This window comes from Henckelia pumila, chromosome 1 (assembly GCF_033568475.1).
Source record: "Henckelia pumila isolate YLH828 chromosome 1, ASM3356847v2, whole genome shotgun sequence".
NCBI lineage: Eukaryota > Viridiplantae > Streptophyta > Magnoliopsida > Lamiales > Gesneriaceae > Henckelia > Henckelia pumila.
The window spans coordinates 153,160,127-153,231,558 of NC_133120.1; the positions used below are offsets into that span (position 1 = coordinate 153,160,127).

The window sequence follows — 71,432 nt, forward strand, 5'->3', positions numbered from 1 at the left end:
CAAATAGAATCAGGAATGAACATTATAATAGGAAATAACTTTTTAAGAGAATATCTTCTTTTTACACAATTTGAAAATCACATAACTTTAAACAAATAATCATCAATGATTTATATTCCTAAAATACGAAAAGCATTTCGTGTAGGAAATGAAGGATTTACAAAGAATTTTCATAAACGAAATACAAATCCAATATAACTAAAAATAGAAAATATTTTAACAATTAATCATGAAAAAAAAATCATGAAGAAATTTCATGATATTTGTTCTGAAAATCCTCAGCACAAAATTAAGAAAATAAAACAATTCATTGCTTCAATAAAACTTAAAGACCCTAATATCACAATCCGTGAAGCACCAAGAAGATGCAACATGGATGATGAAAAAATATTCGAAAAAAAGGTTCAAGAATTACTAAAACTTAAGATAATCATCCCAAGCAAAAGTCCACACTCTTCACCAGCCTTTTATGTCAGTAAGAAAGACACTGATAAGAAAAAAATGGTAATTGATTATCGAAAAATGAATAATGCAACAATTATGGATGGATATTACATCCCAAACAAGAATGATTTACTATCTTATATAGGAGAAATGAAACATTTCTCCAGTTTAGATTGTAAATCAGGATTCTGGCGAATTCAGTTAGAACCACAAACACAATTACTTACATCATTCAGTTGTCCAAATGGACAGTATCAATGGACTGTATTACATTTCGGACTTAAACAAGCACCATGTATCTTTTAAAGATATATGGATGAATCTTTTAAATCATATGTAGATTTTTGTTGTGTTTATATAGATGACATATTAATTTATTCAAAAAAATACTAAATCAACATTATAAAGACCTCATGACAGTATTAGATATTTGTCATAAAGATGGAATTATACTTTCTGAAAAGAAAGCACAATTGTTTAAAACAAAAATAAATTATTTAGGATTACAAATAGAAGATGGAAAACATTGTTTACAACAGCATATACTTAAGAAAATTCACGATTTTCCTAGTGAAATCAAGGATAAAGATCAATTAAGAAGATTTTTAGGATTATTAACTTATTCTGGAAATTACATTAAGAAACTTGCAGAAATCAGAAAACCTCTTCAGGCAAAAATTAAACAAGACTATGAGTGGAAATGGTCTAAAGAAGATACTAATTATATTGACACTATTAAAAATAAGATAATTAGTAATCTTTTCGAATTATATTTTCCTTCAAATAAAGACATAATAATAATTAAAACAGATGCCTCAGATGAATACTGGGGAGCATGTTTAAAAGATTATACAAGAGAAAGAAATTTAGAAGAACTTACTAAAACAGCTACTAGGAATAATGAAGAATTATGTAATTATACATCAGGAACTTTTTAAGGTGCACAACTAAATTATCATTCAAATGAAAAAGAATTATTAGCTTTAATATATACAATTAGAAATTATGAGATTTATCTTATTTCTAAATCGTTTTTAGTGAGAACGGATAATATGAATTTAACATAATTCAAGACAAGAAAAATATCAAGAAATGCAAGGAGAAATGCAGCAAGGTTAATTAGATGGCAATTGGAATTGAACCATTATCAGTTCGAGATCCAACATGTCAAAGAAATGGACAATTCATTACCCGACGCATTAACTAGAGAACTTCATCCAAATTATACTATCCGTAGTACCAAAATAACAAAAGAGATCCTAAGTGATCCAGAAAATGACTGCGAGTCATCCGAACATGCCTTAGAAAGCATGGGGAATATAAATTGATGAAATGAGATTTATATTCAAAAACATGAATTACTCTATGCGTAAAATAATCAATCTCATGAAAATTGGTTCAATTCTTGCAAAAAAATTTCATAAATGCAATGATACGCATAATAAAACTATCTGAATTACTCACGATAAAGAGTTAAATTTCTAACCATTTTATATATATATATATATATATATATATATATATGTTTCTTGTGTAGGATGGAGCAATTAGATCAATTAAAAAAACAATTGATTGACGTAGATGAAGAAATTCATATTCTTCAACAAAGGAAAAAGAATATAAATGAAAAAATTCAAAGGATAAAAGAAAAGATGACAACCTCGTCATCATCATCCTCACCAAGAACACTAATCAAGTTAGCAACTCCATTTGACAAAATAATGGAGATGAATGAAAAACAATCAGTGGTCACAGCCAACACTGATAACAAAGAAAAAGAAAAAGGAAAAGAAAAAGAAAAGAAGAAAGAACGGGTGGTCACATCCAACACCGAGAAAAATGAAAAAGAAGAAAGGACGTTTAAAAGCGCCCTTGAAACAAGAGAAAAAAAGATGGTCAATCTGCGACCACAAAAACCAATTTTTGAAAAAACAAATTTTCCAGAAAAACTCAAAACTGAATTCTTTGAAACACTAAACTATTTGAGAATAGCCAAACCATCTGCAGGATCTTGGCTACAAACTTGTGACACACATAGCATATCAAGAGCAAGAACACTACAAGGTGCTCCAGCGCATGAAGTCGCAAAATTCTTTTCAAATGGATTATTAAGCGGATTAAAAGTCAGTCCCAACAATCAAGAGATAGAACTATTTCCATATCAACTGAGAAATAGTATTATCCTATTCAAGAAAGCAGTCTTCAAGGACGAACCAGTGTTAACATTAAGTATTCATTCAACCCTTCCAGATTGAGAAAATGACAAATTCTATCAACCAATGATATACATTCAATGTCGAAAAAATAAAGACAAGTTCTTATTTGAAGGATCAAATGAAGAGAAACCAGTAATGGATATCTTAACACTTCCTGAGATAAGAATAAAGACATTGATTGACATGATCTCAAAGACATGAAATATTGATGGAAACTCAAAGGTTAAAATAAATTTTGCACCCAGTAAAATTTTATTAACCACTGGACACAAGGAGACAATCCAAAAGAAAGAACAAGCTATGTTAGCTCAATTCGAAGCTCCAATCTATGAAGCAAGAGTTGACATGACCCGAGAAACCCAACAAATGCTATGTCAAAGACTAAGAACAATAATTTCTACTCACAAATATGGACATTGCCAACCCATTCAGACAGAAGAAGCATCTGTCAAAGAGGACAAACCAGCTGTCAAAGAAGACAAACCAATAAAGAAATGGTTCGAATGTACCAGTGATTCAGAAAGTGACACAATGTAAAAACAAATGAAATCGTGGACCACACCACATGTGAAAGGCATCCACTCAAATGTAAAATAATGTTTTTTTTTCTACTAAATACAAATATCAAATAAAATAATTAAACAATTAAATATAATCAAATTTAATAGATGTGCAATTTACTATTCAACAGTCAATATTTTCCAAAAGGATAAACAACCTAGTCAAATAATGCCGTAAAACGTAATTAATCAAACACTAATTAGATAATGTTGTAAAATAAATAATGAAAAAAAACTATGTAGTCGATGTCAAAAGAGAGGGGAGTGGTGGAGGAGATCAAGTAGAAGAGGCTGTCAGTCACCGATGCCACCATCCTTGACGATTGTGCATATGGCGTCTCACACGCAATGCACACTTATTTTGAATTTCGTGTTTTCGAACATTCATTGATGGTATGAGATTTGCCTATAAATACGAAGGCTCTTGAGGGCCCTAAATATACAACTCATAACAACACAAATACACCATCTACGAGAGAGTTGGAGTGTTTAGAAGCTTCAATTGGATAGGAAAGCAGAATATGACACATAGTTAAAACGAGATATCTACGATGACGGAAGCGGGGACGATCGATGCCGCCATACTTGACAACTGTGCATATGGCGTCTCATATTCAAAAAAGTGAGACACGCAATGTACATTTATTTTGAATCTCGTGCTCCCGAACACTCATTGATGGTACGAGATTTGCCTATTGATGGTACGTATGAGATTTGCCTATAAATACCGAGGCTCTTGAGGTCCCTAAACACACAACTCATAACGAGTGTTTTCATAACCGGACCGATGGTTGAACCGGTCTACCTAAAAAAAGCGTTCCAACCGGTCGGACCATTTTAACCGGACGATCGAACCGAAAAACCGTTTATATAATTGAATATAATAAATAATATATTTTGAATTTAAAAACTCAAAAATTATATAAATAGACAAAAATATATATTTAACATAGTTTGAAAACTAAATAAATATATAAATATATTCAAAATAACAATTATAGTTATAAATTTTTTAAATAATAAATTATTTAATTTTAAAAAAACAATAATTATTAAAATAAAATTTTAAATGAAGTAAAAATTCTAAATAATAATGTATATATATAAATAACTAAATTTAACGTTTTAAAAATAAAAAATCTTAAATTTTCAAAAAAAATAAATAAAAATAATTCGAGAGAGTTAGTGCTGAAAAGAGAAACCAGGAATGACATATCGCAACGGTTGCAATAATGCAACAAATCTTTGTTGAAGTTCACCTATAATCTGTTGTTGCTCACCTATAATCTGATTTTGCTCATCTATCGTTTGTTGCATAGCCACAATCTTTTAACCACCATTATGCTTTAAGTTGATGTTTGTGGCTCTAGCTAGGACCACCCACTATGGATTATAGTTTAGGTAGTGGATCTAAACCCTGACGTAACGAGATCTTGAGCCTAAGACTTGTGTCATGATATCAACATTTTTGGGCTGATGTACATTATTAAGAGTTAAGTCGATTGAACTTCCATCATTTCAGTCTTAAAACAAAATAAAATATTAGTATGTAAAACATTCTCACCACCTGTATGTATGCATGCTTAATCACAAATTTAAGAAATATATCAGAAATTAAATTGGAAACAAAATGGTAAAAATTAGAGGGATTGAATGGATATCTTATAATTAGAGGGACGCTTAAAGTCTAAGCAGCACACACCTTATCAAACAAAGAAGCACCGATAATAATAATACATTCAATATAAATACAATAAGAAAAATAATTCAATCCATGACAGCATATATAATTTTGAGACTTTGTTCATTCTATCGATCCAAAATGCATAATACCATTGATGAAATATACATGGCAACAGGCTCAGCAGTGTCCGGAGGGTGGGGGGTGGCACAGCTAATGGACAGGAGTAGTCGAAAACGATTCTCCGATGAGACAAAAGCCTGGAACTGCCAATACGCTGGCAGCTAATTAGATGTATGAGGAAAATTCAAGCTCCCTACTCGGATCGAGCTAGGGACTCTTTGGATGATGAAGCTTTAAGGTTGTGATTGGATTGAGGTATTTGGATTTGTCTGAGAATTTCAAATCAGTGGATTTTCAAATTCATTGATTTGAATCTTTTTCTTCTTAAATCTCTTGCTTGGTGGATGAACATAAAACTTTAAAATTGATGCGTCCTTGTGCTGATCGAACACAGCAGATACAGAAACGCCATCGAACAATCGGTCATGTCATCCCCCACAACCCCCTGTGGCTCATCTTCTGCACCAAATTAATCGGTACGAAATTGATTTTGGCCATGGTTTTGCCCTCGAACAAACTATTCAACAACCTAAAAACCATGAACAAGACAAGGGCCACGACCGTACCCGATTTGAACTTGAAAAAGGACTAATCGCAGCTCGATTCCTTCAACATCTCAACCCGATCAATTTTCTTGGTTCTGGACAACTTTTTTACAATATTGGAGGAGACCGTAGTGGCGTCGAATGTCTTCATGGTCTCGAGTTTCTTGGACGCATTGTCGATAGTGGATTTGAGGGATTTGTAGGAGGAAGTACAGTAGATGAGTAGCCACGAGATGACTTCGCAAACCCGTGCGGTGCAGGGGAATTCCCAACCACCGTAGGCTCAGAGTATCTGAAGCTTGAAGAAAGCGAAGTGGAGAAGATTTCAAATCAGCAGCTATGGCTAAGGATTTAAATCCGCTAAAAACTAGGGTAATATATCCATGGCCCAAATCAATTGATTTAAGATTTCAAATCTATGGGTCACTCAATCAGTTGGAGTGGATTTGGGCTGTGGATTTGAAATCCAAATCAGCCCAAATCCATCCATCCAAGAAGGGCCTAAAGGTACAAGTTACCCTTAGTTACATTCATGGTTTGGTTTGATCAGTTGCTAATTAACTTTATTATAATGCACTTTTCAAGCTTATCTTAAGCTGGTTTTTATTGTGAAATGCAATAATCCATCATTATTGGTTACTTACTTCTTTCCAGCTTCTATATAATTATTGCATGAGCAGCATGCCTTCAAACAAACTTTTATTGAATGATATTAATGTTCTAGCTAGCTAGCATATCATGATTTACCATTTCTTAGAGGTCTAAGGTTGAATGGGTTAATGGTCAATTTACCGTTTTGTTTCTTGACTCTTAGCTGGTCTAATTACATTTCCATCAGGTTTTGGTTCGTTCGGAAAGAGACAACAAGCTCTTTTTTTTTTTTTTTTTTTTCAGAAAGAGACAATAAGCTTTTTTAAATCTTTATTTTTTGAAGGTCCCTTTGGCAGATATTTTTTGAGAATCAACCACTTTAGCATTAAACATGTGCAAAGTCCACAAGTACAGATTTCCTCAATTGCCCGCATATCTCTTAGTTTTCTTCTTTAATTTGCCAGGGTCTTGTTCAGCTTCGGTTGTGTATTCGAAAGTATTGATTTTTTTAAGCTAAAACCGAAAAACCAAAAAATAATTATTTTTTTAATGATGACAAGCACATGATCTAAAAATATTGTAACGATTAACCAATACATTCACGTACGTACACTTTAAGAAAATTATGATGTTAATTGGGACTTATCATTATATTCGTTGTGAATGAAAATCGGAGTTGTCACGTTTTGGAGGTGCGTGGGAATATCCTACATTGAATTGGATGGGAAAAAAAAAAGAAGTGAACATATATGTTACTATATTCTATGAGAGTGTAAGATTGGTCAGTCAAGCAGTTCTCTCTAGCGCACGCCTGCACTGGGGTTGCAATATTCAAAATTTATTTTCGAAAAGTCATCTTCCAAATGGATAAAATAATTTAGTTCCAAAAAGACATCCGAAAACTCACCTTCATGCAGATGGAAGTAGATCCTTCTAGATGAGGCTTTTCACCTAGCCGAAGCTATTGGTGCTTCATCTATCCAACTTTTGGCTTTTCAGATGGTCATGCTTATGACTGTCTGCGTGGATCTCAACTCCCAAGTGCCTATATATATAGAGCTCGTCGCGAGTCCCACAGACACACCACAAATCCTTGTACTTTTTTCATCTGAGATGAGATGAAATGAGATGAGATGAGATGAGATGCTATGCTGCATCGGGTGTGATTGGGCACCCGGGCCCACAGATGCTGCACCGGGTGAGGTCACCATGTGTTACTGTGTAGCATAGCCCGAACGTTCGTATACTGCAATTGTGACAACTATCTACAGTATATTTGTATCTACGCAACTTCGCTAATAATCCTTAATTGTTTTATCGTTCGTGCACTGCAATTGTGACAATTATCTACAGTATATTTTGTATCTACGCAACTTCACTAACATTATTTTATCATATGAATGATAATTGATATTATAGAGTTGTATCAATATTTTCCAATAAAAAATATAATCTAATTAAATTTGTAAGGTATCGACAGGACATTATACAAAAACTTATGTAGGCTGATGTTGTTCTATGATGTTGGCAACATCGAAGGGCAACACCTTATGAAACTTAACAAGTTCGAATGGAAACAAATAAGTTCAATCGGTGACAAATAATTACTTATAACTACGCAGCGGAAATAATAAAACAATAAACACAAAAGTTATTGTCGCAAGTGCTTGCCTTATGGCAAAAATGATTACTAGGAGGACTAAGTAATGTTCAATTATAACGAAAAATCAATCTTAGTAAACCTATCAAAGTTAGATCTTTCAACACTTTAAGAAATTATAACAACACTCTAAATTCAATTCTAGATTGAAAAACGAAAACTATAGAGTGTAAAATAAAAATTAAATATCTCACAAAATGAAATATTAAAACTATACCCTAAAAACTATAATATGAATATAAAAAAAATCAGAGGGTGAGAAACAGAAACAAAGGAAAAATCCAAAAATATCTTCAATAAGCAGTGACTACTGCCTCTCTGTTTTTGCACGCTTTAATTTGCATCTTGATATAAACTGATTTGTTTCCTTTTGATAAATCCTTTGGAAACAATTTTTTGTTAGTATAAAACTCTTTAAATAAAATATATCATAAAACTTAATAAAATATAAAAATCTATATAATTAAGGATAAAAAAAGTCAAAAAAAGACAAAACTTGTATTTATAATTTAATTTAAAAATAAGCATGATCAAATCATATATCAATATTACTTAAATAAAATATTATCTTCTAATTAAAAATAATATCGAATACAAGAAAAGCAAAACATATAGAAAAATATCAATTAAAAAGAAAACAATTAAATAGAATTTATGTAAGACATATTTTCCTTTAAAAATTTATGAAAATAATTTCTGTATATTTTCAGCTTAAAGTGGGACCGATAGAGCAACCATCAAGCAAAGTGCTAAAGAACAAAGAAAGCGTTACACAGCCGAAATAGACGTCTGAGATTCATCTCTGAATTTCTGCGCGCCTGTTTGATTTTGGTATCATTTATTAATTGCATTGCCCAATAGCCCAATACCCTTCAAGAAATCAAACACCCTCTCTTCTTCTTCTGCTGAATACCGCCTCTCGAACTTCTGGCGTCTTTGTGACTTCTCTCGTAAAGAAAAGGAAGAATGGCTAGGAAAAGGAAGGCTGGAGATGGCGGAAAAATGGCTGATAAGGTATGCAATATTGCAGTAAACACACGCACACGTTTATCTGAAGATTTGTGGGTGTGTGTTGCTTTTGTTTGGTAACGTTTCTTGGAATGTCACCTGCCCCCTTGTAAATGCATTGTCGCGATGTCATGCAAAATTCTTGAAAACCGTACCCTACCTTTTGCTATGAATCTTGAAATATTCCCGTGAAGAAGAAAGATTATTTGTTTGTTCTTGAACAAAGGGAAGTGGGGTTTGATTGTGTGGATACCTTTTCGTATCTTGGGAGCTAAACCTTTATTTATGTTTTATCTGATTGACAATATTCATCGCCGTCGTCTGAAATGTGGGGGGAAAAAAGAGAGAAGTAGGAAGGTGAGTGCGTTTCCTGTAAACTCTCTGCTCTTCTACTTTTGGGACTAAAGATATTATGTTGAAGTCCCACTCCAAGGCTTTAGCACTGGATGTATGATTCTAGGTATCTATGATTCAGTTTTAAATTTGCATTCCAAATGAATAACAGCAGACTATCTGTTTAAATTCGGGATCGAAAGGGTCGAGGTTCACAGCAATGAATATTTCCCCACTACATTTGTAGAGGCCCTTTCGATTTCGTATTTAAAATTTTATAGCTTTCTGAAGTTTTCTCCATGGTCGGAAGTGTCATTCTTGGTAGCCTAGTTGTAGTAACGCTAGGCACAAAATCTAAGGTTGTCTGTTTGATTGGTGGTTATGCTTATTTTGTTTCTTTTATGCGCAATCGGTGGTGTTCATGATCATCTTCCTTGAGTTGGCTATTATTTCAATCGATGTACTGTTTCTTGAACTAAATCAATATACTTTATTTGTTTGAGACATTAGGAGATGAAGTTTAGTGTTTTTCTTGAAGATATTAGAGTGCCTTATTGTGTTCTTCACGTTTATTCATGTGTGTGTTTTTATGCTTCTTCATCAGTACACAATGAACTTCTGTTTAGCATATTATTACCTATTCTCAATGTGCTACTTTACACTTTCTGAGAGTTGACACTGCAAACGACAGGGCAAAGCTGCCACTTCGGAGAAATCAAAAGGCGAGGAAAAAGCATACACTGAAACTGCTCAAACTGTCTTGGAGTCCAAGGATGTCGAGAACAACATGCATTCACCCTCTAAGGACCTGTCACCTGAGCATGTAAGTCACATTGAACACATTGTGGAGAGTGAAATCCTTGTTGAGAAAGAAAAGGTAGAACCGAACAGTTGTCAGCAAGTTGGTATTGTACCTAGCTTGGATGAGAAAAACATGGAACAGAAGGTGACTATCTTGTAACATTTTAGAGTAATTGATGGACTCAAGTCCGAGGTGTCGTTTCATAATCAGTATCGATGTTGATAACTTATTCAATGACTATGATGACTATAATAAGCAGGTTTGCGGGACAACTAATGCTGAACCTTCTTCTGAACTCAACTACAAATGTATGTACTACAGATCGGAAAAAAGGGTGATGACATTTTCTTGCATGTTGTTTTTGTCTATGATTTTTTTTTTCTTCAATATAATGGCCGTTTTGGAGCAGATTGAGCAGTTGATGGCGGAAAATTGTCATCTTTCCATGAAGTTGGAATTTGCTAATGGAAAAATTGAGGCGGTAAGTTTGAAATGACCTTTATCATAAACATACTGCATTTTGATTGATTTGAGTCTTCTTGCTTTACATCATCGAGTATTCTATACGTATTCAAATGGAACAACAGTGTGCTTTTAATGTGGTTCCTTCATGTTGTGGAATTAATCCTGTGTGTTTTATCTACTTGTAACTGGTACCAGTATGAGAAGGTGAATGATGCTATCGGTACGGCCAAGGATGTGCTTCTAATTGACTCCATAAGGGGTAAAACTCAGGAAAATGCAACTGGAAATGGCGACTCTGCTCCAGATGCAGATAATCGCAAGGCATCTCCGGACAAGAACGATTCTAAGGATGCTTCAAATGTTGCTAATAGGCAAAAGAGAGTTACTCGGCCGAGGAAGAAATAATGCTGAAAAGATGTCACCTATTCTTGATATGATGCCGTCCAGCTCTGGGAATTATGAATGAATAAATAAAAAGATATACAGTAAGCAAAAGACAATGTTTGAGAGATTTTACTGTATTCTTTTTTTAATTGGTGAAATGTTGAATCTTGAAGATATTTGGTCCAAGTTGTGTTGAGAAAATTGATGATTAACTAGGAAAATTCACCACCTTCTGTGTGAAGATTGATCACGAGGCTTCTGATTCTCAAAAAGTGTACATGTTATGGCAGAATGCTCCTGTAGGGCTAATCTGTTTATATTATAAACTGAGTTAGACATTAGGTCTTGATGATCCTTCTGTTATGACTAGAAGGTGATTTAAATCACAATTCCCTGTCAAAAATAAAACATTTCCATTCAAGTATGAACTAAAAATAAATTTGAATTAATATATTCAAAATCATGGATATCAAATCCATAATATGAATTTCATTTTATTTGTTTGAACAAATTTTAGTTGAAATGAATTTTAAAGTTATATCCAATCACCTTTGAGTAATTTTAGTAGTAATTATGATGAATTTTCACACAAATATAATTCGAAAACGAAGTTTAAAATATCTCTCCCTTTTTCCCCCAATAGTTACTAAACAAGAAGTTGGTGAATGAATCCTCAGAAAATGTAACACATGAAGGAACTTGGACATGCAGCCCCTCTAGCTTTATATACAGCACATATCAAGACAAATACAGCATCGACTCTCGTCACTTCCATAAAGATTCAACTTCATGCTTGCAGTTCGTAAAAAAGTCTGCCGCATTTGGCGTGACTGCAGGATTTCTGGAGAAAACGTTAGGTGCATGATGCACTAGTCATCATATCGAGCATTTCATGCCAAGGCCGTTGCAGGTTAAAATGAGGCTCTTGTAACGATTGAGGTAATCCTGCAGTCAACAAAATAACAAGTTGTGGACCATGACTTTAAAAGAGAATAAATGATAAATACACCATAGACTATAGAGGTCATTGTAAAGGAGTAGGACTCTTACAATGATGTTGCTATCGTAGGCATAAAGCATCCCTTTCTTGTCATATTCACGTCGTTTTACTGGATCAATCAAAACTGGAAAAGATAGAAGAATTCCGATGTCAATACTGGTCAAACTCACATAAAAGAACAGCTAACAAAACGGTTACCAGTGGCTGAACAAGCTGTGCAACAATGGACCCTAATCTAAGGCATCAGCTGGCTATATTGTATGTCATGGTATGTGAAAATACGGCAGACCTTTCTCTGGGGCGCTAAGTTTCTAGGTGACTTAGTAAAATTATCGTTTGAGACAGAAAGAATTGGAGCATGATTATTGACAGTTTTTCATGTATTTACCACCTTGTAGGCCGTTTATAAAACGAGCTAAACTCAAAGCTTATGATTTAATAATTTATGCATTGGTGACTAAATCCATTCATTTTTACCGTCACCTAAGCCTCATTATTTCTTAATCCATCCGTTGAGGTTTCAACCAAATGTACATCCATCACATACTAATCACCACAGCCTTCAGCATGTGTGATCAATTATTACAATATAATAGACCTAAATGTATCCATTAGTTGTTGCCATCCATACCCATAAATCAGATGGTTTTGGTCGAGGTTGCATGTTCTAATATGAAAGCAACAAAAGTCGGAGGCACATGTAAAGAGTCAAACCAGTCCTCCGAGTTAAATTCCAAGTAACATCAAGCTGAGAAATTCATACCACCTAGCTTAAGAAAGCAATAAAAGATCACATTTACATCAAAGTCTCCAAAAGGTCACTCATTAGGTACCCTAAAAAGCACTATTGGCGAACACAACTAAGGTAATGTTTGGGATAGTTTCTAAGAATCACTTCTCGGCTTTTCATTCACAAAATTTCACTCCAAACACTGCTTAAACTACAAGCCTCCTAATCTACAGCCAACAACCAGCTAACAATCGACAAATTGCATATCCTTCACGAAAATAAAAAACAGAGAATATCATTCGACCTGGCCACTTCCACTAAAGCTTACCGTCAAGTTCTCTAAACCGCAACCTTTCCATCCGCGAAATTCTATAGTATTGAACTATTACGAACGTAATAATCCCCAATTTCGTAATCAAATTGTTACAAGCATGTCATTTAAATTGCCAAAGAATTGATAACCAATCTAAAACATGCTGAGTAAAACAACTTTAAGCCTATAGAAAACAAACATTCGCAGCATTGGGTGGAAAAATGGGAAAGGCACATTATACCCTGATAAGCCACGTTGATTTCTTGAAACCTGGAAGTCGCGCTGTCCTCATTCTTCTTTTTATCTGGATGCCATTTCTGGTAGCAAACAAGAACCCCAAAATGTTAACATTAAACTAAAACAGCAAATTAACCAAAAACCCTGGAAAAAACAAAGTTAAAAAAAAAAAAACCAAGATAGATAATCAATGTACCAAAGCTAAGCGAATATAATTGGAACGAATCACTTCTTCAGTAGCATCATAATCTACTTCTAGAATTTTATAATAATCCTACACGTTCCCAAATTAAAAACCAAATTAACCATCAACAAGAAGCACAAGGAAAATCAATTATTCTTTTTTTTTTCGAACAAAAAAAGAAAAAAAATTCAATACTTTAGGCTTGGATAACACGGAGAAGAAATCGTGGTCGAGGTGAGAATCGTGGTCGGATTCCTCGTCTCGAGGGTCTTGGAATCTGTACCACTCTTCCCACATCATTTTTCTACAGTCGAACTCAACTCAGCAAGATTTTCGCTGTTCTTTGTCCGCTGAAATCTAGTCTAGCAAAAGAAACCCAGAAGGAATACGGAATTTGGAACGAAAGAGAAATCCGCAACTGCAGCAGGAGACAATATGGGGAGTGAAGAAGATAATAATAAAGCTACATCATCCATGGATAATTCTTGTTTAAAAATTTATGAAACGTTTTCATAAAACCAGCTATCATGTTAATATTAATATGGATAAATTCTTTTAATTTTGTTACTTAAGAAAATATACATGTCCGTGGGATAAAATTTATTTGGATTTTGTGAAGCCATCAAGGGTTTTAAAAAAAAATTTATTTGCTTCACTCTGTTTTATATTTTCTATATATTATATGCATATATATATGTGCTATAATTGTTCTTTAAATATAATCATATATATTTATTAGCAACAAATACAAAATAAAAGTATGACAAAAGATTTCAATTCTTGACTTGAGCCACACATGTATAATGACATATTATTATATCACATAGAAAGCAAAAACAGCAACAATCAAAATGCAACTGTAAACTAAAAAAAATTCCAAAACTTGTTGATCTTATTGGCTTTTCCAAGCACATAATAGCAATGAAAAACCAGAAGCCATACTAGTTTTATGATTTGGATCACCACTTGTAAACAAGAACACCGCATTACCAACAACACTTTGATACAACCAGCTATGTACATCCCAATACACTTGGATCAAAACTCCATCCACCGTCATCGTGTCGTTTCCCCTGAAGTTCCATTTCAGCCGCGCTACTCGCATCACCGTCTTGTCGTCTATGTATATCGCCATGCAATGATCATCATCATAAGTAGTATCATATTCAATCCTTACATCATGCACATCTCCCTCGTCACAAAATCGTGCCTTTGAATTATACAGTCTCTTCCCGAATACGTGCTCCTTCTTCGCCACGAATATGGCTCTAGAAGGGGTCGGACTTGGACTTGAATTATAGATATCTATCTTCTTGTAGGCCTCGTTGGTCAAGTCTCCGAGGAGCAAGCGTAGCTCTTGGTTCACAAGAATGGCGAGATAGAATCCTTGTAAAGGTTCAGGCCCCGGACCGAACTTAGCAGACGACAAATCCCAGAAAATATGGAGGGATGCGGAATGGGATACCAAGTTTTTGTGGCCTTTTCTCTTGGAAAACAGCCATGTTTTGATGTCAGCTCTGCAGAGGGATTGTTTGGTGGGATTTTGGATTCCGACAGTGAGTCCTAATTGGCCCATCAAATGCTTGATCCATGTGACGGTGATGAAGCCTGAAACCGATTTAGACTGGTACTGGTACACACACGTCACCAGATTTTGAGCTCCGGATTTGGCTGTTTGTGTGCTTGATGCAATTTGGATGACACTTTCACCAAAACAAGATGGGAAATCTTTCATTTTGTGATCTTTTCGTGGAGTACTGATTCATTTGCTGTTATATATATATATATATGTGTGTGTGTTTCTTGAATTGAGAGAATCTAGCTAGCTAGCTTCAATGTATAAGGAGGTGATCATTTATTTGAATTGGGACAACAAACTAAACATAAAACATGCAAGAGCTCAACTCAAATGCTAGCTACTGCTGAAAAAATGGAATGACATATAAATAACAAGATTGGAATTAAAAAGAGGCGATTTGTTTTGGGAAAGTGGAGAAAGCTGAGACATAAAAAGGCCAAGAAATGTGTTAAAGAGAGAAAGAAAGGCAAATGGCCAATAATAATATAAGGGCGCCATTGCATTCGCTGGACGATTGCCAGCTATGTAGTGATTGATACGTACCGTGTGGCTGGCGTCAACTCCAAATTATTCAGCATTTTTGGTTATTTAATATTGATGAAACATTCTCCATACATATTTGATTTTAAATTTTTTTTTAAATTTTATCATTAAAAAAGTGGAGTGTACGTGAATTAATGCTATAAATTAAATTGGCTACGTACGTTTGGTATTCAACCAATTTGGAAAGACGTCACTTGATCAATCTATATACTGATATTTGTTATGAGAATCTCCATAATCACTTATTTTTAGAGCTTATAAACACTACATTGGGTTGCTTATTATAAACAAAAAAACTCATAAGAGGAAGTTTTGCGGACCAATTTTGTGAAACGGGTCTCTTATTTGGATCATCAATGAAAAATTATTAGTTTTTATGTAAAAAATATTTATTTTTTATTATAAATATGAACATAATTGACGGAAAAAACCTGGTCATAGATAAAAACCCAACTGACTTTGAGAAAGACAAAGAAAAAGTTGTCATAATCCATAATGTTTCTAGCTCTGTGTCTTGTTTTGTATTAATTTTTATGTCAAAATTATTATTATTTTATTAAAATATGAGTATGGTTGATCAATTTCAATAATAAAAATTCGTGAGATCGTTTCACAAAATACGTGTTATTTCATAAAAACCCAACTCGCTGAGAAAGACAAAGAAACAGTTGCCATAATCCATACGATTTCTAGCACTGTGTCTTGTCTTGTCCATATTATTAATTTATTTGTCCCCCTAATTAATTGGAAAAATTAAATTAAATTAAGATTGAGGTAATTAAATAATATTCATGGACACAATGATAAAATGTGTGGGTAGGCATATTAATTTCGAATAATGTTAAATCGTATATATGTTGGGCTCGCCCACATAACATGTGGTAGGCACGGGCACAGTGGTATTGACATGCATGCAACATAAAACATATCACGTGCTTGCTATTTATTTTTATTCCACAAATTCTGAATTATATATTATACTTGTCATATTGTCTGTGTTCAAGTTGAATTGAAACATGCATCAAATACCACATTTTCTCTTAATGATATACATTCGTGAAATCGTATTGTAAAATATTAACTTATATACAAAAAAAAAAAAAAAAAAATCATAGCAAATACTCTTTTTTTCTCGTTTTTCGCACTATCCGATGTCCTTAATTTTGGCTTATTTAGTCATTTCCAAAAATAATATATTATATTATATATATCTTCAAAAAACTCAACTTAATTTTTAAAGCTCAAAGTATTTCCCAAACATATAGTTGGCATGATTTTGCCGATGCAGTTGAAGTCAACCCAAAATAAAATTCCAATAATTTATTTATTTATGCACAAAATAATTTCGCCTAAAACATAAATAAATTAATAATAAACAATATAAAAAACCCGGGTTTTTTTCGAACGATGCTCTAATTAATTGGGCTTTAAATCCTAGCTACTACTCGGAGGTGAGCCCAAACTGATCGGCTGTTGTCCGTATTAAGCCCAGCTGAAATTTTGGGTTGTCGCAGGCCCACTTCATCTAGGGTTTTGTTTATATTTTCCGATATGAACCACCTCCCCGTTTTTCACTGGTCTGCGCGTTTCTAGGGAGAATTGGAGAGGAAATCTCAAATCTACGGAGGTCGATTCGTAACCCTAGCCATGGTTTGCTCAATGCTATTTCTTCCATTGAGATTGATTCTATCAAATGCCTTTTTATTAGTATTAAAGACTTCATTTTTGTGTATTGCAGTCGCTCGTATCAAATGAGGAGTTCCAGCACATTCTGCGTGTGCAGAACACTAACGTCGATGGGAAGCAGAAGATAATGTTCGCTATGACCTCCATCAAGGGCATCGGCCGCCGTTTCGCTAATATTGTCTGCAAGAAAGCAGATGTCGATATGAACAAGAGGTCATTTTCCTTTACTTTGTTCGCTTATTTTTTAGATGAGTAATATTCAGATTTAATTTGCTAGTTTCTATCTCAATCTGCATTTTACTTTCTTGATTTAGCTTTTTCGGTCCAATGAGTCGAAGAACTTAACCTTAATTTATTTGTGTATCAATGCTTGACCATCGAACTATAAATTAGTAATTTTCGGTGTTGATATTTTGGGGGAGCTGAATTACAATACCGTGATTGTGAGGTTTGGGGATCATGGAAAGTTGTGTTCTTGTTTGGAACACTAGTGTCTTTGCCTTAGTGTATCTTTCTTTAAACTGTTATTCTTGGTTGTGCCATTTTATGTGTCGACTGTTTTTACGAAAGACACTAGTAGATTCTTGTTTTACACCTTTTTTATCTTGATTAAAATCTTGACTTAGGAAATTTGTATTGAATATTAAAAATCTTGTCGTTTGACCCTGAATATGGTTATGATGTACCTCTTCAGTATTGCCACCTGATGGTCTTCATTTTAGGGAAAAATTTGTGATCCACTAGCCTTGAGGTTTTGGGACATGTGTCTCTGTCTGTCAGTTTTAGTTCTCGATTGAAATATTTTGATGCTGTTGTTTAATCTTAACCAGGTTGTCATTTTTTCTTTTATCCTTTGAATTTTTTCATTTATATTCTTTTTCATTTGTTGAAGAATATGAATTTCTTTATCTACGTCAATCAATTGTTTTTTTAATTGATCTAATTGCTCCATCCTGCACAAGAAACATATATATATATATATATATATATATATATATATATATATATAAAATGGTTAGAAATTTAACTCTTTATCGTGAGTAATTCAGATAGTTTTATTATGCGTATCATTGCATTTATGAAATTTTTTTGCAAGAATTGAACCAATTTTCATGAGATTGATTATTTTACGCATAGAGTAATTCATGTTTTTGAATATAAATATCATTTCATCAATTTATATTCCCCATGCTTTTTAAGGCATATTCGGATGACTTGAAGTCATAAAATAATTCATGTTTTTTAATATAAATCTCATTTCATCAATTTATATTTCCCATGCTTTCTAAGGCATGTTCGGATGACTCGCAGTCATTTTCTGGATCACTTAGGATCTCTTTTGTTATTCTGTTACTACGGATAGTATAATTTGGATGAAGTTCTCTAGTTAATGCGTCGGGTAATGAATTGTCCATTTCTTTGACATGTTGGATCTCAAACTGATAATGGTTCAATTCCAATTGCCATCTAATTAACCTTGCTGCATTTCTCCTTGCATTTCTTGATATTTTTCTTGTCTTGAATTATGTTAAATTCATATTATCCGTTCTCACTAAAAACGATTTAGAAATAAGATAAATCTCATAATTTCTAATTGTATATATTAAAGCTAATAATTCTTTTTCATTTGAATGATAATTTAGTTGTGCACCTTAAAAAGTTCCTGATGTATAATTACATAATTCTTCATTATTCCTAGTAGCTGTTTTAGTAAGTTCTTCTAAATTTCTTTCTCTTGTATAATCTTTTAAACATGCTCCCCAGTATTCATCTGAGGCATCTGTTTTAATTATTATTATGTCTTTATTTGAAGGAAAATATAATTCGAAAAGATTACTAATTATCTTATTTTTAATAGTGTCAATATAATTAGTATCTTCTTTAGACCATTTCCACTCATAGTCTCGAAAAGGGAAGTTCGAGAGTACACAAACCTCATGAGCCCAAAGAGCCAAAAATAATTTATCCTCTTTCTTTGTTTTTTTATTGGTTTGTATTGTAATGATCATCTTGAAGTACGTATTTCATATATGTATAAGCAGTTGCATACTCAAAGTTTGTGGGTTGTGATAATTTTAGATGTTATTTGGTGGGTAGTTCATGATTTATCCAACATATGGAATACAAAAAGTAATGTTTGAGATTCATAAAGGATTATGTTTAAATGTTATAGGTTTAATAAATTGTGGCCTCTGTGTGTGTATGCACACAGCACAAACTGTATTCTGTTTTTAAGATTAGTGATATTTATGTCTGAGGCTTTGAAAATGTTTAGTTTTGCAGTAACTGGCTGGTTTTTCTTTTCTTTTCTTTTTCCTTTTTTTTTTTACCCCCTTTTAGGACCTATGATGTTTTGGATCAGTAAGAATTCCATTGGGATCTTGTCCTTCTGTTGTTGTGATTTTTGTATAAAATTGTTAGTTGTATGTCTATGGTAAGATTAACCCCAAGGCTTGATAGGGGCTTCACGTGAAAATTTTCTGGCTCTCTCTCACCCATTTGTTTGTGTGTCTCAGGTCATTGTAATCCAGAAAATCGCAATAGCCAAGTTTATGTCAACCAAACAATTCACCACTGACATCATATTCTACCTCTGAATAAGCATCCCACATGGATTGTCCTAATTTTTAATTACACATCTACCTGGGGTTGATTAGATCCTACATAAAAGAGTAACTTCTTGAAAAATAATTGGCATTTAAGTCTAAAAATTGAAAAATCTGAATTCAACCCAAAAGAAGTCCAACAATTGGGACACAGATGACCACCAAACTCCAAAGTCGTCGCGCAGGTGGCACCATTGTGCACCACCTTCGAACCACCGTAACCCACCTTCACCACCGCCTATTACACAACGGACCTGATACCCTAGACGAACTCCTTGACCGGCACACTGTCAAAAACGACAAAAAACGTGATGATGACGAGAACGAGCTCCTTAATCGGCAAAGACTTACCAGCACAAGATGGGAGGCGCTAAGTTTGTATAGAGATATCATCCGAGCTACCCGATTCTTTATTTGGCCCGACTCTCGAGGCGTTATGTGGCGAGATGTTTTGAGAGAGAATGCGCGGAAGGAATTCGAGGATGCAAGGTTTGAGAATGACCCAGAAATCATAACGAGGTTGATTATTGGAGGAAGGGATGCTGTGCAAGCGGCAATTGATAGGATGGTGGAGAAGCAAAAACGGCAAATTGATGATGAGAAGAAAGATTTCGGCCGGTGATGAATTTAGGTAATGATTTTCAATTGAATTTAAGATTGAACTGCCATTAATCATTTTTTTGTTTATTGAGTTTTAGTGGGGTTCAGATGATTGTGTTTTTCGTTTCATTTTTTGTTCTAGGATCAATAGTTTATTATGCTCTTAGATTTACTGTGTTTTGATGGGTTTTTCCTTCATCACGTGTCATCATACTTAGCTTGTTCAGATGTAAACGCTGTATTTGTGAGATTATTTGGGGATCAGAATTCTTTTGACACAAACAGGAAATATGAAATTAGTAGTGATGTCAGATCAGATGCCATTTTAGCAGTTGGTTCTCTTTACAAAGCTCCTGTCTTTGGATTTCAGCTGATTGAATAAAAATTATATAGGCTCTAATTTTGCTTGGAAAAAGTTTGAAAATGTTCAAGTCTGGCTTGAGTTTGATCGAATTGAATATTTATCGAGTCAACTCGAAAAACTCGCCAGTCAGCTTGATTTGTTTGCACCCCTGTAAGTCATAACCTATTCATTCTCTTTTTTCTTCGGCCAGTATCACTGGCCATCTCGATATTGTAATTGAGGACAAGACGACAAGTATTGTTATCTGATTCATGTGAAATTGGGATTGTTATCATTTATTTGAGTCAGGTCTCAATTCTTATTTATGATGATGTTTGAAGGAAAGAACATAGTTTACCAGAATTGTAAAAGCCTTTTGTTTTTCCTAATGCAATTGTTTTTCTTAATCTGAACCTTTCTTTCTTACTGATTTCGACTCTATTTTAATTATGTTCAGCACGGTATGTGCCTAATGTTGGTTTACGTTGTGTTCTGCCATGATATCAACAAAATACTCTATTTTGTTAGAATGTTACTCAATTTTGTATGCTACATCAAAATTTTCAAAGTCTTTTAAGAATTGATCTTGGCCTGTCTGAGGTTAATAGTTCGTTTAAATTTGTTCTTGCTGTCAAATGTTTTTATTTTTAATTTATTTTATTTATTTAGAAGACTTAATATAAACTTTATAGTAGTTTCAGTTAACCTGTCATGGCCATTACTTAATCAATGGTTTTGTTTTTTGTTAATCAACTTAGTCTTGAGTTTTGACTCAGTTGCCTAATTACAGGCAGTAATCATGTCTCCTTTAATCACATAAGCACATAATTGCCTTATTATTGAAACACATTATTAAAGTAATATTTAGCCTTTAACAACGATTCTTTGGGGTGCCACAGATGCTAAGATTGGTAACTAAGAATACCGTTTTCATTACATCAATGTTATCTACTTTTTTTGTTTTTGGAAAATCAATGTGGTCCACTTTTATGATAATAAAATCAGTTTGTGTTGTGTTATGAATGTGTGGTTTTATTGCTATTCAGTTGGGAGATATGTGGCAGGGCTGGTGATATCTGAGGCACTCAAACTCTCAAAGGGAAGCAAACAATATTGTTCTCAGCAACTGAAGCTGCTGATGTGATAAGTGAGGCGCGATTGTAAATTTTCAAGAATGAATTTGATGGGATGATTTATTTATTGTCTTACAAAGACAGAGAATGCGAACTGTGTCTTACGGTTAATGGTTTTCAATATCGAGAAAGTTTCATTGACAATTCATTAGTTTCTGTACATATTCGGATGAAATTTTGTTGATGTATTGAGTCTAACAAAGAAACAAGTTTGCCTTGCGGAGATTGTTTACAGATTGTAGCTGCTATACTTGCCTTGTTTGATTATTCCAATTTTTACAGTAGCTTTTATCTCCAAGTTTTGGTTGCTTATATTTGACAAGCTCGATGACAGGTGCAAGTACCCGAAATTTTGTGCAGCTCAGTATGGTCCCATTCTAGTAAGCATCACACGCCACGCAGTGATGTCCCTGTCGATGTAAACTCCATCATCACATCATAAGCTTACTCGAGCAAGCAGGCACCACCCTTAAGGTCACCGGAGTTTGATATTCGGCTTCATCATAACTGGTTCATTCCTGTTCCTCCATTTGGTCGAATTCCCCGAAACTTATTATCTTGCTAGTCCGAGTTTTCAGTCATGCTATCAAAAACGTCTACTACTTTGGAGAGTAGATGAATCATGAATTATACTCATCCCACATCCATTCTAAATGGGTTCCTCGTTGACTTAAAAAATTTAATGGGCCTGAACCCAATATTCATTCCAAATTTTAGCATGGCCCCATTACAATTGTCATGTTTCCGGACTGATATTTAAGGAGTGTTTGTAATCACTGAAAAAAAGTGATTGTTAGTTTTTGGCTTTAAATCTAGATTATGTGTTAGTTTATGCTTAACTTAATTGAAATTCAAAAAATAGTCATGTGGTGATTATGATTCTTCAAAAGTGATTCTAAAAAAAGTTAATTGTTAAAATCACTTTAATCACTTATTTATCAAACACTGCTCAACTTTGATTTTTATATTTTCACATATGTTTTCAAACACTATCATCTTTTGATTTTTCTTAACTTTTTTATAATCTATAAATTAATCAATTTTACAAAAGCACAATCTATTGCAAACACTCCTTAAGTGCCCAGCGATTTTATCAACCATCCACCGAAGGAGACATGAAAATTGTGTGCAGGTCATATGTGGGAAAATGATTTTATGTAGATAATGTTGAGGATTTTATATATTAGAATTTAATATATAATCCCACCAAAAAAAAAGTAAATAAGAATTTTTTGGATTCAGTTATCGAAAAAGATATGATATAAAATTTAAAAATATAAAATCAAACACCAAAATTAATTATTATCGAAGTCTCTCAATTAATAATGTATGGTATAACATAATATCTTTGGGACGGAATTAGGAACAATATTTAAAGATACCAAATTTCCTGAGCCCAAAAATCTGGTTAGGAGTAAGTCATATAACTTAACCTACAAGAAATTTTACATTTGACGACGCTGTCTAACTTCGCAAAATGTAAGGAGAACATATTCATTATGTTCGTCGCAAATTGATTGCTGGAAAATGTCAAGGTGCTCTTTGGCGACGCAGGAACTTAAACGTCGCCAAAGATGCACACATTTCGCGACATTAGGAACGTACATCACTAAAGGGTATTAGCATTTGGCGACATCGTCCTTGCGTCGCAAAATGAATTTTTCATTTCGATATTTTGGATATTATTGTAATTATTTGATGACGCAAAAATCTCGTCGCCAAATATATTAGACATTTGGCGATACATTTTTATATTTTTTTTCTCTATTTTGCTTTTGCTGAAAATACGAAAGCATAACAAAATATTGATTAATGTTTTTTTTCTACTAAATACAAATATCAAATAAAATAATTAAACAATTAAATATACTCAAATTTAATAGATGTGCAATTTACAATTCAACAGTCAATATTTTCCAAAAGGATAAACAACCTAGTCAAATAATGCCGTAAAACGTAATTAATCAAACACTAATTAGATAATGTTGTAAAATAAATAATGAAAAAAAACTATGTAGTCGATGTCAGAAGAGAGGGGAGTGGTGGAGGAGATCAAGTAGAAGAGCCTGTCAGTCACCGATGCCACCATCCTTGACGATTGTGCATATGACGTCTCACACGCAACGTACACTTATTTTAAATTTCGTGCTTCCGAACACTCATTGATGGTATGAGATTTGTCTATAAATACGAAGGCTCTTGAGGGCCCTAAATATACAACTCATAACAACACAAATACACCATCTACGAGAAAGTTGGAGTGTTTAGAAGCTTCAATTGGATAGGAAAGCAGAATATGGCACATAGTTAAAACGAGATATCTACGGTGACGGAAGCGGGGACGACCGATGCCGCCATACTTGACAACTGTGCATATGGCGTCTCATATTCAGAAAAGTGAGACACGCAACGTACATTTATTTTGAATCTCGTGCTTCCGAACACTCATTGATGGTACGAGATTTGCCTATTGATGGTACGTATGAGATTTGCCTATAAATACCGAGGCTCCTGAGGTCCCTAAACACACAACTCATAACGAGTGTTTTCATAACCGGACCGGTGGTCGAACCGGTCTACCTAAAAAAAGCGTTCCAACTGGTCGGACTATTTTAACCGGACGGTCGAACCGAAAAACCGTTTATATAATTGAATATAATAAATAATATATTTTGAATTTTAAAAACTCAAAAATTATATAAATAGACAAAAATATATATTTAACATAGTTTGAAAACTAAATAAATATATAAATATATTCAAAATAAAAATTATAGTTATAAATTTTTTAAATAATAAATTATTTAATTTTAAAAAAACAATAATTATTAAAATAAAATTTTAAATGAAGTAAAAATTCTAAATAATAATGCATATATATAAATAACTAAATTTAACGTTTTAAAAATAAAAAATCTTAAATTTTCAAAAAAAAATAAATAAATAAAATTCGAGATAGTTAGTGCTGAAAAGAGAAACCAGGAATGACATATCGCAACGGTTGCAATAATGCAACAAATCTTTGTTGAAGTTCACCTATAATTTGTTGCTGCTCACCTATAATCTGATTTTGCTCATCTATCGTTTGTTGCATAGCCACAATCTTTTAACCACCATTATGCTTTAAGTTGATGTTTGTGGCTCTAGCTAGGTGAAACGACCCTAACACTCTAAATAAAAATAAATATGTGGAAATTTTTTTTTTATATATACTTTCTAAGTAAAAATATGTACATACATGTCCATACATATATGCACAGAATAAATAGATTTAAAAATAAATAACTTAAATAAAAATGCAACCTTTAATAAATTAAATATTTGAGTCTAACATTTAATAAAATACTGACATAAGCAAAATAAATAAAATTTGCATGCACTGAAAATATTTAAATAAGATGAGTAATAATATCCACCACTTAAAATAAATAAAAAGGTATAACACAATAAAAATATTCAAAACATGACGTAGACTCAGACAACGGTCACGGGGTTACTGCTTGTCCGCTCATAGGTCCTCGCCGCCGGTGGGTACAATATCCTCCTCTACGTACTCACCTGCACCGTATCAGTGTAGTGAGCCTATAGGCCCAACATGCTAACATAACAAGGGTTTAAAATAATTTAAATCACTTTAATACTAATACATAACATATACATGAATGAGCATGTTTAAAAATATCATGAACATAACATAAACTTAAATTAAACTTGAATATCATAATAATACATAAATATTGTTGAACAAAGTATTTTCTAACATCGAAAGGTCGTATCCATACCATACATACATTAAATACTGATCATAGTAGTAAACCAACGTACGTGGCGGTGACGAATCACCTCTTAAATTGGCAGTAAACTGCCCTTCAATAGTTCACATATGGGGACGAATCCCCCTTAAATTGTCAAACTACTTCAACTTCCAACATAAAATTATTTTCTTTTTGCTCAACCTTAAACATTAAATCATGCATAAAAATTATTTAATAAATGCATGTACTTAAATAAAATGTGTGTCCTTCATATATATTTAATTTAATTTCATACTAACATATAAATATTAAAAATAACTTCAATGCATAAAAATAATAAAATATATATTCAGGACACATGCTATTTCTCATGGGTTGTACTGAACTGCTGGCCCTAACACTCAAGCCCAATTTCTTAAATTCTGGCTCATTAACACTGAGACTGACCCATTAACATACCTAAGCCCATTAACACATTTCTAAGCCCAATAATATTTCCTGGCCCAATAACACTCTATTCTGGCTCAATGGGCTCAAAAGCCCAAAGACTGGCCCAATAACTTCCATGGCCCCCAAGCCCATAAAAATCATTGGACTAATTTAATTAAATTTAAATAAGCTCAATAACAAATAAATTCAACCCAAAAGAATTTAAATGGAGCCCAATTAAATTTTGGGATTTAATTAGGCCCATTAAACACTTAAACTTAATAATTAACTTAAAAATAAAATACCCGAGCCCGACTAACTTAACCCAGACCCGGACCCAACTAACTTAACCCACTTACTTCCAGACCCGACCCGGACCCATAATTCGACTCGGACCCGCCCTGAAAACCCTAAACCCGTCGCCCCTCCCTTGTTTCTTCTCGGCCGCGAGCAGCAGCCACTCCTGGGATGCTGCCGGCCTGCTTCGGCTGCCCCTGGCCGGAGCGCCGCCGCCCAGACGTAGCCCACGTCTGGGCGGTTTGAACCTGGCCACTAACCCAGCCCCATGCACCCTAGAACCCTTAGTCGAACCCTCCTTCCCGTGAACCCTAATCTGCGTCTCCCATGGAACCCATCTGAACATTGTGGTTTCCTGGGCTCCTTTGGCTCAAAACACTCGAGCCATTCGAGTCCAGGCCACCCCCATACCGCCTAGGAACCCTGACCAGCAGCCTAGACGCAACCATGGAGGAAAACATGAGCATGAACAACCAAAAACAACAATAACCGTGCGCCTTCAATCATAAAACGAACCTTTTTTCTGAAAACTTTGAAATTTCGATGCATACACAATACACACACCATAATATCTGATATAGTATGAAAAGTAGGGAAGAAAATCATGCCTTGCACCGTAGGTTGAAGAGAAGAAGGCGCGTGGAACGATTCCGGGACGACGGGGCGACGACAACTTGGCTTGGAGCTTCAAAAACGTGGCTATGGAGTCCTAGGGGGTGATGGCCGATGAAAAAGATGATGGAGATGGTGGGGTGGCGGCTGAGTGATGGTAGTGGGGTTGGGTAGGTTAGATTAATATAGGTTTTTTTTAAAAAATAAATAATTAAAATTAGTTAGATAGATAATATAATTTAATTAGATAGGTAATATACATAAAATATAAAATTTTAAACTCTTAAAAATACAAAATAATAAAACATAAATCCCGAAATATAAAATTAAGGGAATTTTAAAGATAATAAAAAGTCATTATTTTGGCTTATTTTAAATAAAAACGGACTCCTAAAAATATATAAAATTAAATACATCAACAAAATTTCATCCGAATATGTACAGAAACTAATGAATTGTCAATGAAACTTTCTCGATATTGAAATCCATTAACCGTAAGACACAGTTCGCATTCTCTGTCTTTGTAAGACAATAAATAAATCATCCCATCAAATTCATTCTTGAAAATTTACAATCGCGCCTCACTTATCACATCAGCAGCTTCAGTTGTTGAGAACAATATTGTTTGCTTCCCTTTGAGAGTTTGAGTGCCTCAGATATCACCAGCCCTGCCACATATCTCCCAACTGAATAGCAATAAAACCACACATTCATAACACAACACAGACTGATTTTATTATCATAAAAGTGGACCACATTGATTTTCCAAAAACAAAAAAAGTAGATAACATTGATGTAATGAAAACGGTATTCTTAGTTACCAATCTTAGCATCTGTGGCACCCCAAAGAATCGTTGTTAAAGGCTAAATATTACTTTAATAATGTGTTTCAATAATAAGGCAATTATGTGTTTATGTGATTAAAGGAGACATGATTACTGCCTGTAATTAGGCAACTGAGTCAAGACTCAAGACTAAGTTGATTAACAAAAAACAAAACCATTGATTAAGTAATGGCCATGACAGGTTAACTGAAACTACTATAAAGTTTATATTAAGTCTTCTAAATAAATAAAATAAATTAAAAATAAAAATAGTTGACAGCAAGAACAAATTTAAACAAACTATTAACCTCAGACAGGCCAAGATCAATTCTTAAAAGACTTTGAAAATTTTGATGTAGCATACAAAATTGAGTAACATTCTAACAAAATAGAGTATTTTGTTGATATCATGGCAGAACACAACGTAAACCAACATTAGGCACATACCGTGCTGAACATAATTAAAATAGAGTCGAAATCAGTAAGAAAGAAAGGTTCAGATTAAGGAAAACAATTGCATTAGGGAAAACAAAAGGCTTTTACAATTCTGGTAAACTATGTTCTTTCCTTCAAACATCATCATAAATAAGAATTGAGACCTGACTCAAATAAATGATAACAATCCCAATTTCACATGAATCAGATAACAATACTTGTCGTCTTGTCCTCAATTACAATATCGAGATGGCCAGTGATACTGGCCGAAGAAAAAAGAGAATGAATAGGTTATGACTTACAGGGGTGCAAACAAATCAAGCTGACTGGCGAGTTTTTCGAGTTGACTCGATAAATATTCAATTCGATCAAACTCAAGCCAGACTTGAACATTTTCAAAATTTTTCCAAGCAAAATTAGAGCCTATATAATTTTTATTCAATCAGCTGAAATCCAAAGACAGGAGCTTTGTAAAGAGAACCAACTGCTAAAATGGCATCTGATCTGACATCACTACTAATTTCATATTTCCTGTTTGTGTCAAAAGAATTCTGATCCCCAAATAATCTCACAAATACAGCGTTTACATCTGAACAAGCTAAGTATGATGACACGTGATGAAGGAAAAACCCATCAAAACACAGTAAATCTAAGAGCATAATAAACTATTGATCCTAGAACAAAAAATGAAATGAAAAACACAATCATCTGAACCCCACTAAAACTCAATAAACAGAAAAATGATTAATGGAAGTTCAATCTTAAATTCAATTGAAAATCATTACCTAAATTCATCACCGGCCGAAATCTTTCTTCTCATCATCAATTTGCCGTTTTTGCTTCTCCACCATCCTATCAATTGCCGCTTGCACAACATCCCTTCCTCCAATAATCAACCTCGTTATGATTTCTGGGTCATTCTCAAACCTTGCATCCTCGAATTCCTTCCGCGCATTCTCTCTCAAAACATCTCGCCACATAACGCCTCGAGAGTCGGGCCAAATAAAGAATCGGGTAGCTCGGATGATATCTCTATACAAACTTAGCGCCTCCCATCTTGTGCTGGTAAGTCTTTGCCGATTAAGGAGCTCGTTCTCGTCATCATCACGTTTTTTGTCGTTTTTGACAGTGTGCCTGTCAAGGAGTTCGTCTAGGGTATCAGGTCCGTTGTGTAATAGGCGGTGGTGAAGGTGGGTTACGGTGGTTCGAAGGTGGTGCACAATGGTGCCACCTGCGCGACGACTTTGGAGTTTGGTGGTCATCTGTGTCCCAATTGTTGGACTTCTTTTGGGTTGAATTCAGATTTTTCAATTTTTTAGACTTAAATTCCAATTATTTTTCAAGAAGTTACTCTTTTATGTAGGATCTAATCAACCCCAGGTAGATGTGTAATTAAAAATTAGGACAATCCACGTGGGATGCTTATTCAGAGTAGAATATGATGTCAGTGGTGAATTGTTTGGTTGACATAAACTTGGCTATTGCGATTTTCTGGATTACAATGACCTGAGACACACAAACAAATGGGTGAGAGAGAGCCAGAAAATTTTCACGTGAAGCCCCTATCAAGCCTTGGGGTTAATCTTACCATAGACATACAACTAACAATTTTATACAAAAATCACAACAACAGAAGGACAAGATCCCAATGGAATTCTTACTGATCCAAAACATCATAGGTCCTAAAAGGGGGTAAAAAAAAAAGGAAAAAGAAAAGAAAAGAAAAACCAGCCAGTTACTGCAAAACTAAACATTTTCAAAGCCTCAGACATAAATATCACTAATCTTAAAAACAGAATACAGTTTGTGCTGTGTGCATACACACACAGAGGCCACAATTTATTAAACCTATAACATTTAAACATAATCCTTTATGAATCTCAAACATTACTTTTTGTATTCCATATGTTGGATAAATCATGAACTACCCACCAAATAACATCTAAAATTATCACAACCCACAAACTTTGAGTATGCAACTGCTTATACATATATGAAATACGTACTTCAAGATGATCATTACAATACAAACCAATAAAAAAAACAAAGAAAGAGGATAAATTATTTTTGGCTCTTTGGGCTCATGAGGTTTGTGTACTCTCGAACTTCCCTTTGCCCTCCTACCACCAAAAAGATTTACATAGCTTCGGCTGGATACCTCATAGTCCTTATTTGCATCAAAGCCCAACAACATCCTTAGTTTCAAGAATAAATATTGTGTATGTGATTAATAAGACGAAACACACGATTTATCCTTCAAGTCAAACTTACATATATGAACTTTGCAGTCAAGCTATTGAAAGAATATCAACAGATTTAAATTAATGAAATAAAAATGAAATATATAACCTAATGGTAAAAATCCGCGTTAAGAGATAAATTTAAAGGTTGTCACTTGTTACCAAGAAATTTGCTTGCATATGCCAAACAGTGTTCCTCTACACTTTATCAAGCTAGGTTAGAGCACTTTTCAAACTAAAAAATCAATACAATATTTGATGATTAAAACATAAACCCGTGTGCAATAATCCGATCATTAAAATACTCGTTTGCTTAATATACATATCATTGATAAAATTAAAAAGTAGAAATTCATGTATGAAATACAAAACCCGGGTTTGATTTTGCGTACTGGGACAAAAATAGTATAAATTTGTCTAATACTCTAATTGTCTATAAAGAGGAAACATAGATTAAGGTAATATTACAAAAATAAAACTTCAATGATAATAATACAGGAGAAAATTGTTACCAAAAAATCTGCTTTTATTAACTAAATAGTGTTCTTCTGCACATTTTATCAACCAAGTTGTGAGCTTTTCTCTAACTAACGGTAGTCCTATCCAAATCAACCACAAATTGCAGATCAACTGGACGAAGAAAAAGATTAACAAAATAAATTATTCGCATGTGAAAAAAACCCTTGATTTATACTCAAATATTAGATTTCTCAAAGTTTCAAGGGAATCTAGCTACAAAGAGAAAACGTGCTTTGCAATAGAGTTTAAAAATATCACACCAGAAGAGATTTTACAAAGCCATAATCCAAGCCACCAAACCTACCGTAATAACCCGACAATAAACAGGAGGAGGTCAAATACGGATCAAAATCATCCTCATTAAAGAAAAATCAGATATTGAGATCGAATCAAGCAACCGATGAAGCATTTTGCAAATAATAAAAGAACAAAATCCAGATAACACGGCAAACCCACGTGAAAGCAACACTGAGGAATGAGATCGAGATCTTGAGCAGCCCAAAAAAGAGAGCAAACGTTGATGGTGGACATTTGAAAATGTTGGGGACGATGGTTTTCGAAGTTGATGGGCTATGGAAAATATCGGTCCTATAATCTCCTTAATTTTTTCCAAAATCACAACAATGTTAATTGTTCATTCAATGTGAAAAGACATTTTAGCAGTCACAGACAATTTCCACGCAATGTGAAATACAATGGTTGAGTGCAAAGCGCAGTAATATATATACACTAGTATGTTCACCGGAGTTGTTGGCTGAAAGATATCAAGGGCGGTAGGTGAGGAAGAAAGCAATGGGAGAGGCGAGCAATCAACTAGATATGGAACCGATTAGAAACACTAATCGAAAAGAATAAAATCATAAATAGACTATCTTCATTTTGTACACACAAAAAGAATAAATAATCTGAGGAATCCATTAGAAACCCTAATCGAATAACACTTAGCGAGAATCAATTGGCACAGACAGACCTTGGTAAAATTTTCACCGGAGCTTGGGCGACGGGCGGCGGAGACCGGGAGACGGCGTGGAGAGTGCTTCGGAGACTAGCGATTGATGGTGTGTGAGAAGAGAGAGTGCAGCGTTCTGAATTTTAAATTGTTGTTTATTTATTTAAAAATAAATAAATAATGAGGCGGTGCGTCAGGTAATCGCCGGCGCAACGGCGCCTACCATGCTACGCATTCCCCTTTATATATACACACACAACACAAGTGCCTCGACGTGAGCATACATATTTATGATGTTAAATTTTTTTTGTGTACGATAATTTTGGTGTACAAAAAAAAATTATTTATTAGAATATGATGTTTATTGATTGATGGTGGTTTTGTAAAACCAGGGCCCGGGCAATCAGGAAAATGAAGTGGGCCTGACGTGGTAACTGGGCTAATGGAGGTAATATATGAGCTGTCATTCCTTAATCAAGATGATCTGCACACCAAGGAAGGGAATAAAAAGCACGTTGGTGGGGCGCCGGAGGGGTTTTCTGCGGGGCCACTCCGATGCTTAAGTTAGAGTTAGAAATAGAGTGGGCTTTTTAGAGAAATGAGTATAGTGCTTTGGAAGTTTAGATGAACATACCTCTACAAATATCTGTGACCAGGTATTTATAGGCCTTGGAGTGAGAGTGTCACTCCGCAATTCCAGGGTAGTGGCCACGATCTGGATCGTGGGTGCGGTAGTTGCCCACGTTTGCCTGTCACGTACGATGAACCCGAAAAGCTCGGATTTATGATAATCGTGGGGATCATGCCCCTAAAACACGGGCCTTATCTAAGTCCTGCAGACCTGGTTTCCCGGGCTTCTGAGGCCCCTGGCCTGCCTTAATACGGCTCTGCCACTCCGGGGCATTCGTGGCCCTGCCCCCCTGGCTTACCGGGGCATCATTACTCATCCCAAAAATAGTCGGGATAGAGTCTTACTCGCTGTCCTGACTTACAGTCCGTCACCCTTGCTTTAATACAACCCTGTAATCCCTGACTCTTTATGTCCCTACCCCCCGGGACATCACTACTCATCCCAAAAATAGTCGGGCTAGAGTCTTACTCACTGTCCTGACTTACAGCCCTGCCCCTGGCTATTCAAGGTCTTGCTACCACGGCCTTCCTGGGGTATCCCCATTAATGTCTAAAATTTATAGGGCTGACGTTAACCCTAGAATTTGAAAAGACGGGCAGGTGTCAGAGGACGTTACCTGTCCTTTCGACTGCCCGCGTCATCATTACGCTGCCCGGTTCAACTTCCCAAGGTCACCCTTACCCTTCGATCATCTTTTCATCTACGGCCAGAATTAAAGCTCTTCGCCTATAAATACTAAACCCCTTTCTTCACTTTTTCTTTACTTTCCCTGTTCACGTATTCCTTCCCTGCTTCTAAGCTTCTCCGGCTCCGGCGACTCCGCGTAGCAAGCTTGCTTTCTTCTGTAAGTTTTCTGTCTATCTTACCTTAAAGTTTCCTTGTCCCTTGAACATGTCAAATTCCACATCTTCAACCTTCGGTGCCCACGTTCGTGGCTCCTCTGATATAGAATCCGAGGCCTTACGCCACGATTCTCCCCCTCCTGTTACCTCCCATGTCCAATCCACAGTAGCCCCCTCCTCATCTTGTCCGAAGAAGGCTAAAATCGGGCCTTCTAAGGACAAGGGTAAGACTAAAATCTCCGACTCTGGGCGGCCTCTCCTTCCTTTGTCCAAACCAAACCCCAAAGGTCCCTGGTTCTCCCACTTTACCAGTACCCTACGCCCGGAATCCATAGAGGAACTTAGGCTTATGGGTAACATTCCTCCTGCGTACTCTATTCTCATTCCGGGGCCCCTAGGCCGGGCTGACCGGCCGCCCAAGGGGTTCTATACCTTCTTCAGGGAACAGCTCAGGAATGGGCTTCGTTTCCCTATTCATCCCTTTTATTACAAAATTGCTTCTTTTTACAAGGTTCCCTTGAACCAATTTCATCCCAATGCCTTCCGTATGATGGCTGCCACTTACGTTCTTTTCAAAGCGAACAACTTAGCCATCACCCCTCTCATCTTTCACTACTATTATGCCTGCCGTTTCACTGAGATGACTTTCTCTTTGAATGCCCGGTAGAATGCCCAGTTTCTAGATGATACCCCTTCCTCTTGGAAGGAATGGAAAGAAAGATTCTTTTATATTCAACTCCTTGGTGCCCGAACTAGACCTACCCAATTCTTGACAGCCCTTCCTCTTCAGCCCGAGCTCCCTAAAAATTATAAGTTGGAGGAACCCTACCTCCGATCCCAAGAGCTAGTGGAAAACCAGAAGTTTCCTTCAGCCCCTCTCCTGGAGGAAAAAAGTTTGAATGACTACGGGCTGGGTGCCCGGGTAACGGATCCGGTTGACCGGATTATTGATGAATATGATGACTTGGCCCCAGTCTTTGGTATGCTTTACTGTTACCATGTATTTGCTTCTCTTACATGCTGTCTCTAATGTACCGATTTCTATCATTTTTGCACAGCATCCCCAGCCCCGCCTAAGAAGAAAAAATCTCGACTGATGAAGCAGGCCTATGCTCAGAAACGGGCAGCCGAGAAGGCAGCTGCCCGGGAAAAAAAAGAAGCCAGGTATGCAGAGGCAGCTAGAAAGACCCGAGTCCTTCAACTAGCGGAGGAACGCAGGGCTTAACAAGCCCTAGGTCAGGAGGCTGCCACTGCCGTTGTCACCCCCGAGGTCTCCGCTCCTTCACCTTCTGTTGTTCCCTTGCCAGTTCTATCTGTGGAGGCAGGGGTGATGAATGATCAGGCTCCTTCTGCTGCCGGTCCCTCCTCTCCTTTGACGCGGAAGAGGAAGGCCATAGAGGAGCCAAAAATGGTCATACTTAGTGACCCAGAAGAGGTGGCTCCTTCCTCTCCATCTTTCCCCCCCTTGGCCCCCTTCTACCAGGCTGCCCAGGGATCTAGTCCCTTTGGTGCGAAGGAAAATATATTCCAAGCCGGGGCCTCTAGCCGGGGAGTACGGATGCTGAAGGACCTCTTGACTTCTGCGGAGCAACTCCACCTCTACAAACAAAACCCGAACGTGAAGTATTTCGAGGGCACCAACCGGGTTATATCCATAAGTTTACTTATCCTAGCCTCAAACGTGTTCTGTTTTCTATTTCTAATACCTCTGCTTTCAGGGACTGCATATGCTGGTGGACAGCTATGAAGACGCGACCAGATTTGGTCGGATTGAGACTGATCGGGCACACGTAGAGGCTGAGAAGTCTCGGGCTGCCGCGAAGTTGATCAAAAAACTGGAACAGGACTTGATGATGGCACAACAAAGTCATGATCAAGCGGCGTCTAGCCTCCGTTCAGCCCTGGAGGCAGCCCAGCAAGGTCTTCACTCTGCTCAGCTAGACCGTGCCCGCTCTGAAGCTGATCTAGGGCAGGCTCAAGATGCTCTAGCCACCACTACGGCTGAGTTGAGGGCGGCTGAGAACCGAGCTGCAGAGGCTCAAGCTGAAGCGGCCAGTGCGAGGGATAAAGCGGAGAAAGCCGTGTCAGCTCTGGAAACTCGCCTGAAGTCAGAAGAAGAGCTCAAAGCAGTTTTTCTATCTTCTGCTGAGTTTCAAGAGGCAGTGGTGGACAGATCGTACACCTTTTTCCAGGTCGGATTTTACAAATGCGAGATCAATTCGAGGAAGCTGGCCTATGGTCTTTTGACAAGAGAGATTTTCCCGACTTGGATAAGGCCATCGACTCCCTCCCCGCCACCCAAGGAGCTGAAAATGCGAAGGCTGCCCCGACTCAGACAACTGCAGATGTTGGTCCCTCTAATAACCCCGCAACATCCCTCGTGCACTTCCCGCAAGACATATTCGGTTTCCCCTTCCCCCAAACATTTGAGCAAAGGGCCCTGGTAGGAACGCCTATACAAGCTTCCTCCCAAGATAGCAAACCTGGCTGCATGTCTTCGTATGATCCGGGCTCGTCCTTTGTCCTCCGGGAGATTCTCCTGAGTTAGGTACTTGACAATCGGGGCCTTCCATGTGTTTTCTTGGAGGACCGGCTCCCGGGCTTCTATGGCAGCCACCGTTTCCCTTTGCATAAGGGATTCTCTACTATCACCTTCCCCAACGGCCGCTCTTTTAGCCAAGGCGTCTGCTTCCATATTTTCTTCCCGGGTATCTGCTCTATACTCCAAGTGTTGAAACTGGCCCCGAGCTCTTCAATCATCTTACAATATTTTATCAATTTCTCCTCTCGGGTACAGAAGGTTTTGTTTACTTGCTGAACAACCAACTGAGAGTCAGAATAAATTATGATATGACTTACCCCGACTTCCCGAGCTCGTTGCATCCCAGCTATCACAGCCTCATATTCAGCTTCGTTGTTGGAGGCCTGAAAGTCTAGCTTCATGGCTATCTCAATCTTCTCTTGGGCAGGTGAGATCAGGATGATCCCCATACCACTGCCTCCAACACCACTTGCTCCATCTACAAAAACCCTCCATACTTCCTCTTGGCCAAAAGTGGCCACCTCTGTCAAAAAATCAGATAAAGCCTGGGCTTTGATGGCCTTACATGGCTGGTACTCAATATCATACTCTCCCAATTCCACCAACCATTTCACGAGCCTCCCCGGGGTATCTGGGTGAGTCATAATGCGTCCCAGGAGGCTATTAGTAAGAACAGTTACCGGGTGAGACAAGAAATAAGGTCTCAATTTCCGGGCCGTTATTACTAGAGACAAGGTCATCTTCTCAATCTCCGTATATCTAACTTTCGCCCCCTTCAAAGCATGGCTGACATAGTACACAGGCCTCTGATCTCCCTTTTCCTCTTTTATCAAGACAGTGCTGACCGCCTTTTCTGTAGTGGACAGATATAGGCCTGCTCGTTCCCCTGGTTCCGGCTTAACCAAGATAGGCAAGCTAGCCAGATGCTCCTTCAACTCCTGAAAGGCCTGCTCGCATTGCTCAGTCCAGCCAAACCTCCGGCCGGTTAATCACTGTACCTCCTTAATAGATGTTGGTGAAGGAATTTCCCGCAACAGCTTCACTTTTTTTCAGGGTTGACTTCTATCCCACGTTCAGTTACCATGAACCCCAGAAACTTGCCACTTTTCACCCCAAACATACACTTGGTCGGGTTCAATTTGATCCCATACCGCCGAACTGTCGCAAAGGTTTCCTCCAAGTCGGGTAAGAAACTATCCCGGGTCCTGGACTTCACCAATATATCATCCACATATACCTCCACATTTCGACCCACCTGTTCCCGGAACACTCTGTCCATCATCCGCTGATACGTAGCTCCTGCATTTTTCAAACCAAATGACATCACTACGTAGCAGAAAGTACCTCCCGAGGTGACAAAGCTGACTTTGTCTTGATTTTCAGGGCTAAAGGAATTTGATGATAGCCCTGGTATGCATCCATGAAGCTCAGCAACTCACACCCGGATGTGGAGTCCACCAACTGGTCAATTTAGGGTAAAGGATAGCAATCCTTGGGACAGGCTTTATTTAAATCCCGGAAATCCACACACATTCTCCACTTCCCAGTAGCCTTTGGTACTAGCACTACATTGGACAACCAAGTAGGAAATTGTATTCCCTTGATGTGCCCTGCCCGCAGTAGCTCTTGAACCTGCTTCGCTATCACTTTATCCTTCTCGGCCCCAAAATGTCTCTTCTTTTGTAAGACAGGTCGGGAACCCGGGCTGATGTTTAGTTTGTGTTCTGCCAACTGAGATGAAACTCCCACCAAATCACCCTGAGTCCAGGCGAACACATCCTTATTCTGAATGAGGCAGCCTCTCAATGCTTCAATCAACCATGCGTCTAAATCCCGAGCTATTTTAACAGACTTCCCTGTTTGCCCGAGCTCTATCTCTACCTCTTCATACTCGGTTTTAGATTCCTCCACAGAACAGACTTCTCTTCCCCCCAGGGCTCCTTCCTTTCTATTCTATCTTGCCCTCTTGTAATCTATCTTCACTGTCTCGGCATAGCATTTTCGAGAGGAAGGCTGATCTCCTCGGACTTCTCCGACCTTATCTCCCACTGGAAATTTGATTTTTTGATGGTAAGTTGAGGCTACAGCTTTGAAAGAGTTCATAGTCGGCCTACCCAAGATGACATTATAGGAAGAAGGTGCTTCCACTAATGTGAATCTTTTCATGACCGTCCTCTTCTCATCTCCTGATCCCAAGGTGATGGGCAGCAACATTTCCCCTTGGGTGACGGTGTGCCCGGCAAAACCATACAAGGCGGTTTTTACCTGGGTCAACTCATAACACTACAAATCCATCTGCTCGAATGCTTCTTGAAAAAGGACATTTACTGAGCTTTCCGAGTCAACGAACACCCTTCGAACATCATAATTGGCGATCCGAGCTTGTATAAGCAAGGCGTCATTATGTGGTAAGTTTACTCCCTCCAGGTCTTGGGGTCCAAATGTGATGATTGGCCCCGCACCCTGCCTTCCTTCCTCCACCCCTAAACTTTCTCTCCGACTCCAGGCCTTCCTAGCCCGGTTGGAATCTCCGTCCGTAGATCCTCCCGATATCATGTTAATGATACCTTTGGCTGGCCCGTCTCCAGATGTTTTGTCTTTTTTTGCATGATTCATTTCTTGTTTCCCCTTTTCCCGAGAGCTGGTGGCATCCCGGGGAGGAATCGATGTCTGTGACCCCCGAAGCCAAGGCACGCTTCGGGGCTTTTTTGGGACCGGCCTACCATCTCTAACATAAGGCAGTTGGTGTCTTTGCTGCAGAGTTCGGCACTCACTGGTGTCATGAGTGCACTCTTGATGAAGTGCACAGTACTTCCAGAGCTTCTCCTTAGAAACAAGGGCCTGCGTGTCCACCCTTTCTTCACACATATGAACAGCCTTATCTCGGGTCCCTCGGTGCGAAGCATACCGGGACAATCGCCCCATGTGATCATGGTTCTCTCTACTTCTTCCTTGTTCCCGACCTCCCTCCCGCCGGGCCACCTCCTTTTTTTGCCTGTGAGCTTCCTCCATGTTAATGTATTTTTCAGCCCGAGCCAGCAAATCTTCGAAGGTCCGGGGTGCTTTTTTCACTAGTGATTTGAAAAATTCCCCTTCCCGAATACCTTGAGTGAAAGCCGTGATCTTGGTCTCCTGGGCACAAGTCGGGACCTCCAAAGCAATTTTGTTAAACCTTTTGATATAGGTTCGTAGAGACTCCTCTCCTGACTGCTTTGCTTCAAAGAGGCTATAGGCAGTTTTCCTATACCTCTTGCTACTGCCGAAGTACTGCAAAAACACTTGCTTGAATTCTGCAAAGGATTGAACACTCTGGGGCTCCAACTTCTCAAACCATCTTTGGGCAGAATCCACCAAAGTGGTTAGGAAGACTTTGCATTTGATCTTATCTCCATAGCAATGTAACATGGCTACATTTTCAAACCGAGCCAGGTGCTCCTCTGGATCTGTGCTCCCATCGTACTCCCGGATTTTTGCCGACTTGTAATTCAGTGGCAAGGGTTCCTCTATCACCTCCTGTGAAAAAGGGCAACCCGGAATTTTGATAGGGCAAGCCATTTTGGAACCCCCCCTCCTCCAACTTCTGTACCTTCCTCTTGAGTTCATGCAACTCATCCGCCATGGACGGCTGTATTGAGTGCATCCAAGAGCTTTCTTCTTCTTCTCCTTCTCGAACCTGGGCAGTAGGGTTTGGATTACCCTGATTCCCTTCTTCCTCCACTGTTATGTTCTTTGATTGTGGCTGCTTTGCAGCTATCAACGACTTTCGTACCACATCTTGGACATATGATTCGAACTGCTCCACGGGAATGGTAATATTCCGTCCTGGCTGGTGGTCTCCAGGTGATGTTTGATCATGAGAAGCCATATCTATGTCTATAGAACAAGCTTTCCCACAGACGGTGCCAATGATGATGGTTTTGTAAAACCAGGGCCCGGGCTATCAGGGTAGTAAAGTGGGCCTGACGTGGTGACCCGGCTAGTGGAGGTAATATATGAGCTGTCCTTCCTTAATCAAGATGATCTGCACACCAAGGAAGGGAATAAAAAGCACGTTAGTGGGGCGCCGGAAAGGTTTCCGGCGGGGCCACTCCGATGCTTAAGTTTAGACTTAGAAATAGAGTGGGCTTTTTAGAGAAATGAGTATAGTGCTTTGGAAGTTTAGATGAACATACCTCTACAAATATCTGTGACCAGGTATTTATAGGTCTTGGAGTGAGAGTGTCACTCCACAATTCCAGGGTAGTGGCCACGATCTGGATCGTGGATGCGGTAGTTGCCCACGTTTGCCTGTCACGTACGATGAACCCGAAAAGCTCGGGTTTATGATAATCGTGGGGATCATGCCCCTAAAACACGGGCCTTATCTAAGTCCTGCAGACCTGGTTTCTCGGGCTCCTGAGGCTCCTGACCTGCCTTAATACGGCCCTGCCACTCCGAGGCATTCGTGGTCCTGCCCCCCTGGCTTACCGGGGCATCAATTAGACACGATTTTATTAAGATAATTTGTATTTTGAGATCACACTAGTTGGAAAAAAAAATATTGAGAGAGAGATGAAAATTAATAAATAAATCCACGTAAACAAATGTTATGAAAATAAAAACTGTAAATAAACTTTGGTTTGTCATTGATATACCAAGATTAATTAGTATATTTTACTCAAGTTTAATAATATAGTATATATTGAAGATTTTATAATACTTGTCGAAAAATTCAAAATTATGATTAAACATTCAAATATTAAACCATTCAGGCATATTTTTCGCTCATTTTAGATATTATTATATAAAATATTTTATACAATTTTATAATTAATTTAATTTAAATATTAAAAAACCGCTTAAACGTCCACACAAGTGCCTAGACGCTCGTGTTTTTGCCTAGTTATTGCAAAAAAAAAAAATTACGAAAATTGGTCTCAAAGTACGGGAAGAAAAAAAAATTCTGAATACTCGAGAAAACTTAATGCCATGCCATATGATCATAGCAAGGCTTTATCATCAGGACTAGGACAAGTGATGAGGTAATTAAATTCATAATATTGTTTTAAATCTCCTTTGATGTGTACCATATAGCCGTATAGGGGGAAAAATATATAATTTCTTGGCCCCAAGTAAATGGAAAATCAGTGTGGGTTGTCAGATAGCACGCCTAATGGCTCATACAAAATCATTACTTTTTATAAATAATTCAATTTTAGATCAAACACAACCCGTTGATAATAAAATCTGCATGTCAAAATTGTACTGTGTTTTTGCTTCTATTCCACAAGCAAAAACACCGTCTGCATATCACACATTATGCCATAATCAAATAATTTCACCATGGTTCACTCCACTTGAAGCATATTTCACCAGCTGCTAAGCTGCGTCTGGATCTTTGAATTATAAGAGGACTTCCCACCTTTGTCCTTGTAAGTGTTTCTTGAAGTTATAGCCTTCCTTCTCCCACGAGCTGATTGAATTGCACATTTCCGTTGTTTATTTAGACTTTTTATCAGTTCCGGGTTTTTGCTATCATGTTCTTCTTCTTCTTCAGAACCAGAATCACATCTGCCTTGGGTTTCAACCCTTGTATCATTCCCGGACTCGTCCAGTCCATCTTCCCTGGTTTCATGCCCTATCTGACTATTTTCCTTACAGGTATCTTGACTACAGTCAAGTTTAAGATCTCCTTCCTGCAAATACAATTTTTGGTTCACTTAATCACTTTGAACCACCAATTAAATCTTGATATATCAGTCTTATTCAGAAGCAAAGCTAATATATCAACTCCTGTCATCACATTTCTTGATATTCACCACAAGCCTAAAGTGGCGGAATCATACGATATAAAGTAAATACATAAATAATAATAACCTCCTAATATATTATATATTATATAAATAACTAAATAAGTGAAGAATAACCTTTCCATTCAAACACAAGGACTCAAAATTTGATGAGCTCACGTCACTAGTCCCTTTGACGGTGTCTCCATCATCGAGTCCTTCTGAATCTGAATTTGGATCCTTCTCAACATCCACGTCAATGAACTATAAAAAACAGCAGAGACCAGAAGTTTTTACAGCAGTCATAACTATTTTTACGTCAAAGATACTTGAACAAAGATTTATCATTTTGAAGTGAAACTACACGAATAAACAATTCAAATCATATATACAGCTAGCAAAATATAAAATATTCAAGATCCAGTTATATTAGGATTGTCATTTCTTAGAAAATAAACAGCAGAGACCAGAAGTTTTTACAGCAGTCAAAACAATTTGGATCCTTCTCAACATCCACGTCAATGAACTATATAAAACAGCAGAGACCAGAAGTTTTTACAGCAGTCATACTCATACCTATTTTTAGGTCAAAGATACTTGAACATGGATTTATCATTTGAAAGTGCAACTACACGAATAAACAACTCAAATCATGTACACAGCTAGCTAAATATAATAGATTCAAGATCAAGTTAAATCAGGATTGTCGTTTCTTAGAAAATAATCAACAATCCATTTGCTTCATTGTTCCCCAGGTAAGAAACTCTGAAGAATGATAAAATTGCAGTTTTTTTTACAGAACAAACTTCTTCGTTCCTTTTTCGAGTGCAGCAACATATGATGAGGCGTTCACCGAAAGGGACGAAGTTTAGATTATATAAATTTAAACAATGTCAGAATATTGAGTGGTGTTAGAAACCTGTTTCACTAAAACAGGTTGAATCTGAAAAAAGTATACGGGATCACATAATCAATGAATATCTAAGGACTAAGGAGTCGAACAGAAAAATTATAATGCCACAATCAGAGTAGCACGATGAGAGTGGAGGTCAAATGAGAATGTTTGAAATAGATTTCGGCCACTTAAATTCACAAGAGCTGGGACAATTAGAGAAAAGTAAACAGAGAAAAAATTAAGGTTCAGCCCTGGTGATGGCCTTTGATACAGCACGGTGGAAGATATTTAATTCAAAATTTAAAAGAAGAAAAAAAATCGATTGCAAAGGAGAGATTTTAGCACCTTCGCAATGTCATCTTGATCCTTCCTAGTAAAACCACTAGCTTCAAGTTCCTTGTCCAGGAATCCTGAAACTTTCTTTATGTCTGAAAACTGAGGCCGGCAACCTTCATCTGAGTCTACTTCTGAATCGTCATTTGCAACTTCAGTTTCATTAAAGGAGAGATTGAACCTAATGGAAAATACCATAGAATAAAATACAAGTTTAGCCATAACAAAAAATAGTTTACCCTATCACATTGAAATTCCATGAAAATCATTGAGTTACTATAGAATAATCGGTATCTAGAAAATTGAATTGCTATTCAAGCAATATGCTAGTGCTTTTACACGGTTTCAGTATTAGAACTCAGATATTATCTTTTGAAAATAACCCACCGACCTCTTTCCAAAGAACTTAAAAATGCATTCAATATCACGGTCAAAGTACCTGAAGGAAAAAAGAAGGAAATTAAATCTCAATCTGAAACGTGTCCATGATAACATACATTGAAATTAGCATCCTAAGTAAAATAAATAAATAAATAGCAGCACAAAGAGATCGTATATAGATGGTAAAAACATTATACATCTCTGCATTTCGATGAGAAACCGAAACCATTTGAGGAAAATCAATCATCGTGACTTTCTCATCATCATCAACCTAAACACAGTACATCAAAAAGAAAAAAGAAAAAAAAGAATCAGATAATCCGTAAACATGCAGTAAAACACGAAGCTAATAACTTTGAGATCTCCAAGTTTATATTTAAGAAAAAAGCATAATGGACAAAAAGGAAGCAACTCAAACCAAAGAAACAAATCGTTTAAGATAAATAAATAAACAAAGAAAACGAATCACATTAAAAATATTCAAGTAAATGTGCTACGAAAGCCCTGCAGCACTTACCATGATGTTGAATTCATTGAAATCACAATGAATTAGACCATGTTCTGCTAACCGCACGATGAGACCGAGGATTGTTTCGAAAACTATGTCTGGGTTTTGAAATTCTTTGACCTGCACACTATGAAACAGGATCATATAGACAACTCTAAAAGAACACATCATCAATTCCTTAAAAGTGGTTGTCCGCATAAAGAACATTTAGGTCGGCCAGTCTTTCTATTTGGATTTTTTGCAAAAGAGAACAGAAACAACCATAATTGCATGTCATCTCAGCTGATAAAAGTCAAAACTCTTTAAAAAAGCCCAAAAAGAAAATAATAATAATAATAATAAAAATAAATCAAGTTCTGACGCTAGACGACCTGGTCCAACAATAAAGTTTCCTAACAAATTTTTACAAACTAAGAATAGTTAGTTGAGCTAGTCTTTTCAAATTGGATAATTGCATGCCATTTTGGCTGATCAGACCCATAACTATTTGAACAAGCAAAAAGACATCGAATTAGAATTGTTCGAATACAATTAAGTTTCCTATTTCCTAACAAATTTATACAGGCTGAAGTTTACTTGTAATTCGTATCACCATCCCTTCACGAGTTTACTAATTGATTTCTGGATTACATCAAGTAGTTGAACTTCAACTTTCATTGAAAGTAATCAGGCACAATAAATCACATAGTCACTACATCATCGATCCAGTAAATCGTCTCTCTGGTCTATTTAATTTACACCACTAAAAATAATGGCTTTTTCATAATAGCTACAAACTTAATACAAATTTCCCAAAGCTGCATTACGTACCCTTTCAGCAATAGTTTAGTAACCTCCAGAGAACAAATTTTACTCTATAACTAGCAGAATATAATTTATGTGTTCTTTTGAGGTGGTAATATAACCAGAGATAACAAAAAATGTTATCTTGTATCCTTTCTCATTTGGAGAGAAGATGAAATTCGAACTTCTGGCATCAAAACCTGAATTTTCATGGCAGAGTTCCAGACAAAAAATTCTCCACACACACGGCCAATGCGAGGTAACACTTACAGTGGATAACCTTGGATGCGTGACATGATAACACAGTGCCGATTGCAATCCACAGCATGTGGAACAGGAAAGCCATGTTCATCTAGAGCCTGTAAAGAATGGTATAAAGTAAACAAAACTAACTCAATGTGAATAGCAGAAGTAAAACAATATTTGTTTCTTCTAACAAAGGAATTAAATGAGAGAGTAAAATAATAATTAAGTATAGGGAAACCTTCATAAAGGCGAATTCTTTAAGAGCAGCTAATCGTGACAAATACAGCCAATTATAGCTGCTTCGATGTCTTAAATAATCACGTTTAGACTTGACTGCCCTAAATGAAGTCCTACCAAGCCTGTGTAACTTCATTACAAGAATTGTACCATCTTCTGTAGCAACCTCAAATATATCTTTAACATAAGGGAATTTTGTTAGGGTTAAAAACTAGGGAAACTGTAAAACATGAATAGAGTGAGGGGCAAATATACCAGACTCCTTCCCCACACCGATTTTACGACCAACGGCATCGAAGACTCCACGATTAACCATTGTCTTTATAGCGAGAAAATCATAGCCCAAGTAAGTGAGCCGAAAGCCATCATCTGCTCAAGATACAACTCAGTGGAATCAGATTTTATTGAAGGAAAAGGTAAATAGAATAATTTCTTTGAAAACTAATCAGCAATAATAACAACAATAATAACCTTCAAATGCCTAAAAACATAACGAACAAAAAAGAAAGACGAGGAAGGTACAAACATTTGGAAGAGTCGTGATGCAATAGCTTGTGCTTAAGCAAATTCTTCAAAACTTTATAAGTACCCCCATGCCTGTAAGAGAATGCATAAACTCAGACTAGACAGGAAAAATGAAAGAGAGTAAACACAATCTTTGACATAATAAAAAAACCTTTGATTAAAATGCACTCACTTGAGGGATGCGATTCGGTCTATCAACTCTGATGGCACGATTTCATGCTAAACCAAAACAAACCTCTTAATTATAATTATGATTAAACAAAAAACAAATCTGTGCAAATACGAATAAGAAACAAACATTGCGCATGCCCATTTCGACGGCGGTGAGAACCCTAAAATCATCTTTGGAGAGATATCGCAGAGCATCCACATCCAGCTTCATCTTTCTAGGAAGAAATTAACCAGTCTAGGGGTGAGTATTCAGTCAAAATCAAACCAACCGAACTGACATTGTGAAAACTGAACAAACCAAAACTTTTTTCGACCATCCAAACCGACCGAGTTTGACCTAAAACCGAAGTAACAGAAATAACCTATTTTTTTTCAAAAAAATAAATAAATACTAAGGATTTACCGTATCAATTGAGGTTTGCTTCAATTCGGAATTCCAGCAAAAATCTGGAATCCATATTGGCACACGAGCTTAGTTTTAACTGCAAAAGAAATCACTATCCTACAATTTTTTTATAGCTTTTTGATTCCAAATTCCAGAAGCACCGAGCCACAACTAGAGCCATGAAAAAAAGCATACAGAAAAATTCCCCATATTTCCATGAGAATCAAAATAAAACAAGGATTTACCGTATCAATTGAGGTTTGCTTCAATTCGGAAGTGAGTGGAACAGGGAAGAGACTCGGGAGAACAATCGATTGACGAAGATGAAACTAAATGGACCCTATTCAGTATTCCCGCATTGTTAAAGCCCAGCCCAGTATCAAAGTTCAGTGGCAAGCCCAATAAAAAAATTCAAATTTAATCGGTGCTATTCCCTACATTTTTAATTTTATTTATATTTATTATTAACAAAAATAAATAACAAGAAAAAAAATTATTTAAAAACTATAAAGATTATTTAAATTTTTTTAGAAAAATCGGCTTTTGGTTCGTTTCGTTAACCAAACTAAAAAACCGAAAAGTAAAACGAATTAGAAAAAGGGTAATGCTACATGTACACGTAGTCTTACATATTGGGTTACACATGACACCTAAAATTACATGATTATTCCCACTTGATTTGGATAAAAATATTTCAAAAATGCATGTAGAATAATCATGTAATTTTAGGTGTCATGTGTAACCCAACGTTGTGTACATATAACATTACTCTTAGAAAAATCGGCTTTGGTCAGTGATTTAAACTTACATATCTTTGATATCGTATCTATAGAAATTCTTTAATGTATAATGTATCCAAGCATAAAATTATTTTCTTGAATTTCCCCCTTTTGTATGTCACAATTTGTGGCATAGAAAACTAAAGGTGTTTCTTTTTCTTCTTTTCTTTTTTTTTTCTTTTTTGTTTTTGAAATAAAACTAAAATGATTCTAGTGGTTGCATCATGCATGAAAAGGTCTCTCTCCCTTTTGCAGCTATAAATTGACCCCATCCATTTCAATTCTCTTGCATGTTCCAATCTCTCCTCTCTTTTCTTCACTAGTTTTATCCCTTTCTCTTATAAATCTCCTTATTTTAATCCAATTATATATATACCCTCAAAATCCAGTTGAAATTCCCCCAGTTTTCATACAACATGTCGCCAGCTGCTCTAAACATTTGTCAAGAACTGCAATCTTGTTTAGAACCTAAGTTGATCCAACAAAATCATGACAACAGATTAAACTCTCCATTTGAATCAAGATCAAGCAAAACATGTGCACCACTCGTGTCACGCCCCGAGACCGAGACGTGCCACCGGCGTTGTTTCAAATTCATACAAATTATAAAACAACCAGCCTCGTAGTACAGTATAAACCAAACCAGTCTATTATCATAAATAAACTTCAAAACATTGTCTTACAACTCAATAAATCAAAATAACAAAACCAATGCGAAAGCGTCTAAAAACTTAATAACAAAATATTAATGCAAAAATCCCAATAATAAAAATAACGAAATTTAGTCTTAATATTCCTCTATCACCATCCCCAAAACATATCTTGCTCACGAACTTCTACATCATCATCTTCATAATCTGGGAGGAAAAAAGTAAGGGATGAGTGTTTTGGGAAACACTCAGCAAGTGGGGGCCGTTCGAGACATATACCAAATATATGCATAACATAAAATCATAATCGTGAACATGAACATGAACATAACTCAATACTTGGGCCATCGGGCCATAACATCATCATGATAAATAACTTTCAACACATGAACATAAGCACTGAAATTCATCTCCTTTCCATGATTTACTGTCTCCTATATGTTAATCCTCTAAGGAGCGAGGCCATGTCCAATATGTTAATCCTCTATGGAGTGAGGCCATACAACGGTTACAATCCCACCGTATAAGGGTCATATCATTATCATATCCATTCGAATCATAACAGTGCTTGACAACATGCATGACATAACATGAACCAACATGACACAAACAAAAGACACATGCTCGAACGAATTTCGAAAACCAAAATACCATGACTCATCAATAAATATTTTTAAAATCACATCAAAAAATATACATACAAAAGCCCACTTACCGTAAATATGTACAGAAATCAATAACCTTGCAAAGCCTGGATCGAGAATTCAAAAGAAAACTCGGAAATTCAGAATTTGATTATCTCCAAAAATTCCACTATGCCTCCTAGACCACGTGTTGAAAGCTTATTGGACAAGCATGCACTAGATCCTTCAATTCCCTCGGCCAATTCTCGATCAATTGATGGCACAAGCTGACAGAATTTCAAAACATAAATTGGCTACCCTATATTCCCACGTGTATATGGAGAGAACCCAAAAATTGGAAACAAGACAAAGTACCTTTCCCAAGTGGCAGCCTTAAACGATAAAACAATTGGAGAAATTGAATGAATTTCTATGGAAATTCTCAGCCGAGAACAGAACCTATCAGCTAATTGAGTTTTTCGAAAATAAAGAGAGAAAGTGAGAGACTTTTGAGCGTGAATATTGTGAAGGTTGAGTCTGTATTTATAGGTACACAAGAATTAATGATAAAGTAGAATTAAGACTTTCAAAGTTTAAAAAAAAATCTATCTCCCAAGATTTGATCACACCTAGATCTTGATCACCTATCTTAATAATATTTGTAAACTAATTATCAAGATACCCAAAATTTTTATTCTATCTCCAAAAATATCTCGATGACATAAAATATACTAATACAAAATATTATAAATTAACTATTATCACAAATAAATAATTAAACAATAAAAGATCCTAAACGTAATTTAGAAAAATTACGGTTTTCACATTCTCCCCACCTTAAAAGAAGTTTCGTCCCCGAAACTTTATTTAACTTAGTATTAAGGGTCGTTAAGAGAAATTGTTCGGTCGGTTACTTAGGTGCAAGCTCTAACATCTTACGAACCTCTTAGATGTAAACGAATGGGTGGCGCCAAAATCGAACGAAACAGATAAAGAAACATTGTTTATTAGAATGGTACCTTCCACGACTTTGTTCGTACCTCTCGCGTTGTCTTGAGTAATGGCATAGACACGAGCATTGGGTTTATTTTCCTTTGATTGGCCTTGAGTAGTAGTAGTAGCATTTGGTCCTGTCTTTGCCTTCATGGGTTCGGGACATTGAGCAATTCGGTGTCCCATTTTTCCACAATTGAAACAGGCACCAGTGTTCCGATGGCATTCCCCTTCATGTCGAAGGTGGCAGGTGGTGCATAGCTTGATCTGTGGACGGTTTGGAGCAGAATAAGTCTCCTGGAACGATTCACCAGACTGGTTTGGACGCTTGGACACTTGCCTGTTCGGAGAAGATTGGCTCGTCAGAGGTCGTTTGTTGTGGAAGTCATTCTCACGGCGCTTGATATCCGATTCAGATCGGATGGCCGCTCCCATCAAGTCTGCAAAGTTGGCAGGCTGAAACACTGCTAACGCAGAATGGATTCGGCTATTCAACCCCTTTTTGAAACGGTGCAGTTTCAGATCATCATCTCCCATAATGGTTGGGGCATAAGATCCAAGCTCATTGAATTTAGAAGTGTACTCCACCACTGACATATCTGAAGATTGCGTGAGGTTTTCAAATTCACTTAGCTTCTGAATTCGAACCTCAGCTGGAAAATATTGCTTCAGAAACGCAATGCGAAACTGTTGCCATGTGATTGCTCCAGCAGCTAACATAGCAGGCGAGACAGCTTCCCACCATTTCCTTGCTTTATCCTCCAGAAAAGGGATTGTTACCTCCACCTTAAGTGCTTCAGGGACTTCAAGTAAACGCAATTGGTCCTCCATTTTTTTCATCCAATTTCTTCCCACCTCTGGGTCAGCATCTCCCTTAAACATTTCAGTTTGGTTCTTACGGAGCGATTCATAATGGAATTTTACTCCGTTCTGAGCAGGTGGGGGAGGTGGCGGATTGCCGTTGCCATTGGTATTTCCCATCCCTTGGAGGGTCGTTGCTACTATTGCTGCGATAGCCGCAAGGTCTTCTCGGCTCAGATTGATTCCTGGAGGTGGATTCGCATCATCTCCACGATTGTTGTTGCGTGTTCTTGGGTGTCTTCCGGCCATTTCCTACAGTAAGGGAGTTCTAAGAGTTTGTCGAAACAAGATACTTTAAAAAGAAGGAAATAGCAGAATAAATGAATCAATAAATATTCCAAATGAATAAAAGTTATTTTATTGATTCCCAAAATGTCATGAAGGTGAACGAAACAAAACAAGCTAAGTCTCAAAAATACTAAGATATCCAAACCATGCTGAATAAAAATCAACACAGTGCTGAATAAAAGAACTAATCTAGGTAGTAGCTCTAGTGATAGTCATCTTCCAAAAATGAAGAAGAACGAATTACGATCAGAATTTAAACTGATGAACAATTTATAATATGTTACTCGGGCAGTATTGATATCAAGCGAAATTTTCGGGCAAATTTTCCAAAAATGGAAAATTTTGAGATTTCTTTCTGGGCAGAAACTACAAGTCGAGGGTGTCGTGGAACAATTCGCGGAATTGGATTTCGAATTTCCTGGGTGAAGTTATAAGCGTCCGAAAACTTTCCTAAAACGGCAAAAACGCAATTTCGAAGGCTTAAACGATGAAATTCGGCCTAAAAGCGTCATTAGTCATACAAATTATGAGTTTAACTTAGAAGATCGTTTCGGGTCAGGCTACGCAGGGCTTTGGTCAAAATTTGACAACAAATTTTGCGGTACGGAATCCCATCCGGATTTATGAACCTGGCGTCTCTGATACCACTAAAATGTCACGCCCCAAGACCGAGACGTGCCACCGGCGTTGTTTCAAATTCATACAAATTATAAAACAACCAGCCTCGTAGTACAGTATAAACCAAACCAGTCTATTATCATAAATAAACTTCAAAACATTGTCTTACAACTCAATAAATCAAAATAACAAAACCAATGCGAAAGCGTCTAAAAACTTAATAACAAAATATTAATGCAAAAATCCCAATAATAAAAATAACAAAATTTAGTCTTAATATTCCTCTATCACCATCCCCAAAACATATCTTGCTCACGAACTTCTACATCATCATCTTCATAATCTGGGAGGAAAAAAGTAAGGGATGAGTGTTTTGGGAAACACTCAGCAAGTGGGGGCCGTTCGAGACATATACCAAATATATGCATAACATAAAATCATAATCGTGAACATGAACATGAACATAACTCAATACTTGGGCCATCGGGTCATAACATCATCATGATAAATAACTTTCAACACATGAACATAAGCACTGAAATTCATCTCCTTTCCATGATTTACTGTCTCCTATATGTTAATCCTCTAAGGAGCGAGGCCATGTCCAATATGTTAATCCTCTATGGAGTGAGGCCATACAACGGTTACAATCCCACCGTATAAGGGTCATATCATTATCATATCCATTTGAATCATAACAGTGCTTGACAACATGCATGACATAACATGAACCAACATGACACGAACAAAAGACACATGCTCGAACGAATTTCGAAAACCAAAATACCATGACTCATCAATAAATATTTTTAAAATCACATCAAAAAATATACATACAAAAGCCCACTTACCGTAAATATGTACAGAAATCAATAACCTTGCAAAGCCTGGATCGAGAATTCAAAAGAAAACTCGGAAATTCAGAATTTGATTATCTCCAAAAATTCCACTATGCCTCCTAGACCACGTGTTGAAAGCTTATTGGACAAGCATGCACTAGATCCTTCAATTTCCTCGGCCAATTCTCGATCAATTGATGGCACAAGCTGACAGAATTTCAAAACATAAATTGGCTACCCTATATTCCCACGTGTATATGGAGAGAACCCAAAAATTGGAAACAAGACAAAGTACCTTTCCCAAGTGGCAGCCTTAAACGATAAAACAATTGGAGAAATTGAATGAATTTCTATGGAAATTCTCAGCCGAGAACAGAACCTATCAGCTAATTGAGTTTTTCGAAAATAAAGAGAGAAAGTGAGAGACTTTTGAGCGTGAATATTGTGAAGGTTGAGTCTGTATTTATAGGTACACAAGAATTAATGATAAAGTAGAATTAAGACTTTCAAAGTTTGAAAAAAAATCTATCTCCCAAGATTTGATCACACCTAGATCTTGATCACCTATCTTAATAATATTTGTAAACTAATTATCAAGATACCCAAAATTTTTATTCTATCTCCAAAAATATCTCGATGACATAAAATATATTAATACAAAATATTATAAATTAACTATTATCACAAATAAATAATTAAACAATAAAAGATCCTAAACGTAATTTAGAAAAATTACGGTTTTCACAACTCGGAAGCTGGAATTTATTGGATTATCTTGCAAAAAGCAGGGCACGATATCTGAAGATTTGGACCAAGTTTACTTGCATCCACTTGACAGGCGCTCAATGTATTCACTTAGCGAGAAAAGCCTGGAAATGTGCACTGAGAACTTAGGGAGCGAAACGGGCTGCGTTATCTATTCGAGCATTGATGAATTAATCACTTCTAGGAGGACGGATAAAAAGAGTAGTTTTCTTAAGACCAAGTATTCGAAAACCCGAGAATTTCCCAAGAAAATGGAACACGGAATCTGTTTTCCTCCTCCTCTGTCTTCTGTTAATGGGAGAGATGGTGTTCGAATGCACTCTCATCGTGAAGGGGGCCGACTCGTGATTAAGGCCTTCAGTTTTTCTTCTGGTGGAGCATATTTTCGAGCAATACGAGAAGATGGGAGGCTCAGGCTCTGTTTACAGATGAATGAATCCAGGGATTGGGACATCGAGGTAACTGGGAACCACGAAAAAGAAGCAGAAGAAGAAAATGGCTACGCTGTCCCTGAAAAAAGTGGTTGTCATCAAAGGGACGATGGAGATCAGTGGCGTAGCCGCCGCAGCAGCGGAGGCAGGTGCGATGGAGGTGGGAAGAGGTTGGCTAGTTTGCCATGTTATGTGGCCATTTCTTGAACATATTCATTTGGAGGGAATGAAGATTTATGGATTAATGGTAGTTACTTCATGGTTATAACGACTTGTAATCATGGTTATCTATTTATAGACAACTCATTCAAAATATTAATATCAATTTATATCAACCACTTATTTCTTAATTCTCAATTCGGAGTTATGTTATATGTACAACGTAGCATAGTATGAAAGATTAAAATCAATATTCAAACACTATATGTATGCTTGAAAACCAAAAGGTAAAACATGTATGCATAACTATATGAATTTTGTGGATACACATAATTTGAAAAGCAACCTCTGAGCTATATGTAACACAAAACTAAGGTATTTTTGTTTGATTGGATTGCCACTATTTTTGTGTTCTTTCGTGCACATCCAAAACTTGGAAAGTATAGAAGTTGTCTCCATGTAACATGCTAGGTTGGTCCCAAGGATTTTGATGTGGATCTTGGAAGAGAACAAGAGTGCGAGATCTGAATCTGAAATGGGAGATAAGCCAGAGATCTAAAAATAAAACGTTTAGGAAAAGCCCGGTGAAATTAAATTTTTATTTTTAATTTTAAAAAAGTGACGTGGGCTACCCAGCGTGGCATATTGTGCCCACTTTCTGGCATGATAAAAAATCTGTATATATATATATATATATATATATATATTATGTTGAATAATATACTATCTATAACATATTGTGATATATAAGAGATCTAAGTAACTACCTTAATGTTTTTTTTTTGAAACTTTAATGTTATGATATATTATATGAAATGATCACATCACTTCTGATTTTAGAAAAAGAGTATTATCTTAATTACAATATAAATAAATTAATTATAATATAAAATATATTATGTAGGAAAGTAATCTTTAAAGTTCTTAAATATAATCTCTAAATTTGTTAGAATATATGTATGCAACACCGAAAAAATATAGTATATAAATGCTGACTGCTTGTAATGTGTGTATCATGCTATATCACTAAGCATGAGAGATTTTTAATTTAAAAATTTGTATCATGATATATTTTTTGGTACAAAATATAATGTTTAATATTAATACAGAAAAATATCAAAAATATTAATAGAAAATATCTTCTTATAGGCACTATATATCTTATTCAAATTTAACTACAATAGAATGTGTCTCAATATTAGTATAAGTTTTCTCTTAAAAAAAAATATTAGTATAAGTTAATATGACTCTCTTTATACTAAGACTGCGTTTACTTAGTGGGATAAGATTACACGTAGATAAATCATATTAGGATTATTAAAATGATTTTGAAGGATTTAGAATACTGATGGATAAACAGTAATATGTTTACTTCGAGTTATTAATTTTGGAATTGAAATAATGATTGAAGGATGAATGACAGTTTTACCCTTCACTTATGATATACAATCTTATGCTTAATTTTGTATTCATATAATTTGGATTGAATTATTTTTGAACTAAATTATTATTAGACAAAATTAATTAATGACAAAATAGATTAAATATCATAATAAAAGTTGAGGTATTTGCATATATATATCCTTCTTAAAACGAAAAAAGAAGAACGATATGTTTTTTTTCCTCTAGCCAACATTGGATACGTACATAAAATTAAAATTAAAACCTTACAAAAGGTACAAAAAGGGTCTCGAATTTTTTCTCTTTTCATATACAACAAATGTTTGGAATGGACCCTTTAATTCGTTTCATCTTGTCACAATCGAAAGATAGATAAAGGTTAACCTGTCTTTATCTTCGTGTGGATAACATATTGCCATTGAGCCGTAAAGCCACATACAAAATATTGCTGCAGGTACTTTCAATCCGACTTATGCTGAAGCTTTGACCATTCGTAATGCACTAAGCTGGCTTTAAGAGCTACATCTATCAAATATTGTCATCAAGTTGGATTCATAGTTGATCGTTGATGCTTGATGTCTCGAGTTTGGAATTGATCGTGCCATGATTGTACGTAGATTTCTAGTAGGAGACCCAAAAACACTCTCATAGTCTTGCTATAAAAGCTAGTTCTATGACTGATCGTGAAGACCAAGTTATATATATATATATATATAATAAGAAATATGATATATAAATAATATTATAATTTTTTTAAAATATCATAATTAAGAATTCAAACTCTAGATCTTCTGGTGCTAAAAATCTACATCGAGTATTTATAAATTGTGACCACATCTGAATTTACCATAGAGATGAATAGAGAGATCATGTCATTATATACTAAAATTAGTCACACGTTACTTGAACACACTGAATTATCAGAAAATAATACGTGGCTGCATTTAATAATTTAGGAAATTTTGGATTTAGGAAAATATTTTTGAGCGATGAATTTCAAATAACTTCGTTGGTTCCGAGGATTTAAAATTCATTTTAATGTCAGGTGACATGAACAAATACAATGGATTTGGATATATCATATATATATTATATATATGGTTTTAATCCGAGTTTATCATTTCTCTCTGTCCAAATGCATGCTCATGAGAATATTTACACACACACAAAATAAAAAAATAAAAAAAAAGACAATCAATTTTTCCAAAATATTTGACACATCTATTTTATCATTTATATTCTTTTTTGATGGCCCTATATATTTTTTCCACGTGTAAATATTGCATTGGTCGCAATATTCCATGTTACATTCTTGATCACCTTTCATTCAACAAATTCATATTCCACATTTCTTGGATAAAGACCATATGAGTATACATGTCCGATGTGTGTCACCAATCCAATCCAATCCCCTGCGTGGTTGCTTTCTTCTTGATACGCTATATCTACAGAGCCTGACCCAGCCAAATATATAGTATAATCTTGCCAAGAATATTAGGTTCTCCAAATTGCTAGGCACATGCTAAACAAGCCACTTACATGTTTAATTGTTTAAGATAGTACTCGAGACTCAATTTCATGCGTGGATGTCCTATAGCTCATTCGACGTTAGATTCTTAGGCTACAAACGAATTCAAGATCTAATAATTAGAACAAACTCTTCTTTCAGTTTGATACTCAATTTCATGTGTCGATGTCCTATAGCTCATTCAACGTCATATGCTCAGGCCACAGACAAATTCAAGATCTAATAATTAGAACAAAACTCTTCTTTCAGCAAAAAATAAAAATAAAAATAAAAAGACATTCGATTTCATGCACTATGCACAAAACACACGAAATAGTAATTTAAATACCTCTTGTTTGCTGAAGCAACCAAACAATTAAAAACATTTTATGGAAGGCTCATAAGATCGTCACACGTGAGTCCGTGACACGTACACCATTAAAACATGGATACATGTGAATTACATTACATCTATTTCTGTTATCTGGCTAAAGTACCAAACCCAGCCCAATTTTTATTGGACTTTTGACTGTGGACCTAATCCTTAAATCTTAAGAGCCCATTTATGACCTTTTTCTCCCCCAAACGAGAACTAAAAAAATAATTCATTGCATGGAGACGAGTGCTTGTGCAGCTTGTAGTTAGGGCTTTAGGGGTGATCAAATTTTTTTATTAATCGCGTGTTTCGACCTAATTGAATTAGATTATATCACAATATTTTTTTTTATTTTTTTTAAAAAAGTTGCAATTAAAATAATAATCATAAAGACAACAACGACCATTACTCACCGATCGCTTATAATAATTCGGTTTGAAATTTATTATTTTTTAAAAGCCACAAAACAACACCATGATCACCTTTACTCACCGGCGGTTTCAGTATAGGGCAAGGGGGGGCAGCTGCCCCCCTTGAATTTTTTTTAAAATTATTAAAATACCCTTATATTGTAAAAATTATAATTTATGAACATAAATTAGGAATCAAACACAAAAATACAAAAAAGAGGTCAAAAAATTAAGTTAATCTACATTGTTTAATGTGTGCAAAGTGATCCGAAAATTTATGGCCCGTAATTTAATAAATTGTAGTCCAATCATTAAGTTTTTAAACTTAAACACAAATGAGTTTTAAGTTTTTTAAACCTAAAAATAATTTGTTGAAGCAAGAATTGTTAACTTACAAGCTTGTGAGTTTGCATTTTATTTTACCAGTTGCAACAACTGCAGTGAAGAGAAAAATTTTTGCTGAAAAGATTATTACGAATATTAATTAATTATACTGAAATATATATATATATATATATTAGTTTATCGAATGAAGTTATTATTAATTATTTTCAGAAAATGAAAAGTCATAGGGGTAAATTGTAAGTAAAATTTGAAATCTAAAAATATTATTTAAATGAAAGTACTATATTTAAATTTTGTTATGTGGTGATTATATATATATATATATATATATATTGAAACGACCCTAACTCTATAATTAATAAATAAATATGCGAAATTTTTTTTTTTATATACTTACTAAATAAAATAAGTACATATATGCCCATACATATATGCACATAATAAAAAGATTTAAAATAAATAAATAAATAAGTAATTAAATACTTAAATAAAAATGCATTCTTTAAAATAAAATAAATATCTGAGTCAAACATTTAATTAAAAATACTGCATAAATAAAATGATTAAAATTTGCATGCACTGACAATATTTCATAAAATATTCAAAACTCACAGCCACAGAAAAAATAATAATATAAAATGTGTAACGTGCTGACATAATCAAAAACATGCAATGTGACTCAGAAATCTATCACGGTCACGGGGTCACTGCATGTCCGCTCATATGTCCTCGCCGCCGGTAGGAGCTACATCCTCCTCTACGAACTCACCTGCACCATACCAGTGTAGTGAGCTTAGAGGCCCAACATGCTAAAATAACAAGGGTTTAAAATAATTTAAAACAATTAAATACTAATACATACATATACATGAATGAGCATGCTTGAAAATATCATAACATAACACAACTTAACTTAACTTAAGTAACATAATACATAAACATTATTGAGCAATTATTTTCTAACATCGCATGGTTGTATCCGTAGTGTAACCTTAAATCATACATTAAATACTGATCAGCGTGGAAACCAACGTACGTGGCGGTGACGAATCACCTCTTAAATTGGCAGTAAACTTGTAACGCCCAGAAATTCGGCACGTAAATCCGCATGCATAACTAGGGGATTTAATAATTTTAAAATAAGGTGAAAATGTGTTAAATTAATTTTATATGTTATTATGTGAATTATATGATTTATTAGCATGTTTTAAATATTTGTTCGGCATTTAAATAGGTATGATTTGATTTATGAATTTATCTTAGAAAGTTTATTTTACGATCGCGTAGGCGGGACCGTGGACGGACGAAATATTACTTTTACACCCAAAATATTTTATGATATTTTTAGTAGCCTTAAAATATTATTTTATGGTATAATTTGAAGAAAATTAAGGTATTTAGATATATATTTAATTATGTGCTAGTTTTTACCCAAAATAAGTCATTTTAATGACTTTTAATAACTTTTAAAAATCCCCTATTTTTATATTTCGGGATTTAAGTTAAATATCCGATTTAACTATTTTGTATTTAAGAGTCTAATTTTATTTTATTCAATAATTACTTAATATCTTAACCATGTGTTATTAAAAGATTTAACCTAATCCTACCCCTTTAAAAATAAAAACCCACGCCAAAACTCACCTAGCCGCCTCCACATTCTTCCTTCTCATCTCCCACGTTTTTACAGCAGAATCACTAGCCTCCATATCCAATTCTTCAAGGTTTTTAAATTAGTTTGAAGATCCGTTCGTCCCGGCGAGCCCGATACGTGTCGATATCAACGTTTTGTTCAAATCTTCAACAAGGCACGTTTCGAATCCCTTATTGCCCACCGTTTAAATCATAGTACACTGATTTTTACATGAGTGATCCATTAATGCATGCATTTTTCAGTTTCGAAGGATATTTTTATTGTTCATGCATGTTTCACGTTCCTTAGCAAGATGACTCAAGTTTGATGATATTTCTGTTCTTGGCTTGATCGAGTCTGCTGCCAATTGGTTCTTAAGTCTAGGAGGGTTCCTTAGGGTCAGTTTAGGAGGGTGGTCGGGTCTTGAACCAAGCTGGAACAAGGCTGGACGTGGGTTGTGTCTCAGGAGCAACCTGCGCCGATCGGTTGGAGGAGAAGGGGTCGGGCTCTTCATGCTGAGTTTTGGCTCGAGCCAGGCCTAGTACTAAGGTTGTGTCTGGGTTTGGGGTCCTAACTAGAGTCCGTAGGGTCTATTTTGCGGGGTGGTTCGCTCATGGATAAGGCTCGAACCCAAGCTAGGCGCGTCCTTTCTTCGGATCGGCAGATTTCCCGCAGCGGCTTCGTTGTGGGTTGGAGCTTCGGTTGGTTCAGGCAGGGTCTTGGCGTGAGCCAAGCCTGGTCCTAAAGTTGCGCCTGGACCATGAGGTGGTCCCGGTGTTGGAGCTCCGGCCGGTGGTGGCCGGAGCCGGTCAGAAAACCCTTGGCTTGGGGGCTGCGCAGGCTGCGCGGCAAGTATAGATGAGAGGGGGTCGGCTGGTCCATGCAAGGCATGGGGATGGTCCAGGGCTGGTCTGTTGTAACCGGCAGGACCCTGGGGTGGTCCTGCCAGCGGCGCTCCGGCCAGGGGTGGCCGGAGCAGGGCAATAACAAGGAGGTAAAGGGCTATTGTCGTGAGGGTTGGGTGAGGGAGAATGGGGAGATGTCGTACAGTGTGGGTTTTGGGTTTAGGCGGGTCGGGCCCGGGTTTTGGGTCCGGGTCGGGTCTAAAATGATGGGTCAAATAATTTTAGTCCGGGTCTAGATTTTTATTATTTGGGCTCGGGTGTTTTTATTTTAATTAAATGAGAGATTAATTAACAATTAATGGGTTTGGACTTAATTAATTAATTAATTGGACTAGTTTAATGGGATTAAATAATTATGAAAGCGAGCCCACTAATTTGTCATGGACCGTGTGATCCATGAGAATTATTGGGTCAAGTGGAGTCGGGTTAAATAATTTTATCGGTCTAATTTATAATTAATGGGTAAACAATGTTTTTTTTTATTAAATTTAAGTTAATTAGTTAATGGGCTTAAATTATATTTTAAGTGAGCCCACAAGTTTCTCTTGGGCTTGAGGGCCCAAGAAGCTTAATGGGCCAAGTCAGGTTGGGCTTTTGGATTTTTGAGTTTAAGTCTAGCGGTCAGCAGCTCGAACAAGTCCATGGAAAAATAAACATCCGTAAATATATATTTAATTCATGCATGCATTTTATTAAATATATAAGTTTGATTTTTAAGAAAATAAATTAAATATATATTTACGGACAAATTTTCATGAAAATAAAGAAATAAATGAGAATTTTTATGTTCATGCATTATGTAACAATTTTTATGATAAGTTTAATTACATGTTAAGAAAAAAAAAATAAAAAAAAAATATATTTTTATGGAAGTTGAAGTGAAGGTGGAAAGTGATGTGGTTGGAGGCCGGGATACCTGGGCCCGGTGACCTTCCTAATGATGTTTATGTATGATGAGCTTATGGATCCAGCTGAGAGGGCTGGTGAAGTGGCAGCACAGAGGTGGAAATCCCACCGCCGCGTACGTTGGTTTATAGATTGATCAATCGCTCAGTATGATGCCACCGACATGGATACGACCTGTTGAGAACTAAGAAAATATGATAAGTTAATTTATGATATTTATGATGATACATGTTATAGCATGATGATTAAATAGTATGATTTTATTTCATGTTTATATTCATAATATTTTAAGAGCATGCACGTATAATTATTATTCACGTATTTTATATGATGTGTGCTTGTGTGTGGTTTCATTTTGTTATATAAGGATAGAACGTGCTGAGCCTCTAGGCTCACTAGATTTAAATGGTGCAGGTGATCAGAATAATAATGAAGTTAATGTGTTCCCGACTGGCGGCGAGGGCGTATGAGTATCCAGGCGGCTAGAACCCGTGACCATTGCTCTAAGATGAATTTTTGATGAGACTAGAACATTTATTTCCGCATATGTTTTATTATTAGATTTTTAGTATTTATTTTATAAGTTTGCATGGATTTTTGTCAAGGAAATATTATTTAGGAATTTTACTATGACAATCTTACGGATTATTATTTAGTAATTAATGTTAGGTATTTATTTAGATGCATGTACTTTCGTTATTATTTATGTTTAATGTGTAGATTTATATTAAATTAAGTAAAGTTATTTTTAAAGTATGATATATATATGTATGGGCATATATATATATATATATATTTATATTCATTATTTTATTATCAGAGAGTTTTAAAAAAAAAAAAAAAATTTACTAGAAGTTCTAGGATGTTTCAAAACTGCCCTTCAATAGTTCACATATGGGGACGAATCCCCCTTAAATTGTCACACTACTTCAACTTCCAACATAAAATATTTTATTATTGCTCCACCTTAAACATTTAATTATGCATAAAATTATTTCATGAATGCATGTACTTAATTAAAATGTGTGTCCTTCATATATATTTAATTTAAATTTCTTACTAACATATAAATATTAAAATAACTTCAATGCATGAAAATAATTAAATATATAATCGGGACACATGCAATTTTCTTATGGATGGTCCTGGACTGCTGGCCCTAACACTCAAGCCCATTTACTTAAATCTGGCCCATTAACACTGAGACTGGCCCAATAACATACTTAAGCCCAATAAAAATTATTCTAAGCCCAATTAAATAATTAAAGCTCATTTAAACATTCTAAGCCCAATAACACTTAAACTGGCCCAATGGGCCCAAAAGACCAAAGACTGGCCCAATAACTTTCATGGGCTCAAAAGCCCATAAAATTAATGGACTAACTTAATTAAAATTTTAAAAGCCCAAATAAAATTATTTGGGAGTCCAAATAATTTTATTTCTAATTAATTGGCCCAAAAACCAATTAATTCCTAAAATATTTTAAAATTAAAAAGACTCGAGCCCGGCCCACCAAACCCGGACCCGGACCAACTTAACTCGACCCACTAACCTACTGACCCGACCCAAGCCCCACAACCCGACCCGGACCCTGCTGAACCCTAAAACCCGACAACCCGAAGCTTCCTCCCCCCTGCTGCCCTCGGCTGCGTGCAGCAGCCCTTCCAGGGCTGCTGCCGCTCCAGCCCGGCCCCCACTGGTCGGTCGCCGCCGGCAGGACCTTCACAGGGTCCTGCCGGTCCTAACCTATGCACCCACCAGACCCCTACCTGCCCTGCATGACCGCACACTCACCCCTTCCGCTAAACCCTAATCTGTCAACTAAGGGGGCCGATCTGCACATGGTGGTTTCCTGGGCTCGTTTGGCTCGAACCACTCGAGCCACTCGAGTCCAGGCCACGCACCACGCCTTTTGAACCCCTACCAGCAGTCGAACCATGCATGGAGGAATAAAAAAAAACGTGAGCATGTCTTACTAATCCAACCAAAACCGTACGCCTTCATCAAACTCAAACATTTTCTGAAAAAAAAACTAAAAGTTTTCGATGCACAACACTACACACACTATCATAACTGACATGGCAAGAAAAATCGAAGGAAACATGCCTTTCACCGATGAATTCAAAGAACGAATTGCGTAGAACGTTTCCCGGGACGACGAACGATGAACACCCCTTCAAAACCGAGCTATGAAGTTCTCGAGGATTGCTAGATGAAGAAGATGAAGATGGAGGAGATGGAGTGACGGCTGAATAAGGTGAGTGATCGGGTGGTTTGGGTAGATTAGGTTTTGGGGTTTTAAATTTTTGATTAAAATAGGTTTTAGGATAATTAAATATTAATAATGATTTTAATACTAAAATATATAACTTAAAAACTCCAACTAATACTTTAAAAAATCTGATACTAAAATAAAAATCCCGAAATATTAAATTAAGGGAATTTTAAAAATACTAAAAAGTCAATATTTTGGCTAATTTTGAATAAAATGAACTCCTAAAATTATATAAAATTAAATACTTAAAATTTTGAGATAATAAAACTCAAAATAATATTTTAGGGCTCTAAAAAGGCTCATAAAATAATTTGGGTGGAAAGTTGTCATCTCGTCCGTCCACGGTCCCGTCAACGCGATAAAATAATTAAAATACTAAAAATCATAAAAATCACTAATTATGGGTTAAATGCTTAAAAAAATAAATTAAATCATGCACAAATAATTCACATAATTATTTAACCCATAAATCTAAAATTTAAATAATTAAATATCCTAATTATGCATGCGAATTTACGTATTTAAAATACCGGGTGTTACAATTCTCCCCCACTTAAATTGAATTTCGTCCTCGAAATTTAAAGTACTTACCCGAACAACTCCGGGTAGCGAGTCCTCATGTCTGCCTCGGTCTCCCAAGTAGCTTCCTCCTCTGAGTGATTCAGCCACTGGACTCTGACCATCGGTATGACCCGCGTCCTAAGCCTCCGCTCCTCCCTAGCCAAGATCCGCACTGGCCTCTCCTCATACACTAGATCTGGTGGCAACTGTAAGGGCTCGAAATCCAACACATGCGACGGGTTGGAGACATATCTCCGAAGCATGGATACATGGAAAACGTTGTGCACTGCTGCTAGCCCCGGTGGTAGAGCTAAACGGTAGGCCAACGTGCCAACTCTCTCCAAGATCTCGAATGGCCCTATATATCTCGGATTAAGCTTGCCTCTCCGGCCAATTCGCACTACTCCCTTCATAGGTGACACCTTCAGGAATACGTGATCACCTACAGCGAACTCCAAATCTCGTCGTCGAGTATCTGCATAACTCTTCTGACGACTCTGAGCAGTCCTCATCCGATCCCGAATCTGAGTCACAATGTCAGCTGTCTGTTGCACAATCTCAGGACCAAGTAAAATCCGCTCGCCAACCTCATCCCAATGCACAGTGGATCTGCATCTCCTCCCATACAATGCTGCATAAGGAGCCATACCTATAGACGACTGAAAGCTGTTGTTATAGGTAAACTCCACTAATGGCAGTCTAGTCTCCCAAGAGCCCCGAAAATCAATGACACAAGCTCTCAAAAGATCCTCGAGAACCTGGATCACTCTCTCAGACTGACCATCTGTCTGGGGATGAAATGTTGTACTGAACAAAAGCTTCGTCCCCAAAGCTGTGTGCAGACTCTTCCAAAACGCAGATGTGAATCTCGGATCTCTGTCTGACACAATAGACACTGGTATGCCATGCAGTCTAACAATCTCTCTGATGTAAAGCTCTGCATACTGTGTCAAAGTATAAGTAGTCCTCACCGGCAAGAAATGAGCTGACTTGATGAGTCTATCCATAATCACCCAAATCGCTGTACAACCTCTGGCACTCCTCGATAAGCCAACCACAAAGTTCATCGTAATATTCTTCCATTTCCATTCTGGAATAGGAAGAGGTCTAAGAAGTCCTGCTGGACGCTGATGCTTTGTCTTGACTTGCTGACAAGTCAAGCACTCTGACACCACTCTCCCGATGTCACTCTTCATCCCGGGCCACCAATACAATAGCTGCAAATCTTTGTACATCTTCGTACTTCCGGGGTGAATGGAGTACGGATGTGTGAGCTTCTGCGAAAATCTCAGCTCTCAACTGATCGACGTTCGGTACCCACATCCTCCCACGATACTGAACGATACCATCCTCCACTGTATACAAGAGATTACCTCTAGCCTCATCTCTCTGTCTTCATCGCTGCAACTCCTCATCAGTAGACTGTCCCTCCCTAATCCGATCTCGCAGAACTGGCTGTACCGTCAACACTGACAAGCTCGGTGCACGACCACTCGGATAACACTCCAAGCCAAATCTCTGAATCTCGCTCTGTAGTGGTAACTGTACGGTCAAACATGATACCACTGACGACTTCCGACTCAAAGCATCGGCCACTACATTAGCTTTACCCGGATGGTAGCTAATGTCACAATCATAGTCCTTCACCAACTCCAACTATCTGCGCTGTCTCATGTTCAACTCCTTCTGTGTGAAGAAGTACTTGAGACTCTTGTGGTCTGTGAAAATCTTGCACTTCTCGCCATACAAATAGTGCCTCCAGATTTTCAAAGCGAAAACCACTGCTGCCAACTCCAAGTCATGCGTCGGATAATTCTGCTCATGAATCTTCAGCTGCCTCGACGCATACGCAATAACCTTACCACACTGCATAAGAACTGCGCCTAAACCTAGTTTAGACGCGTCGGTGTACACCACTAACTTTCCTCGTGTGGTACTGTCATCGCTAACACTGGTGCAGTAGTGAGTGCTTCCTTCAGCTGATCGAAGCTCCTCTGACAGTCTGAACTCCAGATAAACTTCGCATTCTTCTTGGTCAAGGAAGTCAAGGGTACTGCAATAGAGGAAAAACCCTTGATGAACTTCCTATAATATCCTGCCAAACCCAAGAAACTACGAATCTCTGAAGCATTCTTTGGAATACCCCAATTCTGCACTGCCTCAACTTTAGACTGATCAACTGCAATCCCATCTCTCGAAATAATGTGGCCAAGAAATGCCACCTGCTCAAGCCAAAACTCGCACTTGCTGAACTTGGCATACAACCGATACTCCCTCAAAGTCTGCAAGGCTGTCTGAAGATGCTGTCTATGCTCCTCGATGCTCCTAGAATAGATCAAAATATCATCAATAAAGACTATGATGAACTGATCTAGATACGGCTGAAAGACTCAGTTCATGAGATCCATGAAAACCGCTGGAGCATTGGTCATCCCAAATGGCATCACTAAGAACTCGTAATGCCCATAACGTGTCCTGAAAGCAGTCTTGGACACATCTGCCTCTCTGACACGCAACTGATGATAACCAGATCGCAGATCGATCTTGGAGAACACTGAAGCTCCCTGCAACTGGTCAAATAAATCCTTTATCCTCGGCAGTGGATACTTGTTCTTCACTGTGACCCTGTTGAGCTCTCGGTAATCGATGCACAGTCTCATACTGCCATCCTTCTTCTTCACAAATAACACCGGAGCTCCCCACGGAGAAAAGCTAGGACGAACAAAGCCTTTCTCTGATAACTCCTGAATCTGCTCCTTCAACTCTTTCATCTCGGTAGGAGCAAGTCTGTACGGTGCCTTAGAGATAGGCACGATGTCTGGCACTAAGTCGATGCCGAACTCCACATCTCTCACTGGTGGAATTCCTGCAACATCCTCCGGAAAGACATCCGGAAAGTCACGAACCACCTCTATCTCTGATAATGACTGCTAGATGGCTCTGAAGTCGTGACGATGCTCGCTAGAAACCCCTGGCAACCCCGTCTCAACAACTTTCTCGCCTGAATATGAGATATCACCTGAGGAATATCACTGATCTGAGATGCATGAAAAGTGAATGGGTCGCCTACTGTAGGTCTCACTGACACTGATTTTCGACGAAAATCAATCGAAGCTCCATTGACTGTCAACCAGTCCATGCCCAAAATCAAATCGAATCCACTCAAAGGCAAAACTACTACATCTGCTTGAATAGAGTGTCCCTGCAGCTCCAACTCCAGTCCTCGAATAACCTTCGAGGTAGAAATAATCTGCTCTGACGGCATAGTAACATCATACCCATCGTCACTACTCTCAGGTGTGATGCCTACCCGCCTGATAAACTCCAGGGAGATAAACGAATGCGTAGCCCCTGAATCTAGCAACGCAAACGTGGAGTTGCCTCCAACTAGAATTCTCCCTGCACGCAGAAAATTCCCAACAGTTTCATACCACTACTAAATTTTCCCCAACGAGTCACTACAAATTCTTAATTCTAATCACAAGCAAAACAGGCTTCCTATTCTAACATGCAGTTAAATAACCCAAATAACAACAAATTCCATATTAAAGACGAAATTTTAACCAAAAGAAAATTATTAAAATGCTAGGGATAAGGTATACCAGTGATCAAGGAGGTGTCTGGATCTACCTCCTCGGCCTGCATCACAAACACCCTACCAGCGGTGTTCTTCTTCCTCGGGCAGTTAGCTATCTGATGCCCTGGCTCCCTACAGTGGTAGCAAACTCCTGCCCCCAATAGACAAGGTCCCGAATGCATCTTCTGGCACTTCGGGCAAGTGGGATAAGCTATGACATTAGGGGCCCCGCCCCTCTGCTGCTGCGGCCTCTGCTGCTGTGGCCTCTACTGTGGATTCGGGCCCTTAGCCGGCCCTGTATACTGCTTCTTCGCAGGAGGCTGCGAAGATGGTCGCTGATACCCAGCCTGAAACTGCCTCTTCCCCTGCTGCTCTATCTGAATCTCTCTCCGACCCTCCTCGGAATGCAAGGCTCTACTGACTGCAGACTCATAAGTAAGGACGTCTGCCATGCAAACATCATGCTTGATATCCGACTTCAAACCCTCCACAAACTGCCTCAACTTCTCTGGTGGACTATCAGAAATCAGAGGCACAAAGTGACAGCCCCTCTCGAACTGTCTTACATACTCGACCACTGTCTTGTCCCCCTAACGGAGACTCATAAAATCTCGGATCATGCGACTGCGCACATCCTCAGTGAAGTACTTGGCGTAGAAGATACGCCTAAACTCTGCCCAGGTCAGTGTAGGAAGGTGAACTCCACGGGCTGCACCCTCCCACCAGAGCGCGGCATCACCCCTCAGCATGTACGTCACACAGTTCACCCGGTCGGTGTCTGTGATCCCCATATAAGCAAAGATGGACTCCAGAAAGCGAATCCATCCCTCCGCCACCAAAGGATCGGTGGTACCCACAAACTCCTTGGGTCCCTTCTTCTGGAACCTCTCAGCAACGTCCTCCTCATAGGACAACCTGGGACGAGTAGCCTGCTGCTGTAACAGAGCAGTAATCTCTACCATCATATTTTCATTGGCCTGCTCCAATGCTGCAATAGGGTTCTGCGGAGGTGGAGGTGGAGGTCCCCCACGTCTGTTAACTGGTCTCGGAGGCATTCTGCACCACCACATATTTATTTACGTAAATCGCCATGCATAACTAAGTTGTTTCAAATTAATGCTAACTTAAATTCTAAAAATTAAATCATGCTATAAACACTTAAAACTTACAGACCGGTAGCGGGATTTCTGAGCTCGCATAGCAGTAATGACCCCTCTAAGAACCGTGCTTTGATACCAACTGAAACGACCCTAACTCTATAATTAATAAATAAATATGCAGAAATTTTTTTTTTATACTTACTAAATAAAATAAGTACATATATGCCCATACATATATGCACATAATAAAAAGATTTAAAATAAATAAATAAATAAGTAATTAAATACTTAAATAAAAATGCATTCTTTAAAATAAAATAAATATCTGAGTCAAACATTTAATTAAAAATACTGCATAAATAAAATGATTAAAATTTGCATGCACTAACAATATTCCATAAAATATTCAAAACTCACAACCACAGAAAAAATAATAATATAAAATGTGTAACGTGCTGACATAATCAAAAACATGCAATGTGACTCAGACATCTATCACGGTCACGGGGTCACTGCATGTCCGTTCATATGTCCTCGCCGCCGGTAGGAGCTACATCCTCCTCTACGAACTCACCTGCACCATACCAGTGTAGTGAGCCTAGAGGCCCAACATGCTAAAATAACAAGGGTTTAAAATAATTTAAAACAATTAAATACTAATACATACATATACATGAATGAGCATGCTTAAAAATATCATAACATAACACAACTTAACTTAACTTAAATAACATAATACATAAACATTATTGAGCAATTATTTTCTAACATCGCATGGTTGTATCCGTAGTGTAACCTTAAATCATACATTAAATACTGATCAGCGTGAAAACCAACGTACGTGGCGGTGACGAATCACCTCTTAAATTGGCAGTAAACTGCCCTTCAATAGTTCACATATGGGGACGAATCCCCCTTAAATTGTCACACTACTTTAACTTCAAACATAAAATATTTTATTATTGCTCAACCTTAAACATTTAATTATGCATAAAATTATTTCATGAATGCATGTACTTAATTAAAATGTGTGTCCTTCATATATATTTAATTTAAATTTCTTACTAACATATAAATATTAAAATAAATTCAATGCATGAAAATAATTAAATATATAATCAGGACACATGCAATTTTCTCATGGATGGTCCTGGACTGCTGGCCCTAACACTCAAGCTCATTTACTTAAATCTGGCCCATTAACACTGAGACTGGCCCAATAACATACTTAAGCCCAATAAAAATTATTCTAAGCCCAATTAAATAATTAAAGCCCATTTAAACATTCTACGCCCAAAAGCCCAAAGACTGGCCCAATAACTTTCATGGGCTCAAAAGCCCATAAAATTAATGGACTAACTTAATTAAAATTTTAAAAGCCCAAATAAAATTATTTGGGAGTCCAAATAATTTTATTTCTAATTAATTGGCCCAAAAACCAATTAATTCCTAAAATATTTTAAAATTAAAAAGACTCGAGCCCAGCCCACCAAACCCGGACCCGGACCAACTTAACTCGACCCACTAACCTACTGACCCGACCCAAGCCCCACAACCCGACCCGGACCCTGCTGAACCCTAAAACCCGACAACCCGAAGCTTCCTCCCCCCTGCTGCCCTCGGCTGCGTGCAGCAGCCCTTCCAGGGCTGCTGCCGCTCCAGCCCGGCCCCCACTGGCCGGTCGCCGCCGGCAGGACCTTCACAGGGTCCTGCCGGTCCTAACCTATGCACCCACCAGACCCCTACCTGCCCTGCATGACCGCACACTCACCCCTTCCGCTAAACCCTAATCTGTCAACTAAGGGGGCCGATCTGCACATGGTGGTTTCCTGGGCTCGTTTGGCTCGAACCACTCGAGCCACTCGAGTCCAGGCCACGCACCACGCCTTCTGAACCCCTACCAGCAGTCGAACCATGCATGGAGGAATAAAAAAAAACGTGAGCATGTCTTACTAATCCAACCAAAACCGTACGCCTTCATCAAACTCAAACATTTTCTGAAAAAAAACTAAAAGTTTTCGATGCACAACACTACACACACTATCATAACTGACATGGCAAGAAAAATCGAAGGAAACATGTCTTTCACCGATGAATTCAAAGAACGAATTGCGTAGAACGTTTCCCGGGACGACGAACGATGAACACCCCTTCAAAACCGAGCTATGGAGTTCTCGAGGATTGCTAGATGAAGAAGATGAAGATGGAGGAGATGGAGTGACGGCTGAATAAGGTGAGTGATCGGGTGGTTTGGGTAGATTAGGTTTTGGGGTTTTAAATTTTTGATTAAAATAGGTTTTAGGATAATTAAATATTAATAATGATTTTAATACTAAAATATATAACTTAAAAACTCCAACTAATACTTTAAAAAATCTGATACTAAAATAAAAATCCCGAAATATTAAATTAAGGGAATTTTAAAAATACTAAAAAGTCAATATTTTGGCTAATTTTGAATAAAATGGACTCCTAAAATTATATAAAATTAAATACTTAAAATTTTGAGATAATAAAACTCAAAATAATATTTTAGGGCTCTAAAAAGGCTCATAAAATAATTTGGGTGAAAAGTTGTCATCTCGTCCGTCCACGGTCCCGTCAACGCGATAAAATAATTAAAATACTAAAAATCATAAAAATCACTAATTATGGGTTAAATGCTTAAAAAAATAAATTAAATCATGCACAAATAATTCACATATTATTTAACCCATAAATATAAAATTTAAATAATTAAATATCCTAATTATGCATGCGGATTTACGTATTTAAAATACCGGGTGTTACATATATATATATATATATATATATGATCTTTTATTTTGTCCGACTGCCCTCCTTCATAAAATTCTTGGATCCGCCCCTGCCTTTACTTGTAGTTCAAATGTTCTGTTGCATCAGATTTAATATAATATATTATCAAATTAGTCGTAAGTTGGCCATTAGAGATAAAAGTCAGCATTTAGATACGCAACATTTCATATCATGAAGCCACAACAATTTTATAATCAAGATTTTATAATATCGATTTCCCAGAAGTTTACCAAGCATTCACATTTAAGCTTAAAATTTTTTTTGGTAATTTCTCGAATTCTTGTATGAAATGTTTCAATGTATCAAGGAAAAAATTACGAGATATGCGAACTGGTTGGCCCAACTATCAAAAACAATAATTTAATGTTAGAAATAAAAATACATAACTTATGTATAAAGATCGCATGCTTGTCGTTTTACCAAAAATAATAATTAATAAAAATAAATCATACAACACTTTAATATCATGTATTGATCGTCCACCTAATAAACACAATTGTTACACGGCAACAAACATCGATGGTTTCCTAACCTCTATA

General features: G+C 36.8%; 7 protein-coding genes, 1 long non-coding RNA gene and 1 pseudogene across 17 annotated transcripts; 2 read left to right on the forward strand and 7 right to left on the reverse strand.

Annotated features, from left to right (window-relative positions):
- Nucleotides 1–5,382: 5,382 nt before the first annotated feature.
- On the reverse strand, nt 5,383–5,890 carry LOC140874238 (uncharacterized; annotated as a pseudogene).
- Nucleotides 5,891–8,587: 2,697 nt separating this feature from the next.
- On the forward strand, nt 8,588–11,058 carry LOC140876266 (uncharacterized). Of its 2 annotated transcripts, none has more exons than XM_073280183.1 (5): nt 8,588–8,834; nt 9,853–10,107; nt 10,220–10,297; nt 10,373–10,444; nt 10,624–11,058. In XM_073280183.1, the coding sequence occupies exons 1-5, from the start codon at nt 8,787–8,789 to the stop codon at nt 10,831–10,833; spliced, it is 663 nt and encodes a 220-aa protein (XP_073136284.1). In that variant the 5' UTR covers nt 8,588–8,786; the 3' UTR covers nt 10,834–11,058. The 2 variants fall into 2 exon arrangements, with proteins under 2 accessions (XP_073136284.1, XP_073136285.1); XM_073280184.1 differs by having other exon boundaries at nt 10,223–10,297.
- A 321-nt stretch (nt 11,059–11,379) lies between these two features.
- Nucleotides 11,380–13,873, reverse strand: LOC140875713 (uncharacterized). Of its 2 annotated transcripts, XM_073279482.1 has the most exons (5): nt 13,472–13,873; nt 13,289–13,366; nt 13,097–13,172; nt 11,863–11,936; nt 11,380–11,757 (listed from the first exon to the last, which is right to left on the reverse strand). In XM_073279482.1, the coding sequence occupies exons 1-5, from the start codon at nt 13,574–13,576 to the stop codon at nt 11,689–11,691; spliced, it is 402 nt and encodes a 133-aa protein (XP_073135583.1). In that variant the 5' UTR covers nt 13,577–13,873; the 3' UTR covers nt 11,380–11,688. The 2 variants fall into 2 exon arrangements, with proteins under 2 accessions (XP_073135583.1, XP_073135584.1); XM_073279483.1 differs by lacking the exon at nt 13,289–13,366 and having other exon boundaries at nt 11,382–11,757; nt 13,472–13,864.
- A 295-nt stretch (nt 13,874–14,168) lies between these two features.
- On the reverse strand, nt 14,169–15,011 carry LOC140874239 (uncharacterized). The gene has a single exon (XM_073277520.1). The coding sequence runs from the start codon at nt 15,009–15,011 to the stop codon at nt 14,169–14,171; it is 843 nt and encodes a 280-aa protein (XP_073133621.1).
- A 1,917-nt stretch (nt 15,012–16,928) lies between these two features.
- Nucleotides 16,929–22,637, forward strand: LOC140888133 (uncharacterized). 3 transcript variants are annotated; one of them, XM_073295820.1, is made up of 4 exons: nt 16,929–17,048; nt 17,137–17,297; nt 19,601–20,321; nt 21,680–22,637. In XM_073295820.1, exon 3 carries the CDS (start codon nt 19,845–19,847, stop codon nt 20,310–20,312), a length of 468 nt encoding a protein of 155 aa, XP_073151921.1. In that variant the 5' UTR covers nt 16,929–17,048; nt 17,137–17,297; nt 19,601–19,844; the 3' UTR covers nt 20,313–20,321; nt 21,680–22,637. The 3 variants fall into 3 exon arrangements, with proteins under 3 accessions (XP_073151921.1, XP_073151924.1, XP_073151930.1); XM_073295823.1 differs by having other exon boundaries at nt 21,698–22,637; XM_073295829.1 differs by having other exon boundaries at nt 16,980–17,025.
- A 4,641-nt stretch (nt 22,638–27,278) lies between these two features.
- LOC140876004 (uncharacterized) lies at nt 27,279–32,054 on the reverse strand. Its single transcript, XR_012148634.1, has 3 exons — nt 31,848–32,054; nt 28,904–29,624; nt 27,279–27,545 (listed from the first exon to the last, which is right to left on the reverse strand). It is a non-coding gene; the product is annotated as an uncharacterized lncRNA (long non-coding RNA).
- Nucleotides 32,055–38,124: 6,070 nt separating this feature from the next.
- Nucleotides 38,125–39,706, reverse strand: LOC140874241 (uncharacterized). The gene is made up of 2 exons (XM_073277521.1): nt 39,428–39,706; nt 38,125–39,354 (listed from the first exon to the last, which is right to left on the reverse strand). The coding sequence occupies exons 1-2, from the start codon at nt 39,704–39,706 to the stop codon at nt 38,125–38,127; spliced, it is 1,509 nt and encodes a 502-aa protein (XP_073133622.1).
- A 1,288-nt stretch (nt 39,707–40,994) lies between these two features.
- LOC140880706 (serine/threonine-protein kinase rio2) lies at nt 40,995–46,407 on the reverse strand. 6 transcript variants are annotated; one of them, XM_073285415.1, is made up of 14 exons: nt 46,319–46,407; nt 46,092–46,135; nt 45,816–45,903; nt 45,690–45,736; nt 45,519–45,589; nt 45,248–45,361; nt 44,994–45,169; nt 44,780–44,868; nt 43,736–43,853; nt 43,416–43,489; nt 43,229–43,276; nt 42,850–43,018; nt 41,748–41,873; nt 40,995–41,516 (listed from the first exon to the last, which is right to left on the reverse strand). In XM_073285415.1, the coding sequence occupies exons 3-14, from the start codon at nt 45,897–45,899 to the stop codon at nt 41,190–41,192; spliced, it is 1,443 nt and encodes a 480-aa protein (XP_073141516.1). In that variant the 5' UTR covers nt 45,900–45,903; nt 46,092–46,135; nt 46,319–46,407; the 3' UTR covers nt 40,995–41,189. The 6 variants fall into 6 exon arrangements, with proteins under 6 accessions (XP_073141516.1, XP_073141492.1, XP_073141507.1 ...); XM_073285391.1 differs by having other exon boundaries at nt 46,092–46,190; nt 46,319–46,375; XM_073285406.1 differs by having other exon boundaries at nt 46,092–46,170; nt 46,319–46,373.
- A 2,645-nt stretch (nt 46,408–49,052) lies between these two features.
- LOC140874242 (uncharacterized) lies at nt 49,053–50,228 on the reverse strand. The gene has a single exon (XM_073277522.1). The coding sequence runs from the start codon at nt 50,226–50,228 to the stop codon at nt 49,053–49,055; it is 1,176 nt and encodes a 391-aa protein (XP_073133623.1).
- Between the last annotated feature and the right edge of the window lie 21,204 nt (nt 50,229–71,432).

Excerpts from the sequence above, each read along its gene's own strand:
- LOC140876266 (XM_073280183.1), top strand. The coding sequence starts at position 8,787 with ATGGCTAGGAAAAGGAAGGCTGGAGATGGCGGAAAAATGGCTGATAAG. Across the intron at positions 10,298-10,372 it reads ACTACAGATCGGAAAAAAGG|ATTGAGCAGTTGATGGCGGA; the intron begins GTGATGACATTT and ends GTTTTGGAGCAG. Across the intron at positions 10,445-10,623 it reads CTAATGGAAAAATTGAGGCG|TATGAGAAGGTGAATGATGC; the intron begins GTAAGTTTGAAA and ends AACTGGTACCAG.
- LOC140875713 (XM_073279482.1), bottom strand. The coding sequence starts at position 13,576 with ATGATGTGGGAAGAGTGGTACAGATTCCAAGACCCTCGAGACGAGGAA. Across the intron at positions 13,367-13,471 it reads CCGTGTTATCCAAGCCTAAA|GATTATTATAAAATTCTAGA; the intron begins GTATTGAATTTT and ends GGGAACGTGTAG. Across the intron at positions 11,937-13,096 it reads AATCAACGTGGCTTATCAGG|TTTTGATTGATCCAGTAAAA; the intron begins GTATAATGTGCC and ends TATCTTTTCCAG.
- LOC140874239 (XM_073277520.1), bottom strand. The coding sequence starts at position 15,011 with ATGAAAGATTTCCCATCTTGTTTTGGTGAAAGTGTCATCCAAATTGCA.
- LOC140888133 (XM_073295820.1), top strand. The coding sequence starts at position 19,845 with ATGACCACCAAACTCCAAAGTCGTCGCGCAGGTGGCACCATTGTGCAC.
- LOC140874241 (XM_073277521.1), bottom strand. The coding sequence starts at position 39,706 with ATGGCTTCTCATGATCAAACATCACCTGGAGACCACCAGCCAGGACGG. Across the intron at positions 39,355-39,427 it reads TGCATGAACTCAAGAGGAAG|GAGGTGATAGAGGAACCCTT; the intron begins GTACAGAAGTTG and ends CCTTTTTCACAG.
- LOC140880706 (XM_073285415.1), bottom strand. The coding sequence starts at position 45,899 with ATGAAGCTGGATGTGGATGCTCTGCGATATCTCTCCAAAGATGATTTT. Across the intron at positions 45,170-45,247 it reads CGGTGTGGGGAAGGAGTCTG|ATATATTTGAGGTTGCTACA; the intron begins GTATATTTGCCC and ends CTTATGTTAAAG. Across the intron at positions 43,854-44,779 it reads CGCATCCAAGGTTATCCACT|TGTGCAGGTCAAAGAATTTC; the intron begins GTAAGTGTTACC and ends CCTGTTTCATAG.
- LOC140874242 (XM_073277522.1), bottom strand. The coding sequence starts at position 50,228 with ATGGCCGGAAGACACCCAAGAACACGCAACAACAATCGTGGAGATGAT.